General features: G+C 38.2%; 2 protein-coding genes across 2 annotated transcripts; both read right to left on the bottom strand.

The window, feature by feature from the left end:
• Nucleotides 1–33,497: 33,497 nt before the first annotated feature.
• LOC104589680 (uncharacterized) lies at nt 33,498–34,872 on the bottom strand. Its single transcript, XM_088900378.1, has 4 exons — nt 34,171–34,872; nt 34,026–34,053; nt 33,856–33,931; nt 33,498–33,625 (listed from the first exon to the last, which is right to left on the bottom strand). Exons 1-4 carry the CDS (start codon nt 34,419–34,421, stop codon nt 33,498–33,500), a joined length of 483 nt encoding a protein of 160 aa, XP_088756504.1. The 5' UTR covers nt 34,422–34,872.
• Nucleotides 34,873–38,007: 3,135 nt separating this feature from the next.
• LOC104589673 (putative WD repeat-containing protein C2A9.03) lies at nt 38,008–54,429 on the bottom strand. The gene is made up of 10 exons (XM_010248071.3): nt 54,257–54,429; nt 53,288–53,426; nt 52,100–52,267; nt 51,920–52,006; nt 44,486–44,620; nt 44,207–44,317; nt 39,305–39,396; nt 39,124–39,229; nt 38,920–39,006; nt 38,008–38,817 (listed from the first exon to the last, which is right to left on the bottom strand). The coding sequence occupies exons 2-10, from the start codon at nt 53,417–53,419 to the stop codon at nt 38,404–38,406; spliced, it is 1,332 nt and encodes a 443-aa protein (XP_010246373.1). The 5' UTR covers nt 53,420–53,426; nt 54,257–54,429; the 3' UTR covers nt 38,008–38,403.
• Between the last annotated feature and the right edge of the window lie 17,660 nt (nt 54,430–72,089).

Raw genomic sequence — 72,089 nt, 5'->3', positions numbered from 1 at the left:
TCCTATACTGTTGTACCAGGTATATGTAAGTGTTGGTATTTGAATGCATGTTGGTGTTCACATAGCATGTTTATGAATGAAAATTGAGATGAATATTGAGGAAAATTGAACTTTGATAGTCAGTCTGTTGAACATGTTAGACTGAGTGAACCAGTTAGTTAGAATCAGTAACTTGCATAGGCTTATTGATAAGGTTATTATTCACACTGAATATATAGTTTAACTGAATGTTAGATTGATGAATAGGTTTGTCAAACTCAGTAACTTGCCTTGGATGATTGATGAGGCTGTTATTCACACTGAATATATAGTTTAATTGATTATGCATAGGCATGTTAGACTGATGAACCAGTTAGTCAGACTCAGTATTTGCATAGGTTGATTGATGAAGTTGTTATTCACACTGAATATATAGTTTAATTGATTATGCATAGGCATGTTAGATTGATGAATCATTTAGTCAGACTCAGTAACCTACATATGTTGATTGATGAAGTTGTTATTCACACTGAATATATAGTTTAATTGATTATGTATAGGCATGTTAGATTGATGAATCGGTTAATTAAAATCAGTAACTTGCATAGGATGATTGATGAGGCTGTTATTCACATTGAATATATAGTTTAATTGATTATGCATAGGCATGTTAGACTGATGAACCAGTTAGCCATATTCAGTAACTTGCATAGGTTGATTGATGAAGTTGTTATTCACACTGAATATATAGTTTAATTGATTATGCATAGGCATGTTAGATTGATGAACCAGTTAGTCAGACTCAATAACCTACATATGTTGATTGATGAAGTTGTTATTCACACTGAATATATAGTTTAGCTGATTATGTATAGGCATGTTAGATTGATGAACTGGTTAGTCAAACTCAGTAACTTGCATAGGATTATTGATGAGATTGTTATTCACAGTGAATATATAGTTTAATTGGTTATGCACAGGCATATTAGATTGATGAATTAGTTAGTCAAACTCAGTAACTTGCATAGGATGATTGATGAGGCTGTTATTCACATTGAATATATAGTTTAATTGATTATGCATAGGCATGTTAGACTGATGAATCAATTAGTCAAACTCAGTAACTTGCATAGGTTGATTGATGAAGTTGTTATTCACATTGAATATATAGTTTAATTGATTATGCATAGTAATGTTAGACTGATGATCCAGTTAGCCAGACTCAATAACTTGCATAGGTTAATTGATGAAGTTGTTATTCACATTGAATATATAGTTTAATTGATTATGCATAGTCATGTTAGATTGATGAACCAGCTAGTCAGACTCAGTAACTTGCACATGTTGATTGATGAAGTTGTTATTCACACCGAATATATAGTTTAGCTGATTATGTATAGGCATGTTAGACTGATGAACCAGTTAGGTAGCATTCGATACTGTGTAGATGTTCATCCCAACCCATTTTAAAATGTAACACAGAAAGTGATATTTGTTTAAGCATGTGTCATGTTCTAAAACGAGAAATGGCTAGTTTTAGAACACAAAATATCATGCCATTTTAGCCACAACAATTTCTTGTGTTTTGAATGAACCACACGCATGCTCTCTTAATTTTCAATTCCATGCTTCTCAACCCATTATTCCAAGCTTTCACTAGTCACATTGGTCCATTGTTGCCATCCTCTCTCTCTCTCTCTCTCTAAAATCTTTGTGATTATTTTCGCTCTAATATTTGATTTTTATTAGATTTACTTAAATTATTTTTTATTACCTTTAATAAATTTTTAATAATTATTTTTATTACATTTACTTATATTATTTTTTAGGGTAAATCTCTTAAACTACCCCTACGGTTCACAAAATTGACAAACTATACCCTTACTGTTTAGATATTATCTTATGCTACCCTTAAGTTTTTTGACAATTGTCAAAATCCTCCATTGTCGTTAATTTTCCATCACATTCCATTCACATGCGACATCAAGTGAGTGGTAATTATTTTTGAAATTCCTAAAATACCCTTATTATTTCAGAGATGGATCGAATTTTCCCTTCCTTCATCCCACTAGGAAGACCCCTTGAGGTGCACCCAAATACGCCGATCCAGTCACCAAGGTTGCAAAAGAGTGAGGAGCGAGGGGCTGATTCCGAATCTACCTGAAGAAATCGGTTTAAGTGTTTGTTTCGACCACCCATATTTTTCTGAATAACCATGTTGAGAATGAAGGATGCACCATAATAGATCTAATAACAAAGCAGTGAGAGATCCCACTAACAAGAGATGCACCCGAAGAAATCCATGCCTTTGGATGCAATCGAATAACAAAGATTTTGAATAACAAAGCAGAGAGAGATCTTTGAGGATAAAAGCAGAGGAGAGTCCCTTCGAGCAATGGGCAGTAATCAACTACATCTCTTAGCTAAGCTGACTGTTCCTTCTGGGATCCTCACAGGGCATGTAATCAACTGCATCGACAGGGCATGCTTCAACCGCCCTCTGTTACAACCAGATTGTAGCAGATTAAGAAATAGGAATAGGGTAAATTTCTTAAACTACCCTTACAGTTTAGCTAATTGACTAACTATACCCTTACTATTTGAAAATTGACTGATGTTACCCTTACTATTTTTGACAACCGACTAACTCTACCCTTACCATTAACATCCATTAATATTCCTTTAAAACCCGCATACACATGAGATCACGTGGCGTTTAAACTTCTTTCAAAGCCCAATATTACCCCTCCATCGTCCCCTTCCTCTGATCAACAATCCCTTCCTCCTCAGACCTTCGGTCTCTTCTCTCTTAACTCTCTCTAGAAAATTAACAAGTCTTTGAAAATCCCACTGACAATGTTATCATCCCCAATGCCACATACAGCAGAACAAATTCTCCCTTTGCAGCCCTGCCCAGTGTCAATACTCAATCGCCACTAGCCAATACCAGATTACTAGTAGTCCCCCCCTTCGTCCTCCGAAAAGAGTAACACTATAACAAACATAGCGGCCTACCCTATTATGGTTTGATGATAAGCCTAAGCAGAATCAGATGTTGATGTGAAGGATTTCATCTTCGGCATAGTTGACAAGGTGAATGACCGTCTTCTTGCTGCCATGCCACTCGCTCTCCAACCACCCTACATTTTTTAGTGTATCAGTTCTCAAAGGGGGGAGAGACAGACAGATGAAGACTGACTCTCTCCCAAATCACCACTAATTAGCTCTTACTAGTGCTAGCCATAATTGACGGATGGAATGGACAAGACAACCGTGTCGAAACTCTCAGAAGACCACAATAAAAAAAAATGAATGAATACAATGGTCGCTCTCCAACCACCCTGCATTTCTCTCTCTCACAAGAAGCATACTCGAATCATTTGGGAGCCACCCAGAACAATCACTTGTCTTGAGGCCGCCCCTGCACTAGTACAGAAAAGTATGAGCAGGCCCATTGTAGAAATCTGAACACCAGGCCAGCCCATACAGAATTTACAATTACTCTCTAATTCAAGTTTTGAAATTATAAGACCGATTCCCATGCCATGTAAGCATCACACTTCTACCTAAGCTTTTCATGTGACGTGGCAATCCAACTCGGATTACATCTCACAATAACATTTATTTAAAATTTTATTTTGAAATTTACCCTTAAATTGCAAAGACTAAAATGACCCTCTTAGGGCCCATGACCATTGTTCTCTCCCGCCCTCCCTGTTCTCTCACTTTTGTTCTCTCACACTCGCAACTCTCTTCTCTTCGATGGTAGACGACTGAACTTCGGTTGCTCTCCCTCTTTCCTGTTCTCCCTCCTCGCTCTCACTCTATAACTCTCTCCCGTTCTCCCTCTGTCTCGCCCCCATTCTCTCTCTCTCTCCTGGTCTCCCTCCCCTTCTATTGCTCTCCTGCTCTCCCTCTGTCTCGTTCTCCCTCTCCCTCTATCGCCCCCACTTTCTCCCATTCTTTCCCCCCTCAGTCTTGCTCTCCCTTTGTGGCACCCTCACCCTCTCCCTTTATCAGTCTCTCCCGTTCTCTCTCTGTCTCGCTGCCATTCTCTCTCTCTCTCCTGGTCTCCCTCCCCCTTTATCGCTCTCCTGCTCTCCCTCTGTCTTGTTCTCCCTCTCCCTCTATTCTCCCTCCTCGCTCTCACTCTATAACTCTCTCCCGTTCTCCCTTTGTCTTGCCCCCATTCTCTCTCTCTCTCCCAGTCTCCCTCCCCATCTATCACTCTCCTGCTCTCCCTCTGTCTCGTTCTCCCTCTACTTGTAAATTTTTAGGTAGCATTGTGCTTTTTTCACTTCTATTCCTGTCTCAATTTATACCAAGTGAAGGCCCATCTTAACCGGAGGAAATTATCATTTTGAACACTTGTGGCACTAACAGGTGTTTGACAATCTCTTTGTATGATATTTTAATTTGTTATAGTCAATCAAAAAGTCCTTTCAAATAAATTTGATTTTTGGTTCTCTTTACATTCCTATCACAGTAAATAGGCTGTCGTTTTTATATAAAAAAAATTGTTAAGTTGTGTTTGATGCTGATTCATTCCTGTTGAATGTGCATTAGAGAACGAGTGTGCATTAGTTTACACATGGAAAAGAAGATCAAGCAAGTGTGTGTTTGTAAAATTTCTTGTATGAAAGGTCAATTTACTTTGGTTATGAAAATGTCTCTCCAAAATTAAGATGATAGTTTAGTGATAATCACTCATAACAAGCATTAATAATCACATATTGTTTTGTTGTAGACTCTAGGAGGGTGTTTGCCTTCCCAACATGCTATTCAAATTCATCTTATAAAGAGCCAAATTTAGTTAATGAGAAACATTAGTTTGTAAGTTGAATGTCCTCAAATAAAAGATAGTAATTAGGTGATGGTTACTAGGTTGGCACATTTGGCACCTTATTTGCCAAGGGGCCAATAAGATTTGTTTTTTTTTTGTTGAAGAATAAGATAAAATTCATTAGGAGAAAATACATTAGGATGGTGATAATCCATAAAAAATTCCAAAAGCCAAACTTTGATCTCACAAATCCCATATTAATACCCGTAGAACCGAATGGCAAAATTTTAACCGAATGACAAAATTTTATCATATTTTCTCTAAACAACCTCTATCACAGTCCAAGAAACAAACCAAAATATTCCTTTATTGTCACAAGAGAACTAAATAAGGGAGAGTATTGTAGTGTATATTACACTGAATTGAATCCTAGTTTTCGTATTCTAGACATAAGTTCTTATCCAACCATCCAATAAAGGGACTTTACCTTACAATGATCCCAAGGATTGGCAATCTAGAATTAAGTCCGAATCTTTGGCAATTTTGGACAAAACTGAAGCCAATATTATCTTGCTTGGCATTCTAGAACATTACCATTGCACCGCCAATGGCCCCCTCATACAAATATATTCAATGGCTTGGACTAAGCAGCAACTCTTAAGCTTAATCATTTCTTCGACCTAGATTTTCCACAAAGTAAATGAAATAATATCGAACATGATGATTAATGGGTTTTGCAGCTCCTTATGTTAAAACAAATTGAGATATTCCTTTATTGCCAACTGATATTCCTTGTTTGCAATGGCTTTTGCAGCTCCTTATAATAAAAATTGTCATTTTAATTGCATCTTGGTAATTTTTTACCAAGTTAGATGATGCTTACCAAGTTGGCACATTTTGCCCTACATTTGCCAAGGGGCCATGTAGATTTTTTTGAAGAATAAGATAAAAGTCATTAGGAAAAAGAACACATTAGCAAGGTGATAAGTCATCACCACACTTTGATCCCATTGGTTCCATACTAATACCCCTAGAACTGAATGGCAAAATCTGATAATCTTTTCACCAAAGAACCTCCATCACAGTCCGATAATACAAACCAAGGTATTATTTTATTGTCAAAAGATATTGTTTGTTTCCAAAGGCTTTCGGATGTCTTTATATTAAAAATAGTCATTTTAACTTCATCTTGGTAAATTTTTACCAAGTTAGGTGATGGTTACTAGGTTGGCACATTTGACACCTTATTTGCGAAGGGGCCAATAAGATTTGTTTTTTTTTTGTTGAAGAATAAGATAAAATTCATTAGGAGAAAATACATTAGGATGGTGATAATCCAAAAAGAATTCCAAAAGCCCAACCTTAATCTCACAGATCCCATACTAATACTCGTAGAACCGAATGGAAAATCTTATCATATTTTCTCTAAACAACCTCTATCACAACCCAAACAACAAACCAAAATATTCCTTTATTGTCACAAGATCTTGCTTCCTTTCTATGGCTTTTGCATGCCTATATATTTCAAATTGTCATTTTAATTATGATACGGCATGATCCGGGCACTCCTAGCTGACTGCTAACTGGCCCCTTGTTGGCAACAGACGGCACCTGAGAAGATGGAAAGGAAGGATTCCCGAGGATTTTACCCGGTGGGAATACTCCGATGCTTAAGTTAGAATGCAAGAAAGAAGGAAAAGAAGAGTTGGTAGCTAAGAGTGTAGGTCGCGCTTTATCACTATACTTGAGAGATTAGAGGTCTCCAGAAGAAGTTTCTCTTCTACCCTGAGGGCTTTTATAGGGGCGTTCTTGTTAGATCGGGCATAACCGCCACTGGTCCCCTGCCACAGCCATTACCTGCCAGGGCTGCACAGGTGGTCGTTGTGACGTACTCCTCGCTCGGGTGAGTGACACGTCTCCAAAGTGACAGGCACGCCTCCGCCTGCTAAGAGACATGGGTGCAGACTGTCGAAAGGACAGAGACTGCGCCATCAATAAGGGATGTGGCGCAGTCTGATCGGTACAGCCTGTCAGATAGAAGCTTCCTGAGGAATGCTCGTGCGGCCCATTCGCGAGCTACTTTGCAACGAGCTCGGAATACTTCAAGTGTACCCTTAGTAGAATTGGTCCTTGGCATGACTTGTCTGCTTGGGAGCTCAGACGAGTTGGTTTTCTTAGCTCGCGAGCTAAAGTTGCCTCGAAATATCCCTTTAGAGGAATTTCGGGGAACCCGGAGCTCGCGTTGTGGCGAGCTCCTCCTTTTGCGTGCTACGATGTAACGAGTTGCCTTATGGGTCCGTTACTTGGTTGTACTGGGTCACAATGCTGAGTTGTCGCTTATGCTGAGTCAGTGTCCACGTGTCACCGTTTCGTGGGTTGGTTCAAATCGTCCTCCATCAATTGCCCCCCACTCCTTTTGCTGAGAGCGTTGCCTTAGCGCGAGGAGTTCTTGAAACGTGATTGACTACTCACATTAAATGCACTCGCGGGAATCAAGAGATTTTCTAACTTTTCTGACATTTTGGATTCCGAAAATGTGCTGAAGTGGCTCTTAACTTCGGACCTCGTGCAACCGCCATTACCTTAATCATGGAAGACGTGCCGCCAATCACCTTTGGTTTTCAGAAAGCGTGCGGTCAGTGCATCTGCGAGCCATTGGATCTGCTTTGATCCGGGCCATCGATTCGGAGACATGGGAGCTATAAATAGGAGGGCCTTATGGGCCTCGTTTCCCTTCACGCCATCTTGCTGTTTTTGGATCCTGAGGTCGCGCACCTAACAAGTCTACTTAAGTTCCTCAACTTATTTCATTCCGTCCCCTTTCGGTGAGTCTTACTTACTGCCAATCATGTCAAGATACCCGTACCATGTTTGTCACCCCAGGGCAGTGACCAGGATGATGATGCTCCCTCGAGCTCGGGGGGAGCTTGGGAGCAAGTTCCAGGGGCTAGGGAGGTCTCCGACGAAGGAGCTTCCACTTCGCGGGGAAGGGAGCCCGATACTTTCGGCCCTTCCTCCATGACAGAGGGGTGACTTAGGTCTCTGATTAGCTATTTCCACCTTCCTAGGGACCTCCTCTACTGCATCTCCACTGGTAACTTTCTGTGGGAGCACGGCCCCAACGATATAGTCATTTACCAGGAACAACTCGAGGCTGGCCTGCGTCTTCCCCTGCACCCCTTGATAGTGGAGGTGCTAAACCACTTCAACGTCACTATTGACCAACTCCATCCCAATGCCATCCAGAACTTGGTTGGGACGATATCCTTGTATTGGGAATACTGTCTTCCCTTGAGTCTGGACATCTTTTCCGCTATCCTCTATATAAACAATGCCACTCCCGGGGCTTTACCAGAGAGGCATCTCTACTACTCTCCCCGTCGTGGCTACAAGCGCTTGCATGAGCTCCCGAAGAAAATCCCTGCCTGGAAGTAGGATTATTTTTGGGTCCGCAACCCCGAAGGGTGGCCCTTCCCTACTTCTTAGAGGGGCCCCATCCAGGACTCCGGGGTCGAGCTGGACCCTGAAACTCAGAAAACGATGTTATCCTGGGCATCAGTAGGCTTCCTCTGTTCGGACTACTTAGCCGAGGAGAAGCTCGTGCAGGCCGGCCTAAGCCCGGGTAGGTTGTCCTTTTAGGTTGCGTGGTTTTTGTCATGACATTGTGTTCATATGCCTATATATCTCGTTCTTACCAAACTAATACTATGATTTCTTCTTGGCAGCCATCATGTCTGGTATCGACTCGCGCTGCCTTCTTTCAAGCAACCAGAGGCATAGGGTGAAGAGGTCGCGCCCCGACCGGACTCCCACCTCGGGGGGTACTGAGTTCGGATTTGCCGAGCCGACTTTATCCTCTCCTCCGCCTGAGATCCTGCTCCCTGAAATCCTGCCACCTCCATCCGAGGGAGCTAGTGGGGCTGGTCTCGAAGGGGGCGAGCTCCCATAGCAGGGTTGACTCCCTGTAACCCTCTCCAGCCATCCCCTTACCCTCCATTCCCAATGGGGAACTGGGAAGGGGTGAACAACTACATTGTGGCTCGACGGAGAAGCTGGAAGGTGATTTGAAACGACAAGATCGCCCATTGGGGGAATATGGAGCTCGGGGACCTCACCGCGTTTGCCTCCTCTCACTGCATGGTGGTAAGTGATTCATTCCTTTCTTCTCTCATTTTGCTTTCTTTTGCTATCCTCTGATCCTCTTTTTGTTGGCAGGTGAATACCACCATCCATGCTATGGCTCTGCAGACACGCATCCACTGCGTCGATGCCATCAACCAGCGGGCTACCAATCAGAAGCTCTAGGGTGAGCTCAACCGGATTTGGGGCGATCTCCATCACACTCGCAAGGGGAGTGAATCTTAGGGACTGCTTGTCCGCGACCAGGAGGCTCAAATTGCCCGGCTTTCTGAAGAGAGCACGCATTACAGGGAGGAGTCATCGAGGGTGGCGGCGGAGAGGGAGCTCCTTCAGTAGCAGGTGCGGGACTTGGAGTCCACTCTTCTAAATGGACTCAAAATTTTGACCAGATGGTGGAGGCCGAATGAGAGAAGGCGGTTTGGGAATTCAAGGACTCCCAGGAATATCATGACCTCCAGGTGGAATATGGCTCAAGTTCGTACCACTCTGGGTTTAAGCTCTGCCGGTGGTTGGTTTGGAAGAAGTTCTCTGGGCTCAACCTCGACGGCATCACTATGAAGGGCCTGTCTCCCAAGACGGCAGACCAAGCGGAGGAAGAGGAGCCTAACTCTCTAGAGGACGAGGATGAGGAGGCAGATCCCTGAGGCGATGTTTTTCCTAGACTTCTGATGGCTCCCAGGTGCCATAAACCTGGTCTTTCAAAGATCTTTGGTTGGGCGGTTGTGCCCTGTGATTGTCAAACTTTCCCGAGCTGCTCAGCTTGGTTATTGCCTTGTCATTTTTCTCTTTCTTTCTTCTCTTTTTTTTTTGTAATGGTAATGAAAGTTCTCCCTTTTTCTTCCAAGTATGATGTGCTCTCTTTATCTTTGCTAAGGTGATCTCAACACCCAAGCTATTAGATCTACATACCCAAAGTAGGACCTCTTGATAATCGTTGTCTCGGACTATCCCTTAAATCATTTAAGGCATCTCTATGGCGCACGACGAAGTGGTTAATACGTGTGCCCGAACTATACACTCGTCAATTATTCTTTAGTTCAATCATCGTACTGGAATGAGCTATGCTTGGCGGGGTTTAGGCCCGAGCTGCTCACGCTTTTCATACTTTACCCCCATCGTTGAAATGGCTAAGTCTTTCTTGGTGCCAAGGTGTTGGTTAGCTTGGTGCCTTAGCCCGTAAGCCGGCGGATGACTTGTGGTCTGCCCTTGAAGTTCGCCTATGTCATGGAAACGACTAGGTCTTAGTGCGCCGAGGTCATGTTAGCTCGGCATTTTGGCCCTTAGGCTCTGGGAGTGACTTACAACCCACTCTTGGAGTTCACCCATGCCATAGAGGCGACTGGGTCCTATTGTGCCGCGGTCATGTTAGCTCGGCACTTTGGCCCTTAGGCTTTGGGAGTGACTTATAGCCCACCTAGTTGTCACAGATAATATCGCCTTAAGTTGACAATGTTCCATGCCCGAGGTACATGTTTCCCTTCGAGAGTCTCGAGGTCGTACGTTCCCTCCCTAAGCACTCATTTCACTTGGTAAGGTCCTTCCCAATTGGGCCCGAGCTTGCCAGCGCCGGGCTCAAGTACCATAACTTTACGAAGGACGAGGTCACCGATGCGGAGGTTCTGCTTCTTGACCCTGGCGTTATAGTACCGAGCTACTCTCTGCTGGTAAATTGCAGTCCTGATGTACACGAGGTCCCTTACTTCATGGAGTAGATCGAAGTTGGTACGTGGTGGGTGCCAAACCCAACCAAAGATAAATATTCTTGCTCTGGGTTAATAATTTGCAGATAGTGATGAGCAAGGTCGTTCTCCACAGGGATTGGGTGGATTTATTTCCAAGTAGATGGATTAAGGGGGGTTGTAAAGCTAAGGAAAATAAGAAAATAGCAGAGAATAACAGAAAACAAAGATTAAATCGATGGGAGATGGCTTCTGGTTGAAGGGACAAGTTCAGCTTTGATTCGTAGCAATGATCCTTGATGCAAAGATAGATCCATATGCTTATGAATAAATTGGTTATAACTATTAACAAGCTCTAACAGCCAGCCTCTACTCTTATTATTCGACAACCAAAACAAGCTCTTTGATTGCTTCCCTTATTAATAGGCAGTCCTAAACAAGTTCTTAGGATTTAACCTATTAATAGCATTAAGAGGGGAGAGACCCAATTCTGGTCAGCGATCTCACTTGCTCGGATCGTTTAAACCAGATCATATATTTTCCTAACATAGATCGAAAAATTTTTTGCAATCAATTTATGTTAGTTGCCACCATGATCGAACCTACCAATCATATACGAAACTGGAGGTTCAATCGGTCATGAATTATTTGCATTGAATAAGCAAGGGGCCCTTCTTGCTTTATCAAAGAAAATAATCCTCACAGTTAATTCACAGAGAACATATGAATACCCATAAACAATGAACTGGAATAAAAATCAATTAGATCTCACAATGTTACAGAATCAAGGCTTCCCTAACCCTTCAACCAGAAATAAAAACTTACAGACACCTCATGATGAAATCGCAGCTTCCAGATGAGAAAGGGGGGCAAACTCTTGCTTCTTCCTCCTTGGTTGCTGATTTCTCTCTCTGAAGACTGAAGCTCTCTTGGAGGAAATTGATGCCTTGGGTGCTGGTCTGCCCCCCTTTATATAGGTTTGGGGAGAGGGCTGCTCTCCAACTCCCTTAAGGAGATTATCCTCAAACTGGAAAGTCTTAGTCTAAATTGAACTTATCCTACCTAACTCTTATCTCTTATCTTTCTAGGATTACAATTTGAGAATTTAAATCTGATAAAACACTTTTATTGAGATTACATTCAACTTCTATTCTAATGGGACTCTTGGATCTTGAATTCGAACTGGGCTTCTTTAACAATTCGGGCTTGCTTCAAGACTCTTCTGCGAAATGGGCTTCAGCTTATGAAATGGGCCTTGCTGCGAAATTACTCTGACTTTGGGCCCGAATTCGTTTTCGCTGTGGACTGATTCTGCCAAAACCCAAAACATAAAATTTGTGGGCCTTTTCCTTATCTTTCCAGTGCTTCTTGAATTGTCCAAATCGGAGTCTGGAATTGAGAGTTATGCCCAGATCACGGATCGGTGCCGAAATTGTGCAAAATCATCCGATTAGCCTTGTTTTCTTCCAATCGCCTTCTTGCTTGCCCTGAATTGAAATACAAGAGTAATGAGTCCAATTAGGTACTAATTAAGTGTAAAATACTGAAAATTGAGGGATAAAGATATGACAAATTTTATTCTCATTAGTACGCAGCTCATCTTCGTTTGTCTGGTCACTGTATGCTTCCAGTCGCAGCGTAGGTACTTTGATCTCTGTAGGGATAACTGCTTCGGTTTCATAGGTGAGGTTGAAGGGAGTTTCTCCCATGGCGGTCTTTTCCATGGTTTGGTAAGCCCATAGAACACTGGGTAGCTCGTCTGCTCACAACCCTTTAGCTCGGTCCAACCGTGCCTTCAGTCCGCGGAGGATGGCTCTATTTGTGACCTCTACCTGACCGTTTGCTTGAGGGTGTGCAACTGAAGTAAAATTCTGTCGGATTCCCATGTCTTGGCACCAGTTCTGGAATTCGATGTCTTCGAACTGCTTGCCATTGTCAGAGATCAGTACCCAAGGTAACCCGAAGCGGCACACAATGTTCTTCCAAAAGAAGTTTTGGACGTTTCGAGCTGTGATCGTTACAAGGGGTTCGACTTCTACCCACTTGGTGAAGTAATCCACTGCTACCACTAAGAATTTTCTCTGGCTTGCTGTTGGCGGGAACGGTCCAAGTATGTCGATGCCCCATTGCACAAAAGGCCACGGGCTGGTGAGATACTTGAGGTCAGCAGCAGGTTGGTGGTGAATATTGGCGTGCTTCTGGCATTTGTCACATTTTCTAACGAGCTCAATGGCATCTGCCTTCATTGTTGGCCAATAATACCCCTGTCGAAGTGCCGTTTGGGCGAGGGCCCTACCCCCCAAGTGTCCGCCGCACAGACCCTCATGAGTGTCGCGGAGTACGAGCTCGGCTTCGGTAGGTCGCAAGCAACGCAAGTAGGGGAGCGTGTAGGATCTCCGGTATAGCCATTGGTTTATCATGACGTATTTAACTGCCTGGCGTTGCACCCTTCTGGCTGCATTGTGATCTACAGGGAGGGTCCCGTGTAGCAAGAAGCTCGTAAGCGGGTCAATCCAGCTCGGCTCTGCTTGAACGACGGGAGCAACCTCCTCTGCCCCCCCGAGAATGCTAGGCCGAGGCAGGTCCTCTATGTACACGGTTCTCATTGTGATGTCGCTGGTGCTGGCTAATCTAGACAGGGCATCGGCCTCAGCGTTCTCCGACCTAGGGATTTGCTTGATAAAGTGTGACTGGAAGTTGAGCAGGGCCTCTCTGACTTTGGCTAAGTAGGCGACCATGGTTGGCTCACGAGCTTCGTACTCGCCAGTGACCTGGTTGACCACGAGCTGTGAATTGCTGCAAATAACGATGTGCTTGGCTTTTACTTCTCTGGCTAAAGCTAGTCTAGCTATCAGTGCCTCGTATTCCGCTTCATTGTTAGATGCTGTGAATTTGAAGCATAGCGCATACTCCAATTTTGTGCCACTTGGGCCGTGCATAACTATTCCGGCTCCACTGCCCTATTGGTTTGAGGAGCCATCTACGTGAAGGATCTAGGGCACCTCGTCCCAGCTCACACTTGGCCTAACTAGGAGAGATGCCACACTAGCTGCTACCTCATGGGGCTCAGACTGAACCGGCCTGGGAGCTTTAGGCTCAACCGAACTGGGGACCTCATGCTCAACCGGCCTAGGAACTTTGGAGCTAAATGTGCACTCGGCGATGAAATCTGCTAAGGCTTGGGCCTTAATGGCAGTTCGCAGCTTGTACTGGAGGTCGTACTCGCTGAGCTCAACGGCCTATTTTGTCAGCCGACCAAAGACCTCGGGCTTAAGTAAGACTTGCCTCAAAGGTTTATCGGTGAGGACGGTAACAGTGTGAGCCTGGAAGTACGGGCGGAGCGTTCGAGCTGCAATCACCAATCTGTATGCTAGCTTTTCTATCTCCGGGTATCTCGTCTCTGCTCCCTACAATACTTTACTAACATAATAGTTGGGTCGTTGGACCCGATCTACTTCCTTTATTAGTACCGAACTGACCACTTCGTCACTCACCGAGAAGTACAATTCTAAAACATCGCCCTCCTCGGGCCGGGTTAAGATCAGCACACTAGCAAGGTATTTCTTGAGCTCGTCAAACGCGAGCTGACAATCTTTTGTCCATTCGAACCCTTTGCTCTTAATTGCCTTAAAGAATGGCAGATAGTGGTCCGCCGACATAGATATGAAGCGGCTCAGGGCGGCTATGCGACCATTCAACCTCTGAACCTCCAACTTCTAGGGTGGTCTCATATCTAAGATGGCCTTAATCTTATCTGGGTTGGCCTCAATGCCGCGTCGGTTAATGATGTACCCTAGGAATTTACCCGAGGTAACACCGAAGACACACTTGTTTGGATTCAACTTCATATTAAACTTACGCAAAATTTCAAAAACAAAATGCAAATCTTGAATTAATTCATGCAAAAATTGGGTTTTGATGACCATGTTGTCTACATAACATTATACTTTTCTGCCAATTAATGGCTCGAGCAATTTATTTACAAGCCTTTGAAATGTGGCCCCTGCATTTTTCAACCCGACGGGCATAACCATGTAAAAGTATAGACCGAACTTTGTGATGAAGGCGGTCTTTTCTTCGTCCACCGGGTCCATATTGATTTGGTTATAGCCCGAATAGGCGTCTAAGAAACTTAGCAACTCGTGCCCTGAGGTTGCGTCCACCAAGCGGTCGATTCTGGGGAGTGGGAAACAGTCTTTTGGGCAGGCTCGGTTTAGGTCGGTGTAGTCGACGCACATGCGCCACTTGCCGTTAGACTTCTTCACCAGAACGGGGTTGGCTACCCAGCTCGAGTAATGGACTTCTCTTATGAAGTCAGCTATGAGGAGCTTCGTGACCTCCTCGTCAACCGCTTTCCACTGCTCCGGGGTTAGGTTGTGTTTCTTCTGTCTAACGGGCCTAATTAAAGGATCAGTATTGAGTTTGTGAGTTATAAGGTCAGGGTCTATACCGGGCATCTCTGCCGCAGACCATGCAAAAATATCTAAGTTTTGAAGTAAGAAACTTACTAGTTCGAATCGTAGAGGTTCCCGGATGGAAGCACCAATCTGAAACGTCCGAGCTGGGTCCGCTGCTGAAGTTGGAACATCGACTATTTCTTCTGTGGGTGCAGCTCGTTCTTCGCCTTGCTTTGTAGACCGCTCCAGTTCGAGGTCGTTGGCTACCTTGGTCTTTCCCTTTAGGGTGGCGACATAGCACTTGCGGGACTCGAGCTGGTCGCCCTGCGCTATCCCCACACTGAAGTCTGTAGGGAACTTCATTGCCAAATGATAAGTGGAGACCACTGCCCGTAGGACATGGGTGATCGGCCGACCTATTATGGCGTTGTATGGGGAGGGGGTTGCGACCACCAGGAAGTCGTGGTTGAGTCTGACTACGCAGGGCCATGTGCCGACTTCCACAGGTATTGTTACTTTCCCAAGAGGTCTGACCTCTTCTCCGCTGAAGCCCACCAAAGGAGTGTTCACGGGCCTCAAGTCGCTTCCCAGCAACTGAAGCTGGTCGAACGCGGCTTTGAAGAGAATATCTGCCGAGCAACCTGAGTCAACGAGGATGCACCTGACCTCAAAGTCATTAATCCTTAGCTTTATGACAAGCGCATAGTCATGGGGGTAGTGGACCCCTCACGCATCGTCCTCCGTGAAGAAGATTGGTTCTTCTGTCTTTGGCCGCTTCGGAGGATTTTGTTCTTCCCTGGCAGCTTCACGAACTGATGTCCGAGCTGCTGTTGAGGTACAACCCGCAATGATCAAGCCTCCCACTATCACGTGGATGGTGCCACAAACCGGCCTCTCTTCTGGAGGCTGCCTCTGCGACTATTCAGCCGGCCTGCTGCTGGACTCGGGAGCATCCTTACCATGCTCCCCTTGTCGACTTGCCTTATTATCATTATTATTATTATTATTATTATTATTATTATTATTATTATTATTATTATTATTATTATTATTATTATTATTTTATACAAATTCCTTAAATATCCATGATAGATGAGCTCTTCTATCTCGTCGCAGAGGTTCTTACAATTTTCGGTACTGTGACCATGATCTCTATGAAAACTATAGTACAAGTTCTTATTTCTTTCATTGAGATTCCCCCTTAGGCGGGGTCGCCACTTCACGTACGGGGCGTCCTTGATTTCCATCAGGATTTTGGCCCACTTCGCATTTAGTGGGGTGTAACCAATTCGGTCCACTACAGGAGCTCGGAACGGCTGACCCAGCTTTGCCCCCCGAGCTACGTCCTTCTTCTTTCGGCTGTCTTCTTGGCTAGAAGGTTCTCCTTCTCTTTTTCTTTTCTTGGGCACGCTCTCGCCCTTCTGGTTGATCTCTTCTTCCGTGGCTATGAACCTGTCCGCAAGCTTGAGAAATTCAGTTATGGTCGCCGGCTGGTTGACAACCATGTGCCATTTGAACTCTTTATGCGTCATTCCTTTCTTGGCTGCTGCGAGGCGTACGATGGGTCCAGGCGTGGTATCTGCATGCACGCATCATTGAACCGCTTGATATAGCCCTAGATGGACTCTCCCTCTCTCTGGACTATGCTGAGAAAGCTTTCCTCAGTTCGCGGGCACCGCTTGTTGGTGACGAAATGGGACATGAAGGCTTGCGCAAACTGCGCCCAACTTCTTATCGACCCGGGTGCCAGGTTTCAGTACCATGTGCAGGCTACTCCTCTGAAAGTGGTGGAGAAGGCCACACACATGCAAGACTCACTGGCTCTCGCTAGGTGCATCTGTGACTGGAAGGCGTCTACATGGTCATTTGGGTCGAACGACTTGTCATACTTGTCGAGAGGGGGGAGCTTGAAGTCTTTAAGCATTGGAACTGCCAGGAGCTCGGGAGACAGGGGGATGGAACTGAAAGGAGGGGATCCTTAGCTTCGCTCGAGCTTACCTCTTCTCTGCCTCCAAGCTCGGGCAGGTTGTGGGTAGCAGATCGGCGAGGTGTCTCTACTTCTTGGCGGGCTCCACATTCGTGCTGCTCACCTCCGTGCTGTCAGGGATGATTTGTGTAGGAAGTAGCTCGGGCTGCTGGTGATGACTGCGGACAAAGGGATCCTTCTTGGAGTCTGCAGCCAGGATCTCAAACCGGTTCTCTAGGAGCGGGGTTTCGAACTTTGACTGCCGAGGTGATGTAGACCTGGTGAGCTGGGGTCCTCCCGACCTGACTGCCTGCGGCGAGACTGGGGTGGCCGGTCTTTCTTGTCTGCCGCGGGAGGAGGCCTGGCTCTTAGGAGGGTTTTGATAGGCTTCTCCTTGGCGAGACGGGCATTCGTCTTGGCAGCGAGACCTAGCTCTCTATGAGACTGGGTGCCGAGGAGGGAGCTACGGCTACTGAAGCTGAGGTTGAGGCAGCTGAGGGAATTGCTGCTGGTAGTAGTACTGGGAGACGTGGTGCAGCACTTGTTGCTGGTAAAGCTGGTGTTGCTGGAGCTGCTGCACTTGGGCTTGCATGGCCCGCATGCATTGTATCAAATCGTCAAGATGGTTCTGGCTAGTCGCCAAAGGGATGATAGTCGGTTCAGCAAAGGTCATTTCAATAGAGGGAGGAAGGGGAACACCCACAGGCGCCATTGCTCGCGGCATGTTCAGGCTGGGGACTCCGTCCACCGAGAGGGGAATGGTGAACTGCCCAATGCAGACTATGGGAACCTAGGGTTGTTCCCTGGTGTTATCCATCTCCATGCTACATCCGGCATTGCTTGAGGAAGCCATGAGTGCTGAGTTTTCAAAGAAGAAAGAACTGTGAAATTTTAGAGTAAGGCTTTTAGAAGCGTTTCCCACAAACAACGCCAAATGATGCGGCACGATTTGTGCACTCCTAGCTGGCTGCTGACTGACCCCTTGTTGGCAACGGATGACACCTGAGAAGATGGAAAGGAAGGATTCCTGGGGATTTTACCCGGTGGGAATACTCCGATGCTTAAGTTAGAACGCAAGAAAGAAGGAAAAGAAGAGTCGGTAGCTAAGAGTGTAGGTCGTGCTTTATCACTATACTTGAGAGATTAGAGGTCTCCAGAAGAAGTTTCTCTTTTGCCCTGAGGGCTTTTATAGGGGCATTCTTGTTAGATCGGGCATAACCGCCACTAGGCCCCTGCCACAGCTGTTACCTGCCAGGGCTGCGCAGGTGGCCGTTGTGACGTACTCCTCGCCCGGGTGAGTGACACGTCTCCAAAGTGACAGGTATGCCTCCGCCTTCTAAGAGACGTGGGTGTAGACTGTCAAAAGGACAGGGACTACGCCGTCAATAAGGGATGTGGTGTAGTCTGATCGGTACGGCCTGTCAAATAGAAGCTTCCTGAGGAATGCTCGTACGGCCCATTCGCGAGCTACTTTGCAGCAAGCTTGGAATACTTCAAGAGTACCCTTAGTAGAATTGGTCCTCGAGATGACTTGTTTGCTTGGGAGCTCGGACGAGCTAGTTTTCTTCTTGCGAGCTAAAGTTGCCTCGGAATATCCCTTTAGAAGTAGCTCGGGGAACCCGGAGCTCGCGTTGTGGTGAGCTCCTCCTTTTGCGTGCTACGATGTAGCGAGCTGCCTTATGGGTCTGTTACTTGGTTGTACTGGGCCACAATGCTGAGCTGTCGCTTTTGTTGAGTCAGTGTCCACGTGTCGCCATTTCGTGGGTCGGGCCAAATCGTCCTCCATCAAATTCTATCTTGGTAAAGTTTTACCAAGTTAGATGATGCTTACCAGGTTAGCACATTTGGCCCCGTCTCTGGCAAAATTTGATAATCTTTTTTCTCCAAAGAACCTCCATCACAGTCCGATAATACAAACCAAGGTATTATTTTATTGTCAAAAGACATTGTTTGTTTCCAAAGGCTTTTGAATGTCTTTATATTAAAAATAATCATTTTAACTCCATCTTGGTAAATTTTTACCAAGTTAGGTGATGATTACTAGGTTGACACATTTGACACCTTATTTGCGAAGGGGCCAATAAGATTTGTTTTTTTTTGTTGAAGATTAAGATAAAATTCATTAGGAGAAAATACATTAGGATGGTGATAAAGAATTCCAAAAGCCCAACCTTAATCTCACGGATCCCATACTAATACCCGTAGAACCGAATGACAAAATCTTATCATATTTTCTCTAAACAACCTCTATCACAGCCCAAGCAACAAACCAAAATAATCCTTTATTGTCACAAGATCTTGCTTTTTTTCTATGGCTTTTGCATGCCATTATATTTCAAATTGTCATTTTAATTCTATCCTGGTAAAGTTTTACCAAGTTAGATGATGCTTACCAGGTTAGCACATTTGGCCCCGTCTCTAGCAAAATGTGATAATCTTTTTTCTCCAAAGAACCTCCATCACAGTTCGATAATACAAACCAATGTATTATTTTTTTGTCAAAAGACATTGTTTGTTTCCAAAGGCTTTCGGATGTCTTTATATTAAAAATAGTCATTTTAACTTCATTTTTGTAAATTTTTACCAAGTTAGGTGATGGTTACTAGGTTGACACATTTGGCACCTTATTTGCCAAGGGGCCAATAAGATTTATTTTTTTTTTTGTTGAAGAATAAGATGAAATTCATTAGGAGAAAATACATTAGGATGGTGATAATCAATAAAGAATTCCAAAAGCCCAACCTTAATCTCACGGATCCCATACTAATACCCGTAGAACCGAATGACAAAATCTTATCATATTTTCTCTAAACAACATCTATCACAGCCCAAGCAACAAATCAAAATAATCCTTTATTGTCACAAGTTCTTGCTTCTTTTCTATGGCTTTTGCATGCCATTATATTTCAAATTGTCATTTTAGTTATATCCTAGTAAAGTTTTACCAAGTTGGATGATGCTTACCAGGTTGGCACATTTGGCCCCATCTCTAGCAAAATCTGATAATTTTTTTTCTCCAAAGAACCTCCATCACAGTCCGGTAATACAAACCAAGGTATTATTTTATTGTCAAAAGACATTGTTTGTTTCCAAAGGCTTTCGGATGTCTTTATATTAAAATAGTCATTTTAACTCCATTTTTGTAAATTTTTACCAAGTTAGGTGATGGTTACTAGGTTGACACATTTGGCACCTTATTTGCCAAGGGGCCAATAAGATTTATTTTTTTTTTGTTGAAGAATAAGATGAAATTCATTAGGAGAAAATACATTAGGATGGTGATAATCAATAAAGAATTCCAAAAGCCCAACCTTAATCTCACGGATCCCATACTAATACCCGTAGAACCGAATGGCAAAATCTTATCATATTTTCTCTAAACAACCTCTATCACAGTCCAAGCAACAAACCAAAATATTCCTTTATTGTCACAAGATCTTGCTTCTTTTCTATGGCTTTTGCATGCCATTATATTTCAAATTGTCATTTTAATTATATCCTAGTAAAATTTTACCAAGTTAGATGATGCTTACCAAGTTGGCACATTTGGCCCCGTCTCTGGCAAAATACAGAGCATGTATAAATTATATATTAAAGAAATAAAAGAAATGATGATAGTGATTTTCCTTTCCAATTTATAAATTATCTACCTTAGAAATCATATTTGAAGAGAAAGCAAATGCTAAAATGCAGAGTATGGTCATGTCTTTATTTAAATGGGATAAAAGATTAATATGGGTTGAATAATTCACAGTGATAAAATTAGATACATGATTCGTAATATTTACAAGATCCCATAACCTCTTTATTTAAATTTATATGTTCATGTATTTATTCTGATTTATGACAAGGTTTTCATATTGTTTATTGTGTAGAAATGGCAACAACTCCACACAATGTCTTATTATGTTATTGCACTTTTGAGGATAATATAATTGGGGTTCGTGTTGACAGTCAAACAGATTTTAATGAATTTGTTGATGAAGTGTGTGGTGGTTTGAAGGTTCATGCTAATAGCGTGAGCTTACATTATACAACACATCTCAACAAAACATGATTCTTGCCGTTAAATGGGCCATGTGACCTTTCAAATCTGTTGGAGTATAATAATGAGAGTGCAAAGGTGCATGTGTTTTGGAATGACATAGAGCAAATTAATGTTGAAACTCAACCAAGTTCTCATGCAAATTAATGACTAAAAGAATTGAATCACAACCAATTGAAAGGAGGGAAATCCATTGTAGTCGGTGTGAAGAAAGTGGTCACTACCGATGCACCTGTCGAGCTGCAATCGATTAGTTGGATGCATTCCCAAGTATTATAAGCACAGGTACATGTTTATGTCTTGTGTTTGGTACTGTAAATGTCTTACACTTTGAATTTTTTGTGTAGTAATTGTATTTTTTGTAAGTAGTGGTGTAATATTTTGCAAGTTGTGCCAAAAATAGAACTTAGAATTAGCAGTGAAAACACTAGCTTTTAGAACCCTCTTGTACCTCTGATTTTGATCTTTCTTTAGAAACATGTCTATTGTGCCATCAGGTGAGAAACTTGCACCAACTTTTGGGTTGATCCCTTAAAAGTTAATTTTAACTAAGTAATAGCATATTCAATCCCATTATCAATTTGATAATACGGGTATTTGGATAGCATAAAGTTGTTACCAAGAATCTGCAAGCAGCATAATCTATAGTATAAATTAAACATAGAATCACTTGTCACTCAAACCTTGCATCTTCTTGGGTGCTAGTAAATAGTGGTTGATCCCTTAAAAGTCAAGATACTTTTAGAACCATCAACCTGAAGGAAAATAAATCCAGGATCCTAACACCACTTATACAGTTTTGTGCTTTTCCTCATTAGGAATCTAAACATGATGCACTCTAAAAATCAAAGACTCAACATTATTTTGCCCTACTCTGATGCCTCATTAGTAGTCAAATCAACATATTGTAGTGTATATACTAGTTAAGTATTTTTTTGGATGCAAATATTATGTGTCAATAGAGAAAAGAACCAACTATCCCATGCTCTACCTTATGCAACTTGTCAAAGAGCTGAAAGAGCCCTATATACTGAATATGAGTCTTCATGTACATCACGTTCATAAGCTAATAGAATGATCTTTTTTGCCTTAAAAAATCAAGAGATTTAAAAAGTATATCTTATAAATTATACAATATCTGTATTCCAAGAATTGTCTTTGTCTAAAAACCAGTATTTTGATGATTTCAAAAACATGAATTGTTTTCGGAACAAAACCAACTTGTTCTTGCTTTTCCAAATAAAGACAAGGTTCAAGAACTAATGTTTGGTTTTTTGCCAATGTGTCAATTTCAAAAACAAGTGAAAGAAAAAACATTCACATTGTAAAACACCAAAATTAGACCACAATTTTTATGTCAAATTCTAGATTTTTTTTTTGAAATCAAAGTTGTAGTTCAACTATATAAACTTGTTTTTTGCTTACCTTTTTTGCTTATTGCAGTAGAGGTCAGTAAAGTGGAATATAATCAAATGGTTGCACCTTAAGAGTCAGTTTTCGTTCACCATAGTGCCTTTCTTTGTTTCCACTATGGTGAATTCAACTGCTTCCTCCCCAACATCAGCAAAGCTTTCTTTTCATTGAATGGGATTAGGATAACCGGGATGGGGCACTACCAACAAAATTATTTAGTTACTCTTCTTCGTGGCCACTGAGAGATGGGGGTAGCTGATGCAATGATCAATATCTATTGCTAGATGGCTATTTGACAACTTGTGGTCATATGAGCCAACCTGGTAAATTTCAATAATATGTGGTCCTTGGAAAATGGTTATTAAGGAAAGGGTAAACACATAATAATATACACTATTTCACCATTTGTTATTAGTTAATTCATACGAAACAAATGTTCCAATTGCGGATGATATGTTCTCTCAGATAAACTTAACCAACACCTCGAATTCCATCTTGGTAAATCTTTACTAAGGTGGTTGTTAAGGCACGTATGACCATTACGTGAATGAAGTTGGGCATTTTAGCCCATCAAGCCATCACATCCACCTACATAACCTCCTTGTTTGATAAATGTTCATTTAGGAGGTGGGGAGCATGGTCTCATGTCTTACTTTTTTCATTCAGCACTTCACATCCATCTACATAAATATATATCAAGTTGGACATTTTAGCCCACCAAGACAATATTGAATCGTAGTCTAATGTGGAATTAACAATCACGCCATTGTCGAAAACACTGCAAGTGAGTAATAACTCCATCATCCAAAAATATTTAACCAGCACCATAATAGTCCTTATAACAATTTTTTTTGGTATTTACAGTAATTACTATACATATGAATTTAGCAAAATAAATTCAACAAATCATCCCTAGTAGATATGATATGCCTATCCAAAAAACATCGAACATTATCTTTATTCGCCATTAAGGGAGATCAAAATAAATAGTACATCTGAAAGTATGATATTGCTTTTGCATCCACCTCCATCGGGAAGAACAAAGTTTTGTTGGTAGATTGAAGCTCCATTTCCAAATCACTTTATACATTCCAAAGAGCACCACCACCTGTGACCAATAAAAATTAATTAGCATCAATATATGAGCAGCTAAAACTAGTTTCCAATCTTTCTTTACAACTAATACAGAGAAATGAATTAGTACATAATTCAGCAAGGCACAAAATAAAGTACAACAAGCATGTATATGAATTGCATTGAATGATATCCATTAGCATATCAAATTAACTTTCATAACCTAATACTCGGTTGTTTGTAGATGGGTTGTATCTGAAATTAGTCCATAAGATGAAAGGTTAGTTGTTTGGTATTGAAGCAAACTTAACAGATCAACAACTTGGGCTTGTGTGAATAAAGACATGAATATAGGTTATGCAGGTGAAAGATCCCGTTTGGGTCCCCATCAACCTCAACCAGCAAGTTCTTCTTGTTAAATTATCTCACCTACTAAAGGTAGGAGGTACAATTGTTATTGGAAAAGTTTCTAATTATAATAAGACTGATATGAGATGCCAAAAAAAAGAAGAATCTAATAGGAGGTATAACTTTTATGATAATGTATGAAGACATGTCTTCTGTCTATACAAACAGAAGAAGAATCGGTTGCAGCTCAATCTAAATGAAGGGTTGTAATTGATGGTTTAATGAAAGCCAAGAGATTGAGAGCAAAACATATGATGGTTTTTTGCAACTCTACTAGTATTACAGATGCAACTATCGAAAACATGGAGGTGGGCTGGTCTATGAAGAATTTTAATGATTTCACTCTGAACCTAATTAAATATTTTGAGTATGTACATACTATCTAGACTGTCAAACTGATATGCCCATCTACTAGCTTATAATGCTTATAAGTTTAAGAATGAAGGTTCTTATGCATTTAGTTTTGATGTCTAATATAGTATTCAAACTCATTTAATATAAAGTTCACTATCTATTCAGACTCATCTAATATAAAGTTCACTAGTTAAACACTATGAACAAGAAAGGGTCTCAATCTTTCTAACTCAAGCCTCAATAACACCACATGCCTTTATAGCAATATTGATAAGATGTAACCAAGTTTTGCACCATCTCTATCTAAGAATTAATTGGTGTCGATAGAAAAGCAAATGGAAAAAGTTCCAAACCATATTGGTGTAACTCATACACCACAAGTAATATATCACAGATAATTAATATAATTAATACACTATTCCGTTGTAACACACACAGCTGTATAGATGGGTGGATGACATGAATGAGCTAGTGATGGTTTACTCTAGATGGGATTGCAATATTTGTTCACCAATCTTCCACCGTAAAATTATTGTATCATTGAAGGCAAAATCCCATGTGGCATTTCGACATAAACAATCCATGTACTTCTTTACAAAAAGCCCACATTCGGTCCTACACAACGCGTATGGCGAAAGTACTTTGCAATACTTAAAATATATATCAGTATAATAAATACTGATGGTAAACAACGTGATAATCATACCCATTGGCATGTTGGGATGGAGCATCCTTGCATACTTTAAATCCCCATTTGTTTGTAAACCCCACTCCTAAGAATTTACTCCTGTAGTAATTGGACTAAAACAAATATTGATTACAAAGTCAATGATGATTATGGATTAATATAAAAACACTTGCACATGAAAATATTGCAGTGCATATACGCATACCATTGTTCTAGAAAATTGCTTGTATATAGCATACTGGATTGAACTATACCATTCAATGCTTTTGCTATCTCCGTTTATTACCAAAAGATGCCAATGCCCATTACTTTGCAAGGGTATAAATACTTTGCTATACCGTTGCCTCAGAAGATGGCCAATATAGGGCTCTATTGCAGCATCATCACCCGTTTTAACCATTTCCTGGTATATGCATTTGAAAAGAGAAAAAATAGATTATTCAATATATGATTACATAATAAATGAAATAAAAATTGTTAAAACCCATTACCTGTGCAAATGTGCTAATATATAAGAACCTCTCACATTCAGCATTACCCAATTTTTGTCGCTCCCTTTCAATTAAAAGACATCCATACACATTTATGGCCTACAAAAAAAATAAAGGCAGCCCAATAGTTATATACAAATTATAACAAATATATAGTTATTATAGGTGAAAAAAATCTACTGCAAGAGTTACATACATCATCCCATATCAGACCACCATCAAATAGTGAGTACAAGTGTACCCCGACTAAGCTATTGGTTCCATCAGTCCAAATAATTTCACTGCATATGTGGAAACTGTATTAATAACTCGATAAATTAGGGGTGTTCTATTTACCTATGTCTAATGCATGTGTAATCAACCTAGTAATTGGAGCTGATAGAAACCGTCTAATAGTTTATTGTCGACTTTTAAATAACTGGCATTTGAAGTTGCAGGATCTCCATAATCTCTTTCCATTGATGACCTGAAATATAAAATGTTGCTAGGTTGTTAAACTTTGTTTTGCCAATCCATCATATTTAATAGATACAATATGGAAATATACCTCCTTATTTGATGGTGATGTTGTACTATCTACATCAATCGTGTGCATTTTCTCAATCCTTTTTGCTCATGCGTTAACAAATGGTGAACAGAAAATAAGAGCTTTCTTTCTTTCTTGCCTGGAGAGAATCTTCCTACCACCTTCGTCAGGTTGATCTTCTTCATCACATTGTTTTTCTTCCCATACTTGTGATGGTAATAAGGACCGAAGATAAATGTTCTCCTCGGTTAATTGTGCAACCTTTGACTTAAGACTTATAATTTCCAAAACCAATTCCTAATTTGAGGAGGCTCCTTCCTCCTCATCTTCTTCACCATCCAACAAAGCCACTTCTTCACTAGAGGTAGGAACTAAAATTTGAAGAACCTTAAAAAAATGAAGCACAAAATGTTTTAGAATAAGTGGTGCTAGACCATTTTGTAATTCTTGGAAATGCATCCATCATGGAAGGAATCCATACAATGGAATGTTCAAACAACCAAATTTGCAGGTGACAAGATAAGAACTCACTCAACATTAGCATACAAGGTTTGTTAAATAGAATTAATTTTTATACAAAATATAAAATTACGATGAATATAGTAGTACAACTACGTAGCCACCCAGATTTGGGTGGTGCCTCCTTCATCATTGACATAAAGAGTTCATTCAAACTATTTAGTAGCTCCCTATGAACAACACCAGCCCAATCATAATCTCTTAATTTTTCAAGCTTATCAGCGTACTCAAACCATTTACAGTCAATGCTATAGCAGGTCTTTGTAAAAAGGAATTGACCCAATATATAGACAATAAACAACTTTGGGACATATTTCCTTTCTACTTTCTTGTTTCCTAACAACTCCATAATTTTTTCTTCTAAATCACCCCATTGTATCACCTTTTTTCCAAAGATTTTGGTTTGTAAATGTAATGTATGTGGAGCCATGTACAAATCTACAAAATTGCCTTTCGTAGGCAAACCCAAAATCAAAACTACATCAGATGTCGTGAATGTGACAAGCTTTCTCCCTAACCTAAACGAAGCTGACTGCATGTCTCAACAATTCACAAGTGCAGATAGAAGTGACTTCTCAGACATTACATCTGGGAAGTCAAGAAAATGTGCAAATGGTGTTTGTCCCATGACATCTTCAACACCCTTATGGCTAGACAAGTTAAGTGATGAAATAAACTTCACCAAATGGGTGATACTATTTCTAGTGTATACTTGCATCTTGCATTGTAAATATCTACAAAAAATAATCAAGGTTAGTTAGAACAAGTATATATACACAAGGAAATAATGAAGAATTCATAGTGCCAAGTATATCAGCTTGAGATAAAACCAATTGTATAAACTTCACCAAATGGGTGATACTATTTCTAGTGTATACTTGCATCTTGCATTGTAAATATCTGTAGAAAATAATCAAGGTCAGTTAGAACAAGTATATATACACAAGGAAATAATGAAGAATTTATAGTGCCAAGTATATCAGCTTGAGATAAAACCAATTGTATAAACTTTCCCCTTTTTTCATGTTTGATTCATAGAATTAATTCCACTACTCTGAAATTTTTAAATCTTTCATCAAATATGCTCTCAGGCCCATTGCCTTCTACTCTTGGAAAATGTGTGATGGTGGATTTTAGCAAAAATGGTCTCTCTGGTGATATATCTATTATGCAAAGCTAGGGAGATACTTTAGAGATCATTGATTTGAGTTCAAATGCATTGTCTGGAACCTTTCCAAACCTTACTTATCAATTTTAGAGATTGTCTTCTATTAAGATCATGAATAATTCTTTAAGAGGTGACCTACTTATTGAATTTGGGACCTATCCAAGATTAGCTATAGTTGATCTCACCTCAAATGAACTTACTGGGCCCATTCCAAGTAGTTTCTTCACTTCATTGTCATTGATAAACTTGAATACTTCAGGAAATAATTTCATGGGAAATATTACTCTTCAAGGCTCAAGGACAACAGAGTTATTGGTTTTACCTTCTTATTCGCAGTTGGAGTCACTTGATTTCTCTGGTAATTCATTGACAGGTTCCTTGCCTTCTGAGCTAGGTAAGTTAGGGAAGCTTAGGTTGCTAAATCTGGCAAGGAATAGCTTGTCAGGAGAGATACCAAGTGCAATGAGCAAGCTTAATGGTTTAGAGTACCTTGACTTATCCAATAATAATTTCAATGGTAAGATCCCTGACGGGCTTCCATCTAGTCTAAAGGATTTTAATGTGTCTTATAATTATCTATCAGGACAAGTTCCTAAAAAATTGGTGCATTTTCCAAATACTTCATTTCATCATGGAAATACGCTACTAATCTTTGCAAATACTATGCCTTCACAGAGCAATAGCCCCATGAGTTTTAATGGTAAGGGGCAACATCACAGTTCAAAATCTAATATCAGAGTAGCATTTATTATTGCCTCTGTAAGTGCCACTTTGATGATTGCTTTTGTTTTACTGGTTTATTATCATGGGCAGTTCCAACAATTTCCTAGAAAAAGTAAAATGAATGGCCAAACAATGGGAAGAGATATTAAATCTAGAAACATTGAACCCTCTCCAGCTTCATTGACTTTTCAAATGATCACTTGTTGACATCAAATGCAAGGCCATTGTCTGGGAAGAAAGAGTTTGTGGCTGAAACTGCAGTGTTTGCTTTACCCAAGGGAAGAGAGGCATGTCCAGAGTCCAAGAAATGCTATTGGGGGCCCAGGGAGCAAGAAAGGCTGGTACCTGTAGATTATATCCATGGAGATAATTTGTCTCTTCACCTCTATGGTAAGATCTTCCAACAACTTATATTTAAACTCCACCCAAAAAAATAGCATTGCATTGTGTTCTATCTTTATTCTCTAGTCAAAGTTTTGCAATTATCTTGCTTCTATATTTAGTATCTAAGAGCCATTATTCATTGTTTATCTACATCTATTATTATTATTGTTATTGTTATTGTTATTATGAAGTTCTTTCATTATCTTTTCAAACAAAAGATGTTAAAAGGTGTTATTCATTCGGTGGCCTTCTCCTTCGAGAGGTTTCAGGGCTAGTTTTCCTTGGGTAAACTAGACTAGTGTATTCTTGTATTACATATCAATAAAGTTCTTGGATTTTGTTCAAGATAAAAATAAAAGAAAATGTTAGAGGAGTTCTTTGTCATGTTCCAGATGCAAATAGAGTTATTCTCAATTATATCTACTTGCACTTGGACCACCATATCACTTACTATGAAGTATCTCATGACTACTCACTTGTAGCACCCAGGAAACCCCAACAAGCAGAAAGCTTCATGCTATGTTTTGCAAAGGGGAAAGGAAGGAGGCCATTGCCAATTGATTTCCCACCCTCAAGGCATACAATGGATGCATCCTTTAAGTAATATCTTCCAACTTACTGGATCCATTCTCAGAATCTTGTCCAATACGCAAATAGCTGGTTGTATTTGGTTGGATGTAGAATATTTTGGAAATGGTTATTTTGGGAAATATGAATTTCTCACTTCTTGGTTGTTAGTAAAACATGAGAAGTTTAAATTTTACCAAAATCTAGAGTGCACAACATCACAGAATGAATTTGCACCTTTTAAAAGGTAAGCCATTTTGCTTGATTGAGCTAAGATTTGCTTCAGCTTGACGGGAGAATGGAATCAGCTCGATCATAGCCTTTTAAGTTGAGGCCTTTGTCATGGTCTACTTTTTTTTTTTTTTTTTTGAAACAGGTTAAGGTATTGAATTATATTAAAGTATGAGGAAAAACATAAATAACATCCCATGTACAATGAGAGCCTGTATAATGGGAATATACAAAAATGAGTCAACAAAAGAAAGGTCCATCTTGTGAAAAGGAGAAAATCCATACACCCTTGAATGCCCTGTGTACACTTAACCAAGAACACAAAAAGCCTATAACCTCTGTCATGGTCTGTTACATGCCCTTGATACTTTTTTTTCAAGAGAAAGAGAGAGAAGGCAAGGTTAATTGTATTTTATGGCATCAGCTCATTACATGCCCTTATGCTTTATAATTAATGAATTAATTTTTCTAAAAGAAACCAAACTCAACTATAGGCTTCCTACATATATATAAAGGCTCTCTTTGGAATCATTCAGCAACTTGGTAGTGGTAGACTGGATACAGAGGAGAAGAGGGTCATACACATACTCTTTTTTCAGTTAATACATTATACTTCACCTTCTCTCAAAGTTGGACTTTTGGTTAAGTGTACACAGGGCATTCAAGGGTGACATCTCAAGGGCTTTTGGTTAAGATGTACACTTAACCAAGAACCAAATATTCATTACCCTTTTTGCAGTTTGATTTAATATTTCTAGGTAATGAATTAAATGTGGACTGCTACACATATTGGTTAAGGAATATTTGGTTAAGTGTAGCAAGATCTTGTGACAATAAAAGAATATTTTGGTTTGTTTCTTGGACTGTGATAGAGGTTGTTAAGAGAAAATATGATAAGATTTTGCCATCCAGTTCTATGGGTATTAGTATGGGATCTGTGAGATCAAAGTTGGGCTTTTGGAATTTTTTATGGATTATCACCATCCTAATGAATTTTATCTTATTCTTCAACAAAAAAAAAAACAAATCTTATTGGCCCCTTGGCAAATAAGGTGCCAAATGTGCCAACCTAGTAACCATCACCTAATTACTATCTTTGATTTGAGGACATTCAACTTACAAACTAATGTTTTTCATTAACTGAATTTGGCTCTTTATAAAATGAATTTGAATAGCATGCTGAGAAGGCAAACACCCTCCTAGAGTCTACAACAAAACAATATGTGATTATTAATGCTTGTTATGAGTGATTATCACTAAACTATCATCTTAATTTTGGAGAGACATTTTCATAACCAAAGTAAATTGACCTTTCATACAAGAAATTTTACAAACACACACTTTCTTGATCTTCTTTTCCATGTGTAAACTATTGTACACTCGTTCTCTAATGCACATTCAACAGGAATGAATCAACATCAAACACAACTTAACAATTTTTTTTATATAAAAATGATAGCCTATTTACTGTGATAGAAATGTAAAGAGAACCAAAAATCAAATTTATTTGAAATGACTTTTTGATTGACAATAACAAATTAAAATATCATACAAAGAAATTGTCAAATACCTATTAGTGGCACAAGTGTTCAAAATGATAATTTCCTCCGGTTAGGGAAGGCCTCAATGTATTGGCCAAAACTTTAGTTTGATGGATAAGGCAAACAAAATGATGGAGCAGTGACAAATGTTGCGCAAGAAACAATAACTGTTAAGATGGGCCTTCACTTGGTATAAATTGAGACAGGAATAAAAGTGAAAAAAGCACAATGCTACCTAAAAATTTACAGGTAGAGGGAGAACGAGACAGAGGGAGAGCAGGAGAGCGATAGATGGGGAGAGAGACTGGGAGAGAGAGAGAGAGAGAATGGGGGCAAGACAGAGGGAGAACGGGAGAGAGTTATAGAGTGAGAGCGAGGAGGGAGAACAGAAGAGAGGGAGAAGGAGACAAAGGGAGAGCAGGAGAGCGATAGAGGGGGAGGAGATCGGGAGAGAGAGAGAGAGAATGGCGGCGAGACAGAGGGAGAACGGGAAAGACTGATAAAGGGAGAGGGTGAGGGCGCCACAAAGGGAGAGCAAGACTGAGGGGGGCGAGAACGGGAGAAAGTGGGGGCGACAAAGGGAGAGGGAGAACGAGACAGAGGGAGAGCAGGAGAGCGATAGAGGGGGAGGGAGACTAGGAGAGAGAGAGAGAGAATGAGGGTGAGACAGAGGGAGAACGGGAGAGTTATAGAGTGAGAGCGAGGAGGGAGAACAGGAGAGAGGAAGAGCAACCGAAGTTCAGTCATCTGCAGTCGAAGAGAAGAGAGTTGCGAGTGTGAGAGAATGAAAGAGAAAGAACAGGGAGGGCGGGAGAGAACAATGGTCGTGGGCCCTAAGAGGGTCATTTTAGTCTGCAATTTAAGGGTAAATTTCAAAATAAAATTTTAAATAAATGTTATTCTGACATGTAATACAAGTAGAATTGTCACGTCACATGAAAAGCTTAAGTAGAAGTGTGATGCTTACATGGCATGGGAATCAGTCTTATAATTTCAAAAGTTGAATTAGAGAGTAATTGTAAATTCTGTATGGCCTGGCCTGGTGTTCAGATTTCTGCAGTGGGCCTGCTCGTACTTTTCCCTATATTGTTGCATCAGCCGGTGTGGAGTTGTCGTTGCCAACGACAAAGCTGTTGTACGCAGACTTAAGAAAGATAATAAGGAGCAGAGGGAGGATTCTAGCACCGGCGACTAGAAAGATAACATAATATGGAGTTTTGGCAAGTCTATAAGGGATTCGGGGAGAATGAATGCTACTTGGTTGAGGTCTTATGACACCGAGATTGAGAAGGAGTAGAACAAGCACACATTATGGTTGTGCTGTTTTAGTTTCTTCGTGATTGTTTCGATTTTCTGAATCTATAAGAGACGACGATTGGTCACAGGGGGAGCTTGTGGGTATGGCAACTTGTTTAATGACGGGGCTTCATGAGGGCAATGCTATAAGATCATCTGCGGTTATAAGAGGGATCCTCAGTGATGTTTGAAAGGGGTGTCTGTCAACGTTACGGCCACTAATTTCTGTCCTCCAAATTATGCTCTTCCCAATAACGATGGCGGGTGGTGCAACCCACTGCTTCAGCACTTCGATATGGCTCAACCAGCATGGGAAAAAATTGGCATTTATCAAGGTGGAATCGTTCCAGTTCTATACCAAAGATTGTTCTTCTTCTTGATTACTTCTTACTTTAACTCGTTAGTCATCGTTCGATCTCTTCTTCAATATATATCAGACGATAGCTAGACTACTGGCACTCGCTCATGCATGGTGTTTCTTCTTTTAATATTGCAAGGTTCCATGCAAGAAACATGGAGGAGTGAGGTTCACCATCAATGGGAGAGGCTACTTCGGACTGGTGCTTATAAGCAATGGCCGCCCATACAAGCGGCCATGGTAGCCGTAGCAGATGTTGCCGTTGCAATTGTGCAGGCGGTGGTGGCCGTTCACAGAACCTAATCGACCATAACTGGTCTCTCGGCAATGGGCGGGGATCTCACATCTCTCTCTCTCTCTCTCCTTCTTCAACCTCACCTCCCCTGTTTACCCTCTCCAACCATCCCCGTTGCAATTCTTAACAGCGGTGATTTGGGTTATCTCATATCCCATCTTTTCTTTTCCTTTGTCCTATAAATACCCGCTCAGACTAGTATTTGTCTTGAGATCTCTCCGGTGGCTTTCATCACCGCTGCAACTCTTAGCAGCGGCGATTTGAGTTATTTTGGATCTCACCTTTTCTTTTCCTTTGTCGTATAAATACGTGCTCATCTCCAGACTAGTTTTTTATTTCAGATCTTTGCTACCGTTGATATCTCCAGTGGTTGTCATCAGGGTTATCTTAGATCTGAGTTAGATTAGAAACAATACAAAAGATCATTTTTTTCTCTCAGATCTCCACTGTTGTCCGGTACCCAATGTAACTTTCATATTCTCAGCTTTCCCTCCCCCCTCTGTTTTCTCGAGACACTGGGGAGCACTCCCAACGACATCACATCCCCGACCACAGTTACCTTCTTCGCCGCGAAATCTATGTTGAATGATGTCACCCGTGCTCACATTCGCAAAATCCAACAACACCAGCACATCAATATTGTCAGCAATCTAATTAAAAAAGCGAGAGAGAGAGAGAGAGAGCTAGCAGCCTTGGCTTGGAGGTCTCGTTCTCAACAGAGCAGGAGATTCAGATTTCAGGGATCATTCATATTTCATTGAGACAAAGTTGAGAAAAGAAGAGCATCATAGGAATCGTTCTTTCTGTAATAAAATGTTTGGTTAATTTACCTTCCATTTTGGAGATGTGTTTTCTCACTTTCCCTTCACAACCCTTGCAGTGCAATGACACCCTCAAAACTACAACCTGCATAATATCTCTTTAAGCTCATCCTCATAAACATAATCATGCATTGTCATCATTAATGGCAACAACGAGCAAAGAAGAGCAATGGAAATACAGAGATGGGGATGGGGGACGTAACAAACCTGGTAATGAGAGCTAGTTGAAGAAGATTGTTTGAAAGCAAGAGGCTGATCGGTGTTTACAGCCTGAGGGTGGATCGAAATCCGACAAGACATCGAAGAAAGCGGAGGAGTCATGACTCAAGAGATATCTGGAGGAACCCGGAGGGGTAGTTGAGATCAATGGGCGTAGCAGAACTCTTTCTACTCTTTTGATGATGGTAAGGTTTAGGCTTCGTGGGTGGCTGGGAGCCTGGGACTGAGATGAATAGGGAAGGAGGCTTGTGGCGATCGATGGCTCGACCACCATGACGAACCATGGACCGTTGATCCATGCTTGCGCATATGGCGGTTGAAGCTAGAGAGGAACAGAAGAAATCGATTCCTTTCATATCTGCAATCGTTTTGCCGAGAACACAAGGGCTCAATGAATCTGCATCTGCTTTTCTGCTTTGCAATGTTGACTGGAAAGGGAGAGAGAAGAGAAGAAGAGGAAGATCTTCGGAGTGAGGTTTCGTGAGGTGCTTTTTAGATTGGAGAGAGAGAGAGAGAGAGGGAAGTGAAGAAAGAAAAGGACAGAACAGAAGAAGAAAGAAATTAGAGGACAAATGATAAAACCCTCAATCTCAATGTTCTATGTTTTCAATTACTATTATGATGTTATTATTAGTACTGCTACTATAAATTTTCTAGAATTTAGTACTTATTCCTATTTCTTAATCTACTCGATTCATAGAATTCCTAAGCCTTTCACTTCGTTTGATCTGTGTGAAATTGATCCAGACTGGAATTCATCCATCTGTGATTCCAATGGCAGTCTAGCTGCGGATGCATCTGAGAACAGGGGAATGGTTCCATCGTTTTTTACAGTGATGACGGAAACACTGGCATCCTCTCTCACGAAGAGCAACGAACCGGTCTACAGTCAATTGAGTTTTATTTTGAAATTTTGATGAATAGTAAAAGTCAAATTTGATATTTCATTTTTTTCTATTAGTGTTTAATGGCGTGTCAATTGTCGGGTAGCGTAAAACAATATCTAAACAGTAAAGGTACAGTTTGTCAATTTAATGAACAGTAGGGGTAGTTTAAGAGAAATATCTTATTTTTTATTATGTTTAATTATTTTATACAATGTTTTCAACCTATCTTTGACCCATCTAGTTGAACCGTTTGAACTAGGCCTATCAATGATATATGAAACTCCATGGCCCAATCGACATTTGATTCAATTTATCTTGAATTCAGATGTTGTATTTATGTAATCAAATCGGACTCAGATTTTACAATTTGCATCCGATTAACAATTGGATCAGAGTCATATTCATATTTGACTCCATCCAATCCGATTATATTATAATATTTATTGATTTTAATATATAAAGTTTATATAATTATATTTAAAATTATAAAAGTATATTTTATATATTATACTATATAATAATAAATTCAATATATTATATATACATTAATTTATTATATATAAAAGTTGAAAGGTAACTAACTTTTCAAATCTGATCGGATTCAGATTTTGTTGAATCCAATCCAGATCGAATTTTATTACAACCCTAGTTCAAATAGTCACTTGGCTATGATATTGGGTCCAGTTCTACTAAAACTTGGTAATTGGTCAACCTGGTTGAACCATTGACCCGTTCAACCCCATGACCAAGTTATGGGTTACACACTAAATGTGTAAGCAAACCCCGAGGTGCCTTGCCCCACTATTTTTTTACTGTCAAATTAATGACCTATGACTTGAAGGCAAAAAATGATTCAGCCTCCTAGTTGGTTTTTGAAACATTGGTTTTATGATGTTTTATTTATTTATATTAATTTTAAAATTTCTTTTGATTAATTGTAAAATGAGACTCGTATAACATATACATTGAAAGTATGTGTTGATGCATGATCAATATTATATGTGTCACACATTAACATATTCTATTAAAAACACACCACACTACAGCCTACAGAACGCATGGTGTGTTCTGAGATAAGCCACACATTTTCCAACCATAGAACAGAAGAAGCCCTTAGTCAGATTTAGCAACTTGTATAGGCTGATTTTAGGCTGGTGAAGAGGTCATAACTAAATATGATAGGCTGATTGATGAGGGTGTTATTCACACTGATTTTCTCTATTTTTTTTATGAATAAAAATTTCTCTTAATGGGTGGTTCATCCAATATAAACTGAAACTCTTCTTCCCATCTTGGATCCCTGCTCTTCTTAACATGCTGCACTAGCACATGACAGGAAGATTTCATTCTTTGGACATCCTACATTTGGAATTTTCTTGTGTCAACGTTTTAGGCCATGCAATCGCAATGTTAGTTTTTGTGTTCAGATCAGTCATGGTGTTTCCACCATAAAAGGCCACTAGAAGAGTGTTTTCACCAGAATGATTAAAGATGATTTAGAGCAGAAGTATGACTACTTGTAAATGGATTTGATCCTAATTTATTTAACAAAAATAAAGTGGGGGATAATTTCAAGTATGTTGTTCAAACTTTTACTTTCTGAGAGGTAATAAATGGATAAAAGTGCCAATAAAGTATGGTGGTTAGTGCATCTTCAAATACGAACGTTTTGCATGGTCTTGTGAAATAGAGATATTATCCAAAATTTCAATATAGTTACAGTGCCCTTTTATTATCAATCACAACATAAATCTATTCTAACTATCAAGTTAACTGCTTTATAATGTTGTAGTTGTCTAAAAGTAGAACATGAAAATTTATCAGTTTGATCATTGCATCCTCCCAGATTCATCATATTCATCATTACATGTTAACAAGTTTATGCAACATTACCAAAACATATTATACATATTTAATTCACAAGTTTTTTTTATACGATTCAATAATTTATCGTAAAATTCGGGCATTCTGTCTAAATTATCCTTTTCTAATTGGACTACTGCTTCAACTTCATCTAGATAACCTTTCCTTGCTTCCAGGAGGCCCTGCCCTATCTCCTTTAATGGTTACGCTCCCTACACTATGCTAGACATTTTTTACCAAAGGTATCCATGAGAATTTAATTACACCCACCTGCATCCTACAAAATAAGGTGAGGTTCAACGTTTTAAGATTGAACCAAATCAACTAATTACAAACTTGTTTTACTTGGGATTTTGCACAAACCCAAAACCATTTCTCTTTGTGTGCCAAGCCGTTTGATTCTGAAGACTCTACAAACTCCAATTCCACAGAGACAAATCCTTGCATCATCTTTCCACAAGAAAATGTTACATCTTTTTTTTTTTATCAATAACAGAAACTTTATTAAGATTTATGAAGCTTTAGTTACAATAAAGGGGAGATAAAAAGTCTGAACTCCCCATCAGCAAATTACAATGAAAGAAGATTAAAAATTAGCCCCAAAAAAACTTCCCTATTCACGTGACTACCAATAGCTAAGGTTCGTCTTCATCTCTGTATTGTTGCCAGTGACTACCAATAGCAGAACCGGTCACCAATAACTAAGGTTCATCTCCATCCCAAATTGAGAATAGCATTTTCGACCACAAATAAGTATTCTAGAAATTGTTGAAAAAAAGCAGTCACGTGATATCACATGTGCACTGTCTATTAGATAATTATCAGAAGGCTTAGGGATGGATACACAGTAGGGGCGTGCGTGGCTCTATAAAAAAAGTAAGAATAATTCTATTCCCTTGGCAAGAATGAATTTTAATCTCACAACCTACGTCCCATAGCTTTCTTCATGCAAAGGTCTTGCAATTCAAGACAGAAATCCCTAACAAAGTAACGACCAAGGTGGCGTATTTTGTGTTCTTCCCACTTGACGTTTAAATTTAAACGCCGTATGAAGGATGGGTTCCAAAAGATTTGCAAACGCAACAGGACCGATGCAACCGCAGTCACCCAGTCCATTGTCCGCCAAAGGAACAATAAAAACAAAAAAAAAATGGAAAATTCTTGGACTTGTAATTGACTTGCCCAGCCTTAATTTTATAGCGGTAACCATGATATATCTATGCATTATTTTCAGAATCCTTTACAAGAGGAAAAGAAAGAAAATCAGAAAATAAGCTATAGAAGCTCAGTACAAAATTAGAAATAATCCAAATACAACTAGGCAGTCCCCCCCATAAATACAAGCAACACGATTCAACTTTTACAGCTAGGACTGGAAATCACAACCTTGCGATGATTTTCTGGCTGGAGCTAAACACCGACTTCTTCCCGGTACGTCTATATAAATGTAAGAACTGCACGACTGGATTTTCTACATCACAGTCATTTAACCAGACAGAGAGCCACCGACATTTAGTTGAAAGTTGCACTGTTACCTTCATGCAAGTGTACTTTCGTGGATGATGGATCATTACCCCGGATGGATAAATCACAGATAGGAATCAAAATAGCCATATGAATGCCTTCTGCTGTAGTGAAGCAAGCTGGCGTAAGTCCGATCCCACACTCCTATGAAGAGAGATTCGTCGTCTGGACTCAATGATACCCCAGATATTTCACCGAAGAAGTCAATTTCTTGCCGTTTCTTGAAGTCTGCCCTGGTGCTATATATGTGAACAAAATCTGCAGGCTCTGCCACTGCCATGAACTGTCCATCTGCAGAGAAATGGATTGATCGTACAGCTCCCAAATTGCCCTTGAGAACTGCAATGGGTGATGACAATTTCCTAATATCCCATACTCGGCATGTCTTGTCCTGGTTCCCAGTGGCAAATATACGGCCATCAGGGTGCCATGATGAAGCAAATGAGTAATCTAAATGGCCTACCAATGTCGCCACCGTCTGCGTATCATCAAAACAATTTGTAAGTAAAGCAACCCCAATAGATTCGGCCTTGTGTTCCCATTTTGATTATTGTACAATAATCAATATAACTTCTTGTACCTTCCCATTTTGTGAATCCACAAGTAATCCATCCAGGTGATCTCCCACTACTGTGATAAGCTTGCTATCTGGACTAGTTGACGTGTGCTGCAAGGAGATTGTGTAAGAACAAACTAGCTTACATACAATTTAACCATTGGGAAAAATGAATAATGCTGAACTATATGAACTCATTAACAAAATAGGAGAAAGTAATTAACTGACATTTACTGGCCAAGGAAAGCGGAAGTGATTCATAAGCTGAAATTTCTCCATGTCGTATTCCCGTACACCACAGTCATTATTGGATGCCATGAAATGGATTCCACCACTACAAGAAGTTTGTAAATCAAACTTTGATCCTGGGCAATAAAAAAAGTGAGCAAAATTAAATAGAAAACAATACCTCAAACTGTCATATATCTCAACAGCATTTGTGATTGCATTGTCATCATAAGTTGTCCTTGTACAGAAGCTGACTCCCCGCTGATCCAGACGCTACAGCAGAAATCCGGTAAAAGCATATAATCATTAAGAGAAATAAGAAAATGTAATGATAAAGGGCACTGAGAAGGTACTGCAAATATACAAATGCCTAAAAAAGATGTTTTAATGCTCTAGAACTTGATTGGACTAGTAGTCCCCAAAGTCAAGCAGTCCAAGTCAGTAGCTTCTGCACAGCATGCCTTTTTGAGTCCAGATCACCTGCTAACAAAATACATTCCAACACCCTCCCAATATGATCCAACACCACACATCTCATAAATGGAGGGTCCCACTTTTATGGTGGGTCCCAGTCTCAAGCTGACATGTGTGGTGCCAGGTCCTGTTGGTAGGGTGTCGGGATGTGTTTTGTTGGCAGATCCCAACTTGCCTTGTTTGTTCTAAATAAAAATTATTAAAGAAATAAAGAGACGTGAATACAAATGGGTGACAAAAATATCACCCAGAATAGATCAAAGCCCAAGACCCACACCACCCAAACCCTCCAACCCCTTTTAAAAACAAAAACTTGTATTTCCCAGCCCTTGCAGACATCTAAATCAAATCTTACCACCAAAACCCCAGAAACTCCAAAGCCCAGGCATACCCTCGTATGATCATTCCAAGCCAACAATGATCCCACCATCTTTCTCCATTCAGATCTCCCCTTTAAGGCTTTGACCATCCATCTCACATTTACTATATGCTGATGACACACTGGTATTTATTAATGTTTTTGGTGGACCAAATCATGAATCTTAGAGCTATATAAAAAAAATTTTGAAGGCCTCTCAAGGTTGCATATATGTTTAGGTCTAAAAATTTTGAGTCAAGAAGGAAAGGTTATGAGTAAAAACTTCTTTTCCCTATCTTTCTATCTCTACCCACCAAGGCAACCCACTCCAAATTTTTGTATCTCTACCCACCAGATTGTCCCATCACCAACCTCAACAAAATGCCACAGTAGAGTTGATGGAATCCAATTACATGCCCCTCCAATTCTAGAAGGTCCATGATTACCAATTGAGCTTCCAAAGTTTAGCTTGGTTCTGTTATTAGCCGACGGAATCCAATTCCCTTGGATCCGAGTGTTGTAGATGTCACAATTACATGCCATACCAAATGATGTCATCAATTGAGAACTCCTTAAAAGCATCATTTGTTTTAGCCCAATGTGCTACCTTAACATTAACACCTTTAATGATCATCTCCTTTGACTTAGTTCTTAAAACAGCTTATTGTTCCTTTCTTCCCATATAGCCCATACTAGAGCTGCTCTTATGGATAGTCTACATGATCCTTTCCCTCTTCCTTGGTTGTCTTTGGAAGTTAGCATCAAAAAGGCTTTCCATATCTTGAGGTGACTTGGATACGGACAAACCAAGGCAAAGAATGGAGGCTAGTAGTTCTTGGAATCATGGCAAATGATAGGGGTGTTCATTCGGTCAGTACGGTTCAGAAATAGAACCTAACCGGCATTTCAGTTAGTTCATTTTCATGAACCAAACCGAATTCAAATCGGTTCAGTTTGGTTTTAATTCAGTTAATTTGGTTAGTTAAAATATAAATGTGACCTGTATTTATATTAATAATTATTACTAAAATATATTAACATTTATAATTAAAATACATACTATATATTATTATTAATATGAATATTAACATTACTATTTATATAAATGTGACCTGTATTTATATTGATAATTATTACTAAAATATATTAACATTTATAATTAAAATACATACTATATATTATTATTAATATAAATAGTAATGTTAATATTCATATTAATATTTATAATTAAAATGTAAATATATGTACTCAGTTTTCAGTTTGGTTCGGTTGAATTTTTTCTCAAACTGAATCGAAAACCGAAAACTGATTTCTAAAATCATAAAACCAAATGGACTAAAAAACGAAGTAACCAAACCGAATTGGCTTATTCGGTTTGGTTTGGTTTGGTTCGGTTCAGTTTTCGGTTTGATGAACCAAATTTGAACACCCCTAGCAAATGGATGAGATGTTGGTTTGAATGCAAGAGCTACTTTAGTTTGACCTAGGAAAGGAATATCAAGTATTTAACTAGCCTTTCTAAGCTTGGAAAGGTATAATGTTTGTAATGGTACCGGGGCCAAGTTTTTGGAGGATCTATTGGTGGGAAAATGTCCTTTCAAAGAAAGGTTCCCAAACCTTTTTGCCATTTTGGCTTTTAAAAATAAACACATATCTTCTTTTGTGTCATTATCTTCAACTATGCTAAATTTGGAATCTAGGTTTAAGGAGGGGGTCCCGAGACTTTCAATTTCTGGATATCACCAGACCTTTTCAATATCCTTGAAAATTCTTTGCTTGATTTATCCTCTATGAAACACTTGCCAACACTTACTAGTTTCATGTGAAGGATCTTTTCAATTCATCCTTTGTTACCACATTATTGAGTGAGAGAGAGAGAGAGAGAAACATGGAGATGTACAAAAGCTACTATCTTGTGGGGTACTTGGTAGGAATACAAGATTCTTCAAAGGAATAGCAAATACAATGGAAACAATTATAGAAAATGTACCACTAAAGATAGTGCATTAGAATATTAGATAAAGACTTTGAGCATATTTGCATCTTTCTCTACAGATGAAAAACCAAGAGGGTGAAGTAGGGTGGCCAATACATCAACCATAAGGGCTAGAGATTCAATTCAATGGACTCCAACTAGAAGCAATCCTTTGAGTCTAAATTTTAATGGAAGTAGCATTGGAAATCTGGGCCATTTAAGGATAAGTGGTTCTTTTAGAGGTGAAGATGGTAAAATCTTTACAATCTATTCAGGACCAATCAGTTATGGAGACTCCATTAAATCAGAACTGCAAGCAATTTTGCAAGGTTTGCACTTTGGGGCATAAGAAGTAGAAGGAAACTAAAGATAGTTGTGGGGTGGCTATGGGACAAGAACCATAGATTGTGGCAATACTGACAGATTATGAAGATAAAGAAGATAGCAGGTAAGGCTAGAGACTACTTTCCATTGGGTGCTTAGATCAACCAATAGCATGGCGAATGCCTTAGATAAAGCAAATATCTAACAAATAACCTTTTTTGCTTTTTTTGAATCTAGTGGCTGAGTCGGGGGCTCTGCCCCCAGACCCCGACCACGCCCCTAGAGGCAAGCCCAAACAAGTCCATGTTAGAGTCTTAAATTCTAAATTTTCACACAAAAAAATAATGATTTTATAATTTTAATTGCCTTTCAAGAAGATATTTTATTAAGATGAATGAATGAACAGCATTAGCAAATAGGGGTTGTTCATTCATTCATCTTAATAAAATATCTTCTTAATTATAAAGTCGTTATTTTTTGTGTGAAAATTAAGAATTTAAGACCCTAACATGGACTTGTTTGGGCTTGCCTCGAGGGGCGTGGCATAAAGGCAGCTTGTAGAATCAGGAATGTACGTTTTACATCACATTAGCTACTTGAAATAATGCAATTGAAGAAAAAAAGAGATTGTGGGTTTTACATGCTTGAAAATGCTTTATATGTTTGATTTTATTTTTAAATGTTCATTTGAATATGCTTTACATGTTATGTTTGTCTTTTAATTTTAGATAATAGGTTTTCTAAAGCATTTATTTAAAATTTAAGTTTATATCTTTTATTAATATTATGTTTAATATTGTTTTTGATTTTTTTGCTTTTTTGATTTTTTTGGCATTTTTTATTTTTCAGCATTTTTTTTGTATTTTTGTGCCTTGCTTCAAAAAGACGCACGCCTCGCCTTGTGCATCAGGCACAAATTTTCCCCTGCACATTTTTTGCACCTTGCGCTTTTAAAGCACTGATATATATATAATCTTAGACTTCATTTTTGGCAAATATATATATATATATATATATATATATATATATATAATATATATATAATCTTAGACTTCATTTTTGGCTCCTACGTTCTAAGAATTAAATCTTTAGCTTCCTTCCTACCTATGAAAAGAGAAAATACATGACCTCCAAGGCATTCTCCACAAGAAAATATCCAAATCTAACACCTCATACGCCTCAGGCTTCTACTATTCAACTCGATTTCCTTGAACAGTAATAGACATTAGGGCCCACTTCTAAACCAACCCAAGGAAAAAACAAAATATATCTTGATTGCCCATGCTGACTACTTAAAGAGGACCTCTATGACTAGTACCCTCCATACGATTGGGAAGCCACTGAAATCTCTTGAACCTCTATTGTTTCGTTTTGAGAAAACCAAATTAATGCACAGATCATCCACCTTTGTCTAAACATCCAACTAAATGTTATCACTTCATGTTTGCACATGTTTGGTTGCCAATGATGTGTTTGGGAACAATATATCAGGCAAAGTATGTTTTGGGAGGCCAGTCTATGTGCATGGGATTGTAATGTCATTATTTTAGCATGAATGATGGTAATATGTCGATGGATGTATTTTGTTCTTATGCCTATGCAATTGGAAAGGGGAAATGCACAAGCCAAAAGATTCAGAACATCAACTTTATAAATAAATAAAAAAAACAAGAGGGAGATATGGTTGGAGAAGGAAACAGAAGATAGAAAAGACGCATATGAATTGGTCATCATATACAAACAAATGTTGGTAATTACAGTAGACACCCTATTGATCAAAAAAATTACTGTAGCCACCCCATCTAATAGCATCACGGACATTTTTTGTCAAATCATAAACATAAAATACGTATTGAAGTATCAGTAAATTAGTAAATTTTTGTATAAACTCAACATTCATATAGAGCTGTACACATTTTTTTACCAGTTGAAGCTGTAAAATACAACCTCACCTTGCAAGTAAGTTCTCCTTGGAAACCACCTGCAACAAGAAAGTTGCCTTTAACTGCAAGTGTGCTAATCTGAGTCTGTGTGAAACCTTCCAACAAGCTTCCTGGATGTTTCTTCATGACCAAATAAGAGTCATTCAGTCCAAGAAAAAGCAGCTACAAACCATAATTATTCTAAAGAAAGAAAACAAAGACCCCTCAACAAATAAATAGATTTACACTCAACTTCCATTTTAATAATAACAATGGAATGCCAGAAGTGCATAGAGATAAAGAGTAAACCTCAGAAGGTGCCACATGCCCTGAGAAGTTCAAGACCTCCAACAAATTGCAAGATAATGCGGACCAGTGAATAACAGAATAATTTGACATCAAATAAACATCATGTTTTGAGGTGGCCCAAACCAAATTCCTCAGCTGAAAATAAAATGTAAGTTAGTGACCATCCCGAGTGATAAACTCAAGGCTATTTGCAACCAAGCAGAAAGCAAAGACAAATTTTTTGAAATGCAAAGGACATAAAGTCATGTTATCATTCAGCAACAGATAAATAAAATGCAAAAACACCTGGATGCAGCAATCAACCTTTATGGAGTGGGTAGAGGGGAAGTGGAGAGGTGTGCAGAGGGCAAGTTCAGCAGGGCAGACAGTCTTGGATAAATTACAGTTAATCAAGGAGGAGCTGAAGGGGAGAAGGAAGTGATTGGGGAAAAGGAGAATAGAAAGAAGTGTTGGAGAAATTGTCAAAGCTGGACAGATTATTAGAAGATGGAAATGGCAGGAGAGAAGCTCGGGTGGAAAGGGCAGTTTTGGAGAAAGAATTAGAAAGTCTAATTTTAAGGGAAGAAATCAGATGGAGACAAAAAAATCCAGGGTTAATTGGCTAAAAGGAGATAAAAATTCTGCCTTTTTCCATGCTTTTGCAAGCGGCATAAGGATGAATCTGATATCAATGATCCAAGTGGAAGAGAAGTGGGTGGAAACTTGGGGAAAGATTCAAGAGAGGGTGGTGGACTTTTACAAGAGGCTGTATTGAGGTAGACAATGGAGCTGGGTGTCATTGGGGGGCTTATCTCTCAATCATCTGAGTGAGGTTTCAGCAAGGTGGCTAGAAAGGAGGTTTGAAAAGAGGAAGTTAGGGAAGCTTTGAAGAGAATAAACGGGGATAAGGTGCCTGGACCTAATGGCATCAACTTTTAACTTCACTAAAAGTTGCTGGTATTTCATGGAGGAAGATGTTCTGAACTGGGGGTAGAGCATCTAATCATTGAAGGGGTTCCAAAGTGGTGGTGGGCTGGCTGAAAAACCCCGAGGATACCATATGGTGCTAGAAGAATGAAATTAACAAACTTGTTTGGCTGACAAGGATGGCTGGTTTTTATACAGTGGGTGGGGAGATCAGTAAATACTTTACTTGATGTGTTAGCCAAACAAGGGGCAAATAGGAAAGAATTGTTTTGGGCTCAGCTGTGATTTATGTAATTTATTACTAGCCAAACAAGGGGAGAGGCTGCAGCTCATGCCTCTCAATGGGTTGTTGTATGATGTTACAATTCTAAAGCAGTTTCTGAACTAATAAAACTTCATTACTCATCAGAAGAAAAAAAAAAAAAAAAGATGTTCTGAACTGGTTGCAGGAGTTTTGGGAATCTGGATTGCTAGAAAGAAGGGCCAATGCAACTTTTCTTTCCCTAATAAAGAAGAAGGATGGGTCAGCGAACTTGAAAGATTTCAGGCCAATTAGCTTGATATGCAGCCCATACAAGCTTTTGGCTAAGGTTTTAGATAGTAGGCTGAAAAATATGGTCCACGAGGTGGTACGGACAAGTCAGATGGTGTTTGTGGAAGGTAGGCAGATCTTGGACGGAGTTTTGGTGACAAGTGAATGCATAGACTCAAGATTAAGGAGTGGGAGGCTCGGCCTGGTCTGTAAGCTAGACATAGAAAAAGCTTACAACCGTGGAGTGGGCTTCTTGGAGGAGATTCAGAGGCTAATGGGGTTTGGGGATAAGTGGAGAAGCTGGATTTATGGCTGCATCTCTTCAGTCTCCTATTCTATTATCATCAATGGGGTCTCTTCGGAATTTTTTTCAAGCACCAAGAGGGCTAAGGCAAGGGAATCCAATCTCCCCTTTGTTGTTTGTATTAGTCATGGAGGTTCTGAATCTTCTGATGAAGAAAAGTTCTCAGTTGGGTTGGATTGAAGGATTCAAATCAGGGGTAGAGGGGCCTATTACCTCTCATCTCCAGTAAGCAGATGACACCCTCATCTTTTTAGATGCATCTGCCGATCAGGTGCTGAGTTTAATAGCCATTTTAGCAAATTTTGAAATGGTGACAGGTTTGAAGGTAAATCTTGAAAAAATTTATCAAAAAAAAAGGTAAATCTTGAAAAAAGTCACCTTATTGGAATCGGGGATATTAGCAGAAGTAACATGGAGCAGTTTGCATCAGTGCTGAATTGTTGGGGAATTCCCTTTCCTTTATCTGGGGGTACCGGTTGGTTCAAAGATATCTGCTGTTAACATATGGAGTCCTCTGTTGAGCGGGTGGAGAAGAGGCTAGACAGGTGGAAGGCAAAGTACTTGTCCTTTGGAGGTAGGATTACCCTCATTAGGAGTGTGCTTTCAAGCCTTCCCACATATTATTTTTCTCTATTGAAGGTTCTGAAGGAAGTGGCTGACAAACTAGAGAAGATCCAAAGGGATTTTTTGTGGGAAGGGGCAGGAAGGGCCAAGAAATTCCACCTAGTGAGTTGGGATAAAGTGTGTAGGCCTAAGGAAAGGGGAGGTTTGGGGGAAAGAAGAATTAGGACTTTTAATAAAGCTTTATTAGGAAAATGGTTGTGGACATTTCGGCAGGAAAGAGAGAAGAAAGCACTGTGGAGGAGGGTGGTGGTTGGGAAATATGGGGTGGTGAGGTTTGGGTAGGAGCCGAGGTAAGTTTCAAGGACTTGTGGGGTTGGTGTGTGGAAGGTTAAAGTTGGAAGTTTGTGAAATTTAAAGTTGGTGAAATTATGAGATTCAACCAGGATTCAGGGATCTGACGAAGTTTAAAGTTGGAAAAAGGTTCAAGGATAAGATTTTGGGAAGACAAATGGACTGGAGTGGGGAAACTTTGTGAAATCTGTCCAAGATTATATAGACTGACTGAGCATCAAGTCACCATTGATCAGTGCTATGAATTGAGGGGGAAGCAACTAGTATGGAGCCCGAGGTTCAGAAGGCCCCTGCACAAACAAGAAGTGGAAGAGTGCATTCAGCTGCTGAACAAACTAGAACAGTCCAATGCCTCTCCCATTTCAGAGGATGGTCTTCGGCGGAAAGAGTGTAAGGATGGCAAGTTTTCTGTGAAATCCTTTTACTTGGCTTTGGTAAGAGACAATCAGGTTTCTGCTAGCATGAAAGGAGTGTGGGGGAACCCACTGCTGCCAAGAGTGGAGGCATTTGCTTGGATGGTTGCCCTCGACAGTATTCTAAGTTTCTAACCACAGATCACTTGAAGAAAAGAGGCTTTTTCCTTCCAAGTTTCTGCTATCTGTGCAAAATGGATGAGGAGACAGTGTTTCATCTGTTCTATACGTGCAAAGTGGCAAATTTCATCTGGAATTTCTACTCCTTCCTTTTTGGAAAGTCAAGTCTTCCATTCATCATCTCCTGCTGAGATTTTCTGTAGATGGCAGAAAGAAAGCCAGAATTATGTGGAGCTGTATTCCTTTTGCAGTTTGCTTGTCGCTGTGGGCTGAAAGGAATAGAAGAGCATTTGAAAACAAAGCAAAAAGTATGGAACTAATAGTTTCTGCTGTGGATTCATTGGTTTCAGACTGGGTGCTGGTTCTGCCAGAGTTTGATCATGTTAGAAGGGAGGATTTGATAGAGAATTTTTGGGGTATTCTAGAATTACAACGTTGTAATGAAGAAACTTTTCAGATTGTCCAGCTGTTACTCAATCTAGGACGTCTCCTTGACATCCAATGCCTTGTAATCTTTTTCTTTTTAATAAAATATTTTCTTCTATCCTTCAAAAAAAAGCCTCAAAAGATAACATAATTCACCTAGGAATATCCAGATCATCAAATAATGCAGGATGCTTCAAAGTTTTGACAATAAAAAACCACAATGGATGATGGTAGGAAATAATCACACTGATAAGCTCTAAGAGACTGCAGTGTACTTTTTTTATCAATAACAGGAACATTTTATTAGAAAAAACCAGAGAGAAACAAGTACAACAATAGGGAGAGGCCCTTTGGGTTAGGAATCCATACTCTACTATCTGAAAGGATAGGATCCAACAAAACAGAATCAAGAATTTTTAGGAGTGAGGCAACCAGATCAAATTCATGGTCCCTCAGACCTCTTCTCAACCCTAGATCCCAATTGACACCCGATAAGGGGGAGAAAGACACAAAGCATTGTAAAGGTTGATTCTTAAAAATAGAGTACAAAGAGGGAAAAAAGGTCCTTGAGAATCGAGTTACCAATCCAGAGATCTTCCCAAAACATAACCTTGTCTCTGGTACACACGCCATACCTTATTAGATTTAAAAACTGGGGGAGAATACCATGAATGGCTTTCCACGGAGAAGCCAACATAACCTGTTGAGATACACCCATATCCCAACCATTGTCAGCTCGATCATGAATGCTTTCAACCACCTCATGCAGAGTCTCTCCCTCTCCAAAGGCCACCTCCACAGCACTGGCGTCAGTCGCTCCACCAATGAACTTACCCAATCAGATAATCCTTCTTCCTTCCCCAAGCTCCCATAAAAAATCCCTCATGACTTTTTCTATCTTTAACACCTCCCTCAAAGGTATCCTGAAGATTGACATGTAGTAAACTGGTAGATTAGTTTGGGTAAATTTTATCAAAGTAATTTTGCCTCCTAAAGATATATAATTCCTCTTCCACACTACAATCTCTCTAGAATTGGATCCCAAAACCTACTCTGCCGTGGGTTGTCCCCTAAGGGCATCCCTAGATATTCCAACGGCCAGTCTAACGTTGGACAACCAAAGGAATCTACAACTACCAACTTCTCATTTAGGTTTGTTCCAACCACTCCACTCTTCTCGAAATTAATCTTCAACTTAGACATAGATTCAAATAATTCCACTTCCCACCTCAAATTTTTTTTGCTATCTAGGGATCCCCACTTTCACAAAAAAAAAATGATCGGATCATCTGTAAACTGTAGACGTGTAAATATCAGGTCGTCATTTCCAATCCTTCATCCTCTAAAAATACCCCTTCAATTTTCTTCTGTTAACAACCTACTGAACACATTCCCTATCAAGGTAAACAAAATGAGAGAGAGGTCCCCCTGTCTCAACCCTCTACCAGTTGGGAAGAAATCCTTAACCACTCCATTTATTAAGACTGAATAATGACAAGTCTTAACGCAACCTCCAATCCAGCCACACCATCTTTCCCCAAAACCATATCACCTCAAGATCTCAAGAAGGAATGGTCAATACACTGAATTATAAGCTTTTTTCAAGATCCAACTTACATATAAAGCCTTGCTTCTTTCTTCTTTTTAAGTCCTCCACACTCATTAGTAATCAATATTCAATCAAATTATCTGTCTACCTTGAATGAAGGCCCTTTGGAACTAGCTATCAAAACAGGGAGGGCAGATTTCAATCTCAGCAACAACACTTTCACCACAATTTTATAAATGTTAATCACCAAGCTAATGGGTCTAAAATCTTTGGGATGAACTGAATTAAATTCCCTTTCTTTGGTATCACTATGAAGACTAGAAAGGTTGCATAAATATTATACCTTGGCTGATAAAAGGTTCTTCAACAAACTCCTCAAATACAGCCCAAAGATTCTCCTTGATAATCACCCAACAATCCTGTTAAAAGGCCATCGTAAAACCATTAGGGCTTGGGACTTTAGATCTATCCATAGAGAATACAGCCCTCTTAATTTCATCCAAATCAAAATCCCTCTCCAATTACCTTGCCACTCCATCCAGCCTTAGCCAATCCAACCCCTCTACACTAACCCTTCTACCCTCCAATCCTTTGTACACTGCCTTAAAGTGATTGACAAAGCACTTCACCATCTCCTCTTGATTTGTCGAAGTCACTCCATTCACCTCCAACTTGGCTACAAATTTCTCTCTTCTTCTACTGTTCACAATTGTGTGGAAGAATTTGGTGTTGCCATCTCCCTCCTGCTTTGTTTTCTGTCATCAACAAATCTCCTCTCTAAGAATTATCACTTCTAGTTCTTTTCTCAAATTCCACCTCAATCTTCCATCCTCCTCACTTAAAATGACTTGACTCTCCCTAGCATCCAACTAGTAGTGTTAAAAATAATAAATATCGTGTTACCTTCGCAGAGTTAGACATACTAAAGTAAAAGAGACACTAAATAAGATGAAGGGAAAGGCATGAGGACCTGAAAGGATTCCAATAGAAATGCAGAAAGGTATGGGAGAGGTAGGCTTGTTATGGCCAACTAAGCTATTTAATAAGATAGTAAAAGAAAAAGAGGATGTCTGATGATTAGAGAAATAGCAGTATGGCGTCTATGTTTAAGAACAAAGGTGATAATACAAAGTTGTAATAATTATACAAGGACTAAACTCATGAGCCACGCTATGAAACTATAAAAGGTTGCATCAAATGGAGATTGAAGGGTACTCTAAGTTGTTAATTGGTTGGATGCAATCAGGCCAATTGGGAGAATGGAAATATAGACAAATGATAAGGAAAATACTCAATATAACAAGGGAGATTGGTATGTGCTTCAAGTGAACAAGAAGGTCAGCTAATGCGCTAGCAGATACCTTAGCAAAACAAGGGACTGTAACAGAGAACATGTTTTGGGCAGTATTGTAATTAGTATGTAACTTGGATCAACATCATAATATGGGATTGACAGTTGTACTTTGAAATATTTTGAAAATTCTTAATGAAGTTACCGATTCCGATAAAAAAAATGTAGCTGACCCCATGGGGTTCAAAAGGCAAAGAGTTGAACCTAGAAAGGGTGGTTATTGAAGGGGCCTCCCATGTGGTAATTGGTTGGTTAGAGGATCAGAAAACAGCTGCTTGGATTTATAGAGATGCCATAAAGAAGGTTAGATGGTTAATACCTAACAAGGGAAATCATATTATCTATCCGATAGGTTCCAAGATCAACAAATGGGCTGGCCAACTTGTTAGCCATGCAAGGCATAAATAGGGGGCAATTGTATTGGGATCAATTGTAATAGTTGATTTGAGGTGAGGTAGATATATTTACCTCCCTCTTCTGGAATCTGGATCCTCATTTTATATCTGTACTATAATAATAATGAAATGCTGGCATGTTATTTATCAAAAAAAATGGACCATGAAGAAAAACCTTCAAGCCTTAAACTAGATTTTTGAAACAAAATATCAAGAATGAACTAGTTCCAAAACAATTTAGAACACTTGAAAAAATAATGAGTTTTCCACTATAATGCAATACTTCCGAGCTTAGTACAAGCACCACGCCAAGACACTCAAGATGGTTAAAGAGAAGATATGTCATAAAACAACTTGGTAAAAGGAAAGAAGGCTGAAATTACAATTTACAACAAAGTAGCATACAAAAAGAAAAATATGCTTAGGTACTAGTATGCCACAAGTCACAACAACCAATAACAAAATGCGAACGAAGTCAATATACCAAGAACAACCACACATGATAAATAAGAAATCCACTAACCTGAAAATGGAGAATCGTGGGCTTCACCAATCTTGTATTGTGCCGAAACTCATAGTAGTTACCACCTTTTTCCATTTGTTTACATTCCTATGTAAAACCAATATAATCAATAGTTTCCCATCCCACAAAACATGGTTCATTATTTTTAAGTCATAAAATAAATATTGGACAGTAGCATACCTTATCTACAACTTCTCCCGATGAAGGGATATTCTCATAATTCTTGTACTGCTCTAACCTTGTCTGCCTGTACTTTTCTCTAGTTATGTTCAATCTTTCCCATGGAATCCCCTGAATATCTTTCCCTTTCCTTGCGTGAACAGAAGTTATATCAGTTACCTTGCTATGCTGCCAGTCAACACAACCAAGGAAACATGAAGACATCAGAACTGTTAAGATAACCATCAATAAAGAAGATATTATGCAAGAAAGTTCAAATCAAAATGAAGAAAAATGCAAAGAACAGGAAAAACCTTGAGTTAAATAACTGAAACTAATAAACAAGATACTCTAACATTATTTCTAGTAAATAATGAAGCACCTAGTCACATAGTTGCCTAGGCGCCACCTAGGTAGGTATCTAGGCAATAGAAACTTTCCAAAGAAAAAATCAAAATTCTAGATTATTTTCCTAAGTGTACATACCAACCAATACAAAACCTAGAGTTAAATAACTGAAACTAATTGACAAAGAACTCTATCATAGTCGTTAAGGCATCTAAAGGATTCTAGTAAACAAACTTTACAAAGAAAATCAAAATTCTAGACTATTTTCCTAATTGTGCATGCCAACCAATAGCACTTTACTAAACATAATGAATGTTGTATCCAAAAGACAATAACATTTTAAATCAATTAATTTCAATATTTCAAACAAAACACTATATAACATAATAAGTATTTAATAGTTTGTATGCCACAAAATTATTAGCAACTAAAGAATACTATAACAAGAGTAGAGCCCCTGCTATTTAATGTAATAGAGAGAGAGAGAGAGAGCGTGCACACACACACACAGAGTTTGTAGAAAAAGGCAACTCTTTGTCCTTTCTTTCTTTTTTCTTCTTAAAACCTTTGTATCTTGTCTAATGGTAAAACTATTAAACAAAGCATAAGCTACATAATGGGAAATACTAACATACATAGTGATAACATTACAATAAAGAGCCTGCCTTGTGATTTTTGTCACTAGACGGGTGAAGGAGGGCGTCTAGTCACCAAGGCAGGAACCTTTTTTTATATAATCTATGACATTCATGCAAGGCACCCAACAAAAGGCACTGTCACCTTGCCTGCTTGGAAACTATTCACTCCACTAAGCTTAGTTAATTTATTAACAAGATTTTCAACAGCACGATAAAAACTAACCAGCTCGTAGTCATCAAGATCTGCTTCACCATCACCTCTGCCATCGTACTCATCATCCATCTCATCCACTACATCTCCCACCTCTCCGTCGTAAGCCATGTCATCAATGTCATCTCCTCGATGGTACGACATGTTATATCTGCACCAAACAGCAGAGGTAATTTATGTGAAAGAACAAACAATCTGTTCTAGATTTCTAGTAAAGGCAATAAAAAATAAGGAAAAAACAATATATTCTAGTAAAGGTAATTCCTAAGTTCGAAACTATCTTCGTACAAGAAAAACTCGCTCCAAGCTTTCGACAAATCCAAATATCCATAACTAAAAGAATTTTTTTACCAAAAAAAAATAGAACTAAAAGAATTTGAAGGGAAAGAAAAGAAATATATGTCAACAAATACGTTTATCCATCATTAGTGTTTACTAAATCATGATCTTTCGACAACCAAGATGGACTAATGAATAATCAATCACTACATTAACCCTAAAGAAATACAAAAAAGAAAATCTCCTTTTCCAAAAACAAAATAAAATGAATCTCCGGCATCTATAAATAAAGCTCGGAACTGACACAAAAGCTGCTAAAATTCTTAAAACAATCAAGCAAAAACAGAACTACATAGAAATTCAGAGAAACCTGAAAGCAACCTTACCAAACCCTAAGATTTCCGTTTTAGAATCCCAAAAAAGAAAAGTTTAATTCCATTACAACTCTGAAAATAGGGTTTCACCAATCACAAAATCATCATATTAACCTAACTCAGAATAAGAGCATATTAACAAAAATAAAGAAAAACATATAACATAATTCCATTCAACTCAAAATAAAAAATTTGCAGAAACCCTAGCTCATCCACCAACCACCAAATGATCAAACGAACACCGCCATACACCAATCCAACAAAGAGAAAGAAAATAATAATACGAAACTTGCAGGAAGAAGGGTGGAAAAGAGAAGAACAAATCTACCTCAGAAATGTCAATCTCTGAGACGAAACCAGAACGAAATCTTCTGCCTCTGAATCCCTTCTCTCTCACTCGCTCTTCGTGAGACTGAAAAAAGACGTCTCCTTTATTGGAAGGCAGGCAAAATGATAGGAGTTGGAGACAATTAGAAGAGTGTGCATATGTCGAGTGTCGACAAACCCCAAAAAAAGCAAAAGCGATAAGGGAAAAATGCTCCTACAATACGCTCCACCTCACCCAAAACGGATGCGGTCGACTTCGAATCGATTACGTGTAACTGATGCAGGATAAAACAATACAAGCACTCCCGAATTCCATTCGATCAATGATTCTCTTTCCAAGCGTACGATTCGGTGGCTGATGTCTGAACCCAATCCCTATTTGGAATGTCTAGTCACTGCCTCAGCGTCGGTGAAAGATTTGGAATTGTTCCGTACGTATGAGATCCAGTAGATACGTGTCACATGCATCCCTACGCTACATTTAATTGAACTTGCTTGGAATTACGAGACGGGCAATAATTATAATCATCTCGCTTAGACCGTTGGATTGTTTGACTACCTAGTCCTAGAGGAATGGAACGAATCAGACGGTTGAAATCATTCGACCGTAGCGGCGTTGCACGGTCTTAAGCTACGCCTATTACATGGGACCCAAAAATTGGTTGCTCAGATTGTTCGCATGCTTGCAAAGTGTCTAAATAGTAGCAAACAGATTCATGAGTCTCGTGATACGCAACTGGGCGTAGTCTAGGCCCAACAAAAACAAACAAGAGCTAAAGATTGAAAGAAAGAGTGGGGAGCGTGGATAGCTAGTCCGCCCGATTTTTTAAATAATTAATAATTTAAATATGTAGAGTGTAAAACTTTATGTTTTACATTTATATTTCTATTTATACTTATTAAGTCTAAGAGAATGATAATGTATACAAGTATATTATTATTTTATATTTTAATTTTTTAAATAATTAATAATTATATATATTTTACATATTATTTTTAATAATTTTTTATAATATAAAAATAATAATAATAATTAATTTTAGTTAGGGTTGTTCATCTTATTAATGCTGAGTTGGTTGATTTCCTAGTATTTTTTATTGGCATTAGTTCAACAATTTTCTAACCCAACTAGTTGGATCAGTTTCATTTTGACCATTTATAAACTAACCAAAATTGAATTGACCTAATATATATATTATATAATATTTTAAATATATATTTTTAATACAGGAAAGTGGAAAATCCCTATATTTCTTAGCCTAAAATATTTTATATCATAATTTTAAGTTTTAAATTTATTTTTCTAATAATACCATTGTAATTTTTTAAATTTAAATTTAATATTTTCAGTTTAATTCTTTTGCACCAATAGACCAAACCGAAAATCTACCCAAACCAATACAACCCGAGTTAGTCAGTTTTCACTAATGGTTAGTCAATTTCGGGTGACCAACTCCCCAACCTGACCAAGTCAATTTGGTTGGCCAAATAGCTTGTAGCCGAACCGAAGCAACCCATGAACGCTCCTAATTTCAACTAAATTAATAATCTAATCTCTAATAAATAACAATAGTTTAATCTCCAATAAGTATTAAAAAATTTATAGTGAAAATACATAATTATTGAAAATACAATAAACACAATAATTATAAAAATAAAATAAATACTACAAATATATTAAATTAGTAAATAAATAGTGTAATCTCAAATAATAGTTTAACCTCTAATAAATATTAATCAATAAATTATAACAAAAGTACATAATTACTAGAAATAAATTTATAGAAAAAATACAATAAATACAATAAGTATAATAAATTAAATTTATAAAGTTAAATAATAATTGTTTAATCTCCAATAATTATTGAAAATATATTTATCATAAAAACAATAAACAATTACTGAAAATACAATAATACTAATTTTAGTATATATATATATAATAAATATATACTATGATTTTAAATTTATTAATAATAAATATTAAGCTTTTTGAAAGTTATTTTCTTGAATTAGTCTTATCTTTAATAAATAACAATAGTTTAATCTCCAATAATTATTGAAAATTTATAGAAAAATACACAATTATTGAAAATAAATTTATAATGAAATGCAATAAATAACTAGTAAAAATACAATAATTACAGTAATTACAAAAATACAATAAATACTGAAAACGTATTAAACTAGTAAATAAATAGTGTAATATCAAAAGAAAATAGTTTAATCACTAATAAATATTAATCAATAAATTATAAAAAAATACATAATTACTAGAAATAAAATTATATAAAAAATGCAATAAATACAATAAGTATAATAAATTAAATTTGAAAATTTAAAACATTAGTTTAATCCCAATATTTATCACAAAAACAATAAATAATTGTTGAAAATACAATATATATTAATTTTAGTATATATAAATATATAATAAATATATACTAAGATTTTAAAGTTATTATTAATAAATATTAAGTTTTTCGAAAGTTATTTTCTAGAAGTATTAATTGATATAATTGAAATTAGTTATTTACAATATTATTTAGTTATTTAAATAATGACATTATTTGAATTTTTAAAATATTATTTATTTATTTAATTTAATAATCCAAAAAATTATAATTTATACTATTATTACATAATTTCATTATTAATTTTGTAAATTATTAAATCATTATAAATTTTAATGTTTTATTATAATTATTTTTTAATTTTAAGAAAATTTTAAAATTCATTACATATTTTCGTTATTTTAACTATTTCAAACTTAGTTATGTTAAATATTTCATTATTGAAAATATTTAGTTATTTAAATATTTAAATAATATGTCAAATATTTAAAATTTCTTGTTATTTTAATTTTATTTATTTTAAAGTTATTACATAACATTAAGCATTTTATTATATAATTATTTTTCTATTTTTAATGTTTTGTAATTTAAGATATTTAGTTATTGAAATATTTAAATAATATTTTTTAATGTTAAATTATTATTATTTGAATAGCATTTAAATTGAATAATCCATAAAACTATAATTTATATTGTTAGTACATAATTTCGTGATGAATTTTGTAAAAATATAAAATTATTCATAATATGAATATTATTAAATCTATTATAATTATTTTTTATGTTTTGTAAATATTTTAAAGTTATATAATTTCGTATAATATTTAAATAATTCTTAATTTTTTTTAGATAGATATAGATAAAAAGTGAGGAAGAGGATTAATAGGAATTAGAGATAATTTAGAAGAAAGTGTGGGATAGTGGTGCCACTTGGCTGGACAACCTTGCTTTATATATATATATATAAAGATGTAATACATTTCATTTCAGCTAAGATGGGTATTTGAAATATAACAAAAGCTTAGAAAGAAGTGATCCACCTTATTTAACAAATCTGACCAAAGCAAATGAGACATTGCCTGAAGAAAGCCATCAAAGCGAAACATAGCTCAAATTAATCCAAACTATCCAAAATTACCCAAACCGACTTAACTTGTTGAGACAAAGATAAATTAAAGTCAACAAAGCTGAACAAGATGCGGACAATTTTAGATTACTCAGTTCAAAACCACACTATCCTGATACAAATGAATCCAAATCAACATACATAAAACCATCTGGTGGACATTGAATATAGCTAATGTTAATCAAACCCATTCTTCCAAATCCCACGAAACTAAGTCCTACAAAATCGAGGTAGAGCCAACTATACATTACCCAAAACTAACCAAGCCCTGGCCAACCAACGAACCATTAATCAAATACATACCAACTAACAAAGGTTATGGGAAAATTTCTTTTATTCAAACTTTTGCTCATAGGATGCTCTCAATATAGTAGGTATATCATAGTTTAAATTCTTGTTTTCTTTTAGTGCTCAAACATCATTTTATAGATGTTGGGACCATGTAACCATTAGAAAGCTATTGAAATAGCTTCAAGCCATTTTTGGCAATATTCAAACCTTAATTCCAACAAATAGAAGTCCTACCAAAAGAAGAAACTAGTCTTTGTACCTTTAAACGGTCAGTTTTTACTATAAGTAGTCAATTGATAAACTTTATTGGTCGACTGTCACTCGTAGGTGGGAATCTATTTTCTTTGGTAATTGACCAACCCCACATATTGGTCAACTAACAACCTTATGCTAATGCTCGACTGTCGAAGGTAGTTGACTCTTGAACAACAACAACTTATTTGATGCCTCGACTTTCAAAGGTAGTCGATTCATTAGATCATTTGAGTATGCAACTCAAATGATCATTTGAGTATGCAACTCCTCATTGTTCAAAACCTTAGAACTATGCATAATTTTATTCTAAATGTTTAGATATTGTTACCTTGATCTTACAAAGCAAAATTAAACATTTTTTAAGTCAAAGAAAACCTAAGAATCAGATATAACATAACTAGACCTATTCATGGGCCAGGCTTTTGCTTTTCATTAATAGGATTTTTTCAGGCTCGAGTCCGAGCCCGGCTCGACCAACGGGCCTACAACATGGGCCCAAGCCTAACCCTCATATAAAGCCTGAAGCCTGAGCCCGAGCCCGAAGCCCGATTCACACAACTTTTGTTCTAAAAGATTCTCTAACTCTGTTCTTACTTCAAGTCTTCAACAAATGATAAATGGGTTTAATTTCAATGCATTTGTGATTTCACTCATAAGTGATAAGCCCAAAACTTATGTACTCGAGCTAACAGAGTTGAGAAATGCATGATTTGTACAAATTACAGATTACAGAATGCATGATTTGTACAAAACTGAGAAATATAGGAGTACAGGATTCACCGCCAGAGAGAGGGGCGACTAAGTTCATTGGTGGAGCGACTGACGCCAGTGCTTTGAGTTCATTGGCTCCTAAGAAAGTGAGAATATGCGACAGTGAGTGAGAAACTGAGAATGAGAACTATGAGAGAGACGAGAGAGAGAAGACTGGTGGCGAGAGAGATATAGATAGAGAGAGAGAGAGAAGACTCACCGCCGAAGAGAGAGACGACCAGTGCTTGAGATTGTCGGTGCCTGAGCTCACGTGTTGCCTTTGAGACTGAGAATGGTGGCTACCTATCTGGGTTCACACCGGTTCTTAAGAGTGAGAATGAGGAGAGAAGATAGAAGATGGAGACTGAAGAAAGGGAATAGGAAAGGGTTATTCGGCTAGGGTTTAGAATAGGTTACACTTGGTCAAGTCAGGCTTTTGTGGCAAATCTCAAGCCCAACCCGTAAAATAGTCGGGCTTGGGCTTTTAGGACTGAGGTCAAGCCCATGGGCTAATATCTATGCACAAGCCCGTCCTGGGGTTAGGTCGGGCTGGCCCATCAAGCTACCCGACCAATGAACAGGTCTAAACATAACCATTAGTTTTTAAGGTTTGTTAGACAGTGTATGCTTTTAGGTCTAATCAAACTAATTTAATCGGACATTTATTAATGAATAAAATTAGAACATTATTATTTCATGTATGTTTTGGTATGTTTTTATGGCTTACCCCTTAAATAAGTTATTTATAAAACTTATGTTAGTTTAAAATGTTCTCAGCCATTTGATAAATTAAAGAGTTTATTTTGGAGGGAAAATTACACTCATTTAGAGTGTTCTCTTTAGCATCCCATTACATACACTCTTAGTAGTAGCTACTCCTTGGGAGGTACTCAGGATGATTAACAAAATTAGTTTGGAATTTCTATGGGCTGATTGTAATGGCAAATCGAAACACCATTGGGTGGCATGGGATACTATCAGTAAACCTTTTAGTGAAGGGGGCTGAATATTTAGAGGGTTTTTGATGTTGATGTGTCTCTTCAAATAAAATCCTTGTGGAATGCAACTTATGGGAATTCTTTATGGACTCATTTTTTTCATACTAAATGCCTCCACAACTCCCACTTGGCTTTATTAAATGAAACAAATTCTATCTCTAGAACTTGGAAAAGGAACTTGAATTTTGCTAATATTGTGCTGGAAAACACGATGTGGTTGGTGGAAAAAGGAAATATTTCCTTCTAGTTTGATACTTGGTTGGGCGATAGTCCCCTCTTTTGCTTTGATAAAGATGATGTTGAAATTACTACCTCTATGATCATAAAGGATGTTTTTTTGGATAATGGAGGTGGGAATGTTCCCCTCCTCTCTGATCTTATCACAATGGAAAAAGTGGATGAAATTATTTCTTCTCATGTTATTTTATCCAATAATAATGATAAGGTGATTTGGAAGCATACAACTAATGTGATTTTTGTAGCTAAGAAAGCTTGAGATCTTATTTGATCTTGAGGACTGAAAGATAGGTGTGGGTGGTGTGTTAAGACTATGTGCAGTGGTCTCCTTGAAAGACGAAGGAAGGTTGCGGGCAAAGGGTAGGCTAAGGGCTCTGATTGATAGAATGTGTGTTCATTATGATTTGTGTCTCCCTTTATAAAGAGAGATCCCAAGGTCCTAAAAGGAAGGAGCCAAATGAGTTTGATTCCCACTTGAAAAATGAATCTTTGATTTAGTGTTATTGTTAGGGGGAGACTGATAAGGTTTCGCCATGTGTCTTATGAGATCTCTCCAGTGTGAGTTTTCTTGAAACCCTAAATCAGACCAAATTCCAGTATTGCCTTGGACCTTGGAGACAAATGGGCAAAACTTAAATGTTACACCTGACCCCTAGATTTAATTATGGTACTATACTAGGTGTTCGATTGGGCTGTCTTTGATATGTTAATCAGTGAGATCCTTAAACGGGTCAAAACCTAGGTATGTTGGGGTAGTCTGAGAATTCACCTGAGTGGGTGATCATAGTAACATGATCAACCCCTTTGTCGGACAAAGTGAATGGTCGGGGAATGCACTTTCTTTGATGGAAACCTAAACTACCGCTAGTTGATTTCAAATTGTTGAGATTTGTTTTTGCAAAATATATTTATATAGAGGTATATACATATATTATGGTTTCATAAAATGTTTGCAAAAAAGTTAATTCCGGGGATTCAAGTGAGTAGAGAGTGCAACGCTGTACCTTGCAACCGAGGGAGATGTCCTCTCTTGTCAGGCAGTGTTTGATCATTATGGGCTGAGAGGTTAGTGTAAGACCATTTAGGGATAATAAACCTGAATCTCATATCTGCCCACAGTCCTTGGGCCTTCATAAGATGGCTGGACCCAATGACCATTTAGTGTAAATGTTGGGCCCATTAAGAGCCCATACTGATGGATTCAGGGGTTCATTGTATTCAGTAGTGAATTTAGCCAGCCCTAATAACAGAGGTTAGGCTGAACCCAATGTGGCTTATTTGGAGATCAATGATAGGGTTCCACGCCATACAAAGAGAGCTAAGCTAGCCAGTATTAAAAGGAAGTGAGCTTGAAAGCTTAATGGGACTAAAGCCCATTTCGAACTGGGTTAATTCGATTAATTAAATATGGGCAAATTTGAGTATGGATCAACAGATAAGGATAAGAGGATAACTCTTATCCACTTAAAGAGTCTAGATCCAAATAAAGAATTGGATTAGGAAACTTCTAATTAGATTACGAGAAACTAATCCTAATCTGCAGATAAGATAAGGGATAAGCTTTATCACTTAAAGAGTCAAAATCCAAATAAAGATTTGGATCAAGAAACTCCTAATTAGATTAGGAGATTAACTCTTTAAGGTCTATATAAAGGAGGAGGGTGAACTAGAATAATATACACAGTTTGACTACCTTTTCTACATTCAGTTCTCTCTTTCTCTGTTCTTACCGCTCTACCCTATTCGATCTCTACCTCTTGGAGTGATTAAGATTGGATCTTGATATTATTTCTTAGTGGAAGAAACAATCTTAAAATTGTGCTTACATCCCTACACAATTCATGTTGAAGAATTGGGGTTTTTGCTGAAGAATTCACTTGTTGATCCTGCCTCACCCTAAGCTGTGTCATCTTCAATGGATGAAGGATTTGGTACCCTCTTTGGGTGTGAACACCTATGTTGGGAAGAGCTTTTTGCATGGATTCCATATCAGGTATTCCTCTCCTTAATCTTGGTTTCAGATTTGGTTCGGTTTGTTTCAAGAACAAACCTTGAAAAATGCAATTTTTCTAAATCAGGGAACAGGATTCCCGGATGGGAGAAAGAAATTTTTGAAATTTCGCCTAGCCACCCTACATGGTTCAGCCATCCATATGATAGATCTCCCATCCCTTCAGTGGCATCAGAGCCAGGTTCAAGTCTTGAACCAAATCTGGACCAGATTTGAACCTACGCAAATGAGCAAAAAATGTTCTACCCGATTTGCGCAAGTTTATTGTTTTTCTGAGAAATCGGTTCTCGGTAATGGGCATGTAGATCTAAAATCAATTCTTTATTATTCTTTAATGATTATGGAATGGTTCTGTAATTGTTTGTTCAATTCTTGGGCTGCTGTGTGATGGAGATCGAATTCTTTAAAGGTGGAAAGATTTGCGCACCTTGCAATTTTTCATTCTATGCATTTTGGTCTATAAATATTTTTTTTTATTTTTAGACAAAATGTATAGGATTTGATGTGATGTAATTAATAGAAAATTAGTTTTTTCTATTTATTTTTATGTCTGAAGACTAATGCGTAGAGGAAGAGAAGACCTTTTGCAATTTAAGAAACTGCAATCTACGATTTGCAGATAACGATTTCACTATTTGCGATTAACCCTTTGTTTTGCAAGTGTGAAATCACACGTACAACCCTCTGATTTGTATTCTTGTTGATTCTTGATTGTCTTTAATCGGCTGTAATTAATTTCAGATCACAATCTTGAATTGTATCTTGCAATAGACACCAAACCCTAGGCCGGTTTGACCCAAGATTGGTCCAAACTAGTTAGACCGAATCTGTGGTTCAATAAGGGTCTATTCTCAACCCCAAATTCTGATTTGGGCCAAGGGTTTGATGGCCCATTGCAAGATACAATTCGGCCCACCCTATAAAACCCAGTTTTGACAAGTTAAAACTGCATTAGCCCATTTTCAGCATAAATGCTATATGGGTCGAATTGCCTTTTGCAGTTCAACCCATATACCTAGATAATGTTATGGGCTTTAATGGGCTGATATTGATTTAACTTAATTAATTTAGGGTTTTACAGTTGATTTAATTGCTTGGATCAATTATGTGATTGTTTTATGCATGTGATGTATGATGTGTGATGTGCTATGCACATGGGCCATAAGCACTTGGCCCATGTTCATTCGATAGTGGCTCTTTCACATACCATGGCTGAATGCACATCATTGCCATGGTGTCCTTAAGATTATTAGATGATCTCCCTTCTTGATAGGCCCCACATCAGCTTCCTCCCCAAGAGGAATCATGCGAAACCTTAGCCCGTTTAGGGTCCATCTAAATCTAACTTTGAGAATGCTAGTGGAAGCCACTTTGGTTTGACCTAAATAAAGAAGTAGGGCGTAATTACTCGTTATCTCCAGCAAAATATAAGTGCATGTGATAGGGAGATTCATATGATGAACTCTCTAAAGGCCTTCCATCATTAACATGAAGATGGGCTTATCAGTAATGAAGAGATGCACCATAAAATTGGGCTATCCATTTGCTGATGAGTCTGTTGGATTATTTCATAAGATGATAGGGGCGTCATAGACTGGTATGGGAGGGGCCTATCCTAAAATGGAAGACTCTCACGGTACCTTGGCATTCACGAATATGATGGGTAAGCACTTACTGGACAGAAATGTTTAAAATAAAATGGCAATGAACCTTGTTTGACAAAATTCAAAGGGAAAACTCATAAGATGAGTGGATACGATCCTTTACAAAAGATGGTGGGGTTATGCAGCTGAAACAGTTTGCTCCATGCACTGTATGTTATTTCCCACATTTTTAGAGACATAACCGTAGTCTTCGTCACTGAGATGGGAGGGAAATCTCAGAGATGAATGAATGGAAATGGAACATAGATTAAAATCCATTTCTATGTAGATAACATCAATTAAATCAGGTTGTGGATTAGTAATTTGCTTTGCCCTTTATAAGAAATGGCAAACGGACAATTCGCCAAATTGTTGGACGATAATAAGCTTAAGGGCCCAAACTATGTTGACTAGTTTTGTAACCTTATGCTGGTTTTAACGTTTAAGAAATTGGACAAGGTTGCTAAAAACCCTACTCTGGATCGTCCGAGTGATAGGGCTTCTGAGGCTCGTAGGAAGGAATATCAAGAATGGAAAGAGAAGAACTCTCTTGTTTGGTGCTACATCATAGCCTCCCTCGACAATCCGTTACAGAGATAGTTCGATCAGATTAAAATGTCCAAGGATATCCTAGATAGTCTGAGGATGAAGTATGAAGAGTAGAATCGTTCTACTCGACAAAAGGTCTTAAAGTTGTTTTATGACCACTAAAATGACTAAGAGCCAAATGGTTCATGACCATTATCTAAAGATGATGGGCTACATCAATGAACTGGAGGTTCTCGGATCAGGGCTTGATCATGTCACCAAAGTTGATGCCATCTTAAACTCCTTGCCTCGCTCATTTAATCAGTTTATCATGAACTATAACATGAATAAGCTAAATGTTAGCCTTCAGGAACTCAAAAATATGTTGCAGAGGGCTGAAGAACTAATAAAAAAGGATAAGCCCATAGCCATGCTTGTTGAAAGTGGCAAGTCGGGCAAGAAGAAGAGGAAGGCAAAGAAAAAGCCTAAAAAAAATGTTAGCAAGCCTAAAAGGCAAAAGAAGGACAAGACATCGGATGCCTTTCACTTTTGCAAACAGACTGGCCATTGGAAGAGGAATTGTCCTCAATACTTGGAGACCAACAAATAAGGTAATTTCGAATCTTTTGTCATAGAGACCAATTTGTTGGTCACTTCTACTTCCTGGTGTATTGACTCCGGGGCTTCAACTCATGCATGTAACATATTGCAGGAGTTCAATACAAGTAGAAGGCTGAGTGATGGAGAAGTTACGCTCTAGTTGGGGACTTCTGCAACAGTTATAAGAACTGTAGAGTTAGTTTTCATAGAAGGAATTATTGTACTTAAAGATTGCCTTTTTGTACCGAACTTAAGAAGAAATTTGATTTCTGTCTCAAAGTTATGTTTAGATGATTATTCTATTTTATTCAGTAATGTGATTATTATTAAACGGAATAACAAATTCCTCACTTATGGGGAACTCGAGAATGGCCTCTATGTTCTCCATCATTCTCTGGAAACAAACATAACCAAAACTACGTTGGAAATAATCCCCAATAAGAGAACAATCAAACAGTTAATCCCACGTGCCTATGGCATTACCAACTTGGCCACATTAACATAGATCATATCACAAGGTTAGTAAATGATGGTCCTTTGGATTTTCTAACTGTAGAAGATCTTCCAACCTATGAACCTTGCCTTCAGGGTAAGATGATGAAACGACCATTTTCAAGTAAGCCTGAAAGATCTATAGGCACACTTGACCAAATACATTCTGATGTATGTGGTCCCCTGAATGTTAGAACACGTAACCGGCACGTTTATTTCATAACATTTACCGATGATCATTTACGGTATGTTTATGTGTACCTAATGAGACAAAGGTCTGAATCCTTTGAAATGTTCAAAGAGTTCAGGCAAGAGGTCAATGAACAGTTGGGAAGACAGATCAAAGCCCTTTGATCAGATCGATGAGGTGAATATCTCTTTGATGAATTCAGGAACTACCTAAGGGACAATGTGATTGTTTCACAGTTAGCTCCTTCTGCTACACAACAATTAAATGGTGTGTTAGAGAGGAGGAACTAGACTTTATTGAATATGGTCCAATCACTTCTCGTACACTAGGAACTGCTTACATCCTTTTGGGGGTACTTATTAGAGACTGCGATATACGTGCTGAACCAGGTTTCAACAAAATCCGTTCCTAAGATTCCATATAAGCTATGTAGCGGTAAGAAACCAAGTGTAAGGCATTTGAATATTTGGGGTTGTCCAACACATGTTAAGAGAACAAGTATTGACAAATTGGAATCCAAGACCGTTGCCTATTTGTAGACTACCCCAAAGGCTCTATAGGATATTTATTCTATGACCCAAAAGAGCAAAATGTGTTTTGTGGTCGAAATGCCCATTTTTTTGGAAGAAGATTACATCCTGAACAATCATCATCAGGAAGTTGTTATTGATGAAGAGAACTCAGGGGTAGTGGAAGATGTCCCATAAGCTTCAGATAATAACCAACCTAGAAGGTCTACCCGGGTATTTAGGCCTCTAGTTCATTATGGCTATGATCAAGAAAGTTACTTGGTGGAAGCCACGACCAGTGAGAAAGATCCCGTGACTTATATAGAAGCTATGTTGGACATAGATTCCTTGAAATGGATAGACGCCATGAAAGCCAAGATAGACTCGATAGAGACCAACAAGGCCTGGACTCTTGTAGATCTGCTCCCTATGGTGAAAACAATTGGTTGTAAGTGGATTTACAAGAGGAAGAAGGGGCCAGACGGTAACGTTGAAACCTATAAAGCTCATCTTGTGGCGAAAGGGTACACTCAGAAAGAGGGAATCGACTGCGAGGAAACCTTTTCGCTAGTGGCCATGCTTAAGTCTATTAGAATCCTGCTAGCTGGAGCAGTATATCATGATTACGGGATTTGGCAAATGGATGTCAAAACCGCGTTGCTGAATGGATATTTTATTGAAGATATCTATATGCAGCAACTGCAAGGTTTCATAGTTGTAGGTCAAGAACACATGGTGTATAAACTTAATCGATCCATATATGGAATTAAGCAAGTTTCTAGGAGCTGGAACATCCAGTTTGACTCTACTGTGAAACAATTTGCTATTGAGCAGAATCCAGATGAGCTCTACGTTTACAGGAAGATAGTGGGAGATAAGGTTACGTTCCTAGTTCTGTATGTAGATGACATCCTACTCATTGGGAATGATGTAGGGATGTTAACTACGGTAAAAGTGTGGCTTTCACAATAATTCTCCATGAAAGATCTTGGAGAAGCTTCCTACATCTTGGGTCTTCGACTCTATAGAGATAGATCGAAGAGGATAATAGGATTATCCCAGTCTACTTATATTGGAAAAATTGTCAAAAGATACAGTTTGGAGAACTCCAAGAAAGGAAATGTTCTTTTCAAGCATGGAGTCACTCTCTCTAGGGTATGTCTCCCAAGACTCCCAAGGAGATTGAGAGAATGAGAGAGGTTCCCTATTCTTCAGCCATAGGGAGCATCATGTATGCCATGTTGTGCACTCGGCTTGACATTGCTCAGGCAGTGAGTGCGGTAAGTAGGTTTCAATCTAACCCAGAGCACTAGACAACTGTGAAAAACATACTCAAGTACCTTCGAAGGACAAAAGAGTTTTGTGTAGTATTTGATGGTAGTTGACTATAGATACAGGGGTATACTGATGTCGATTTCTAGTCAGACCCAAATGATAGAAAGTTTACATCTGGTTATATCTTTACGATGAGGTCTTGTGCAGTTAGTTGGAAGAGCAGCAAACAGGGGTCCACTGCAGATTCCACAACCGAGGCCGAATACATTGCCGCAAGTGAAGCTGCCAAGGAAGTTGTTTGGATGAAGAGGTTCATTCAAGAATTAGGATTAGTTCCATCCAACACATGTACTGTGGGAGATTGTTGGGCGTCTAGATTCATTAGGTAGCGTCAGCGGAGAATGTAGTAGACCCATTAACTAAGCCACTAACACAGAAAGTGTTTGAGAAACACATGGAAAGTATGAGACTCCGACTTGTACCCAATTGGACCTAAGTGTAAGTAGGAGCTGTTAGACAGTTATGCCCTTAGCTCCAATCAGATTGATGTACTTATTGACATTTATTCTAAATGAATAAAGTACATAATTTATTTATGTTATTTTGGTGTGTTTTTGTGTAAAACCCTTAAAATGGACACTTATGAGACTCGTATTAGTTTAGAATTTTCACAGCTGTGGGATAGATCTCACTACAAGAAAATTGACATTTGGCAACAGTCACTTCATTACAGTTACAAATGGTTGTTGCCAAAAATTAAGCATTCAACAATTGATCAACGTTGTTGCTAAATCAAATGAATTGGCAACAAAGGTTACCTAATTGTTGCTCGTTTTACATATAACTGTTGCTAAAACAATGAATTGGAAACAAAGCTTACTACTATTTGCTTATTGCATATCCAACTGTTACTAAATCAATGAATTGGAAACTAATGTGAATCAACCGTTGTGAATTATATGTTTAGGGGCATTGCAATGCCATTAAATCTTTAGCAACAACCGTTGAAAATTGTAGTTACAAACATATTTAATACATTGACAAATGGAATAAATAACGAAAATTCATTTTAATGAGTCAAGCTTGGATTAAATCCAATAATTTGATTATTTCACAACCAAGTAATTAATTAATCAAAATAGGATCAACTTATGGCATCACAATTAAATTAATAATATATAGAAAAAAATTATTAAATAAGATAATAAAATTTAAAAAATTGAATAAAACATATAAAAATTATATTAAATATTTAAATATAATGATCGAGATGTTTAAAAATGTAGAAAAATACAAAAAAAGGAAGAAGACTCAATGCTTTTAGGTTTTAACCTTTTATTTCCATTTTTGGAGTTCAATTGTGGTAACAAACTTAACTAGTAATGAGACCTTGAGGCAAGAATGGTTAACCTCTAGGCTAGTTTTTATCAATGTTTAAAAAACCGACTCAAAGAGAGGTTGAACTAATTTTGCCTCCAGGTCATGAGCCACAGTAGTTTGACCATTTGGGTCAAATAGGTCGGACCATGCCACATCAACATATATATGGGAAATATCCCAACATTTGTTTGGTTTTTAACTTTTAACCATCAATGAACCAATATCATTAACCAAATTAATTAACCAACCATGGTCCTTGGGTCACTAAATTAAACTTTAATCCTAATATTTAGAATTTTTGTCTAAATAAACAATTAAAATTAAAATATAAATATAAACTACACAAAAATAAACCTTATATGTATACATTTAATTGACATGTTTGACCTAAATGCTCAAACAAAAGTATCACCTAAAGGCAAGACATTGGATATTTGGGATCTGATCCGATCTGATTTATTTTTTTAAAAAATGAATAATTTATTAAAATAAAAATAAATATAACAATTTAAATAAAGCAAAACAAAAAATGCAAGCATATTTCAACTATTTTCATCTTTCATATACATGTTTTTTATAAAATTAAATAATATAACACATTTACAAAAATTCAATATAAATAATATATTAATAAATAAATAAATAAGTAACATATATATATATATATATATATATATATATATATATATATATCTGTGTGTGTGTGCGTGTGTGTTATATACACTACTAAAATATATAGATTTAGTGGCTCCTAGGTGGAGGTGGTCCCCAAAAAATGCCTCTATAACATGTTAAAGAAGGCAACATTATTTCTTTGTTATAGAGGCGTTTTATTATGCCAAGAGGTGTAAATCAGGTAGTGCCACCTGTGGCCTGACATGGCTTGACACGAATTTGGGCTGGCTCGGCACGACCCGACACAATGGTTCGTGGGCCGTGCCAGGCCTGGCATGATCCATTGCTGACTCGAGCGATCAAACTGTCAACCTGTTCATTTATTCGGATGGGATAGTTGAACCATTGAGCCAAAAACAAATGGCCAAAATGGTTTTGTTTCCAAGGACAACGAACTGTTCAAGGTTCAGTTCCCGAGTTGAACGGTCAGTCGGCCCGTTCTGACAAATATTAAAAATAAATAAAAAATGGCCAAAAATTGTTGGATGGTTTGACCACTTGGGTTAGCAGTTTGCTGACCAAGTCAATGATTTTTGGCAAAATGGCGGTTCTAAGGTAAAACAAAACTGAACCCCTGACCGGTTCCTGGTTTTTCCAGCCTGACCATTCGGCCCGGTCCGGTTTTGAAAACCTTGTTTGGTTCCATGGGTACATCAATGTTACATTTGAAGCAAATCCCCAATTCCAACTCCCCAACATTTGTACTAATATTTCCTTTTTTTATGAATTGAATTAATAATTTGAATATATTATCTTTGTTCCAAGGTGATTATGAACTTCACTCTTGAGATATTCTTAATTGTGTTATTTTGTGTTGAACAATGGCTATTAATTGATATTGAACTTTCTGTTTATCAGGTTGGTTCTGTTGATTTCATTTTTGTCCATTTTGTCAATACTGTATCGTACGTGTGTACCTTGGTTCCTTAAGCTGATGATAAGTCTATTCATAGGTGTGGCTTCTATTAAATGACAGAGCTATTGGAAAATGATTTCAGTCTTATATTCTGTTATGCTAAAGTGCTTAAATCTTATCATGATTTTGATTGGTCTTATTCGTGCAGACAAATGAACTTTATCAGCTGGCTTCAGTTGCCTTTTGTTTACTTGTTGCTTGGGTTGGTCTCTCTTCTCAGGACTTGGACTTATTTGCATTTCTTGTGTTAGCTTTGATGTGAACTCCCATGGTGCTTGTAGCAGAACAACGAGCTCTAAGAATTTGAGAGGAAACAAATCCGAAGGCGGAAGAGGCAAAGGAACGGCCTCCCGAGCTCCTAGTTAGCTGGATGATTCAAGTCACTGGTCTTGTGACCACTGCACATATGCCAATGTTAAGTTTGCAAACACTTGCCAAATGTAGAGCAGAGTTCGAGCTCTTCAAGATGTGGAATCAACCTTTCATGAGGTATTTATCATTTTCAACGAACTAGCTGCCGTGGTTATGTAGTGGAAGGCACAACTCCAAATATGTGGATGGAGGCATTGGATCAGATTTTGTGTTAATTGTATTATGCATTAGATCAAAGTTTTTGTTAATTGTTTTATTTATATGATATGAATTTGGAAATTGTAATATATTTTTAACATAGTTGCATATGAATTATAGTTGGAATGCAATTTTTATCTTTTATAATATCAATGGGCTCACATATTGACATTTTACATGTGTATTTTATTTAGATGATTGACAATAATTATTATAAGATTTGCAACAATTTATTAAATTAAATATCAACAATTAAAATGATAATTGGCAACATTTATGGTAACAATTGCTTGTTTATTGATACTTCAACAATAGTTTGGAAAAACAAATGCCATACAACAATTAATGTGATTGTTGTATATGAAACTTTGGGGCAACAATTGCTTGATTGTTGCCTATTCAACAGAAGGGTTATTGCCTAAGATGCTAATTAGAGACAAAATTTCAACTGTTGCAAATTTATAATTAATATTAACTAGTATAATTGTCGTTGAGGGTACCATTGAGCAACTTTTAAGCAGTTGTTGCTAAAAATTTATATGGACAACGATTCTTATTAATTGATGCTAAAACAAAACATTTGGCAACAATTCCATTTGGCTGTGCAAAACACTATTGCTGCCAACAGTTGGTCCAATTGTTGTGAATAGTATATTTTGCAACAATTGATTGTTGTTAAAAACTTTTAACAACGGCTTCGCTAGCAACAACTTGTTTAATTGTAACTAAAACATTAGACAACAATTTTTCCTATATTGGGAACCATTTTTTACTATTGCCAAAGGTTAATTTTCTTGTAGTGTTTGGGGTGATTTGTCTTGTCAAAGCTGACACTGATGTGCCGCCAAGTAGGTTAGGGTGGCTTGTCTCAGCTGCCAAGGTAAGACATGAAGTACATGTAGTGTGGGTTTTCTTGAAACCCTAAACCGGACCAAATTCCAGTATTGCCCTTGACCTTGGAGACAGATGGGCAAAACTACAATATTACACCTGACCCCTAGACTCGATTATGGTACTGCACTAGGTATTGGATT

Source organism: Nelumbo nucifera, chromosome 3, assembly GCF_055504915.1.
Source record: "Nelumbo nucifera cultivar China Antique chromosome 3, China Antique-T2T, whole genome shotgun sequence".
In the NCBI taxonomy this organism is placed as follows: Eukaryota; Viridiplantae; Streptophyta; class Magnoliopsida; order Proteales; family Nelumbonaceae; genus Nelumbo; species Nelumbo nucifera.
This window is presented reverse-complemented; position numbering and strand designations above follow the sequence as displayed.

What these genes read in the sequence shown, in the direction of transcription:
- LOC104589680 (XM_088900378.1), bottom strand. Translation starts at nt 34,421, where the DNA reads ATGAAAGGAATCGATTTCTTCTGTTCCTCTCTAGCTTCAACCGCCATA. An exon ending in CGTCCCCCATCCCCATCTCT is followed by an intron (nt 33,932 to 34,025) that starts GTATTTCCATTG and finishes GATATTATGCAG; the next exon opens with GTTGTAGTTTTGAGGGTGTC. An exon ending in ACACATCTCCAAAATGGAAG is followed by an intron (nt 33,626 to 33,855) that starts GTAAATTAACCA and finishes TGCGAATGTGAG; the next exon opens with CACGGGTGACATCATTCAAC.
- LOC104589673 (XM_010248071.3), bottom strand. Translation starts at nt 53,419, where the DNA reads ATGTCGTACCATCGAGGAGATGACATTGATGACATGGCTTACGACGGA. An exon ending in CCACGATTCTCCATTTTCAG is followed by an intron (nt 44,621 to 51,919) that starts GTTAGTGGATTT and finishes TTTTATTTTCAG; the next exon opens with CTGAGGAATTTGGTTTGGGC. An exon ending in GCTTTCCTTGGCCAGTAAAT is followed by an intron (nt 39,007 to 39,123) that starts GTCAGTTAATTA and finishes ATCTCCTTGCAG; the next exon opens with CACACGTCAACTAGTCCAGA.